At 39.7% G+C, this 72,089-nt stretch overlaps 3 protein-coding genes and 1 pseudogene across 5 annotated transcripts; 2 read left to right on the top strand and 2 right to left on the bottom strand.

Annotated features, from left to right (window-relative positions):
* Positions 1-13,802: 13,802 nt before the first annotated feature.
* On the top strand, positions 13,803-32,836 carry dcbld2 (discoidin, CUB and LCCL domain containing 2). Of its 2 annotated transcripts, XM_059342541.1 has the most exons (16): positions 13,803-14,142; positions 16,226-16,450; positions 19,131-19,268; positions 23,266-23,317; positions 23,405-23,477; positions 26,792-26,846; positions 26,886-26,925; positions 27,080-27,120; positions 27,600-27,797; positions 28,810-28,934; positions 29,472-29,619; positions 29,713-29,856; positions 29,954-30,047; positions 30,127-30,176; positions 30,270-30,404; positions 31,483-32,836. In XM_059342541.1, the coding sequence occupies exons 1-16, from the start codon at positions 14,040-14,042 to the stop codon at positions 31,899-31,901; spliced, it is 2,040 nt and encodes a 679-aa protein (XP_059198524.1). In that variant the 5' UTR covers positions 13,803-14,039; the 3' UTR covers positions 31,902-32,836. The 2 variants fall into 2 exon arrangements, with proteins under 2 accessions (XP_059198524.1, XP_059198523.1); XM_059342540.1 differs by having other exon boundaries at positions 26,792-26,925.
* A 1,008-nt stretch (positions 32,837-33,844) lies between these two features.
* tmem30c (transmembrane protein 30C) lies at positions 33,845-40,323 on the bottom strand. The gene is made up of 7 exons (XM_059342542.1): positions 39,742-40,323; positions 39,218-39,334; positions 38,336-38,443; positions 37,561-37,651; positions 37,326-37,469; positions 37,033-37,245; positions 33,845-35,372 (listed from the first exon to the last, which is right to left on the bottom strand). Exons 1-7 carry the CDS (start codon positions 39,937-39,939, stop codon positions 35,185-35,187), a joined length of 1,059 nt encoding a protein of 352 aa, XP_059198525.1. The 5' UTR covers positions 39,940-40,323; the 3' UTR covers positions 33,845-35,184.
* Positions 40,324-40,457: 134 nt separating this feature from the next.
* cmss1 (cms1 ribosomal small subunit homolog) lies at positions 40,458-71,343 on the bottom strand. 2 transcript variants are annotated; one of them, XM_059342544.1, is made up of 10 exons: positions 70,808-71,343; positions 44,452-44,588; positions 43,540-43,611; positions 43,308-43,443; positions 43,150-43,209; positions 42,961-43,063; positions 42,827-42,887; positions 42,654-42,741; positions 42,479-42,567; positions 40,458-40,786 (listed from the first exon to the last, which is right to left on the bottom strand). In XM_059342544.1, the coding sequence occupies exons 1-10, from the start codon at positions 70,854-70,856 to the stop codon at positions 40,703-40,705; spliced, it is 879 nt and encodes a 292-aa protein (XP_059198527.1). In that variant the 5' UTR covers positions 70,857-71,343; the 3' UTR covers positions 40,458-40,702. The 2 variants fall into 2 exon arrangements, with proteins under 2 accessions (XP_059198527.1, XP_059198526.1); XM_059342543.1 differs by lacking the exon at positions 70,808-71,343 and adding an exon at positions 70,442-70,490.
* Positions 55,017-67,930, top strand: LOC131978782 (filamin A-interacting protein 1-like; annotated as a pseudogene).
* Positions 71,344-72,089: the final 746 nt, after the last annotated feature.

Here is a 72,089-nt window from a genome sequence, read left to right as displayed (position 1 = left end):
TGTATGTATTTTGAGACCTACATGTGTAAATAAGGTAAATTATTGAGAAGTACTGGATATAAAATATACCACTGACAGCTCTCTGTCCTGTCATTCTTTATTAATCACTCCTGTATTCTTGCTCTGCTTGTCGCTACTTGGGAGACTTTACAATAAAACCTGCTTTGTAAACAATGTGTAGTGGAGCTTCTGTGAAGCACAAATGCAAACATTAGCCCACACACACGCACACACACACACATGCAAACATGTTCCATATACAGTACAAGGCAGCGAGTGTGGCCAGACAGACCTCCTACAGGTTGACCTTTGAACCTCAGAAAAGTATAGATATTGCAGTTTATTTTCTCTGTCTTGGAAGATGAAACACCCATGAAATAGGCTTCTTGTCCCCCATTAAAGACTGACGACCAGAACAAATAATACCCCTTCAAAATGTCAAATATGTTTGACTATGAATGAAGTATGGTCTGCTGCCTTTGTCACTGTAAAACTGTCCTATTATTTGTGCTGAGAAATATTTTTACCTTTTACTGATTTATTCCATTCTTCTTCTGGAGATGGTTAAATACACAGAGTTAAATGTTAGATGGGAACCTCTTTAAAAAATAAAGTCTCTGCCTGATTTCCGGAGAGATTAAACCTTTTATTGTGTGTTTGAATAATGAGTGAATTTGGCCTGGAAAAGTTTACATGGGGTGCTCATGCAGAATGAAAAAGAAAATACACAGCACCTGGACAAGGAATGTGTCCAAAAAAGAGTCAGACAGAGCTAATCCAACTCAGGTCCAAGTATCTCCATCAGCCAGACACCAGAAACACTCTGGGCCTTCAACCAAGACTAGATATCAAAGAACACGTTTTAGTCTGTCCCAGTTTCAGAAGCTTCAAACTCAACTCACGTCCATGACCAGAGAAACAGAAAATATGTACTGTGTAGTACCCAAATACAAATCCTTTATTCAGGAAAGCACAAATAATGTAACAGAAACAGACTTTTTTTTTCCAATCCGAAGTTGCTTATTATTATTAAGTTAAAAAACACACCTAAAATCTCTTCAGAGAGACATTTTTTTCACTATCTATGTTGTTGATGGAGCAACTGATTTGTGAATTAGTGTCCTGTAGTGACTCTGAAAGGCTGATGTTCATTCTTTGGTATTTCTGTGCTGAAAAGGCTCCAGTGTGAATAACCCTGATGGATAAACACAATTCCTCTCAGCTCACAATAAATACTGGAGGACAATCAGAGGTCAGGAGAGCAACTTAAGAAGGAAAGAAAGAGATGAGTGAAAGATGGACTGAAGAGACGAGGGACATAGAAACTCTGCACGTGATTAAATGTTAAAAAGTTTTAACTTACTTACTTCAATTTGACCAAATGATATACGTAGATCGCAAGTAATTTTGTGAATGTCATCATGGTGTGGGTTTATAGAAGTTGGTTCTCATCTTCATTTTGTCTTGTTTTACGGTTGACTGACACATTTAGTGGACGTACTGTACACTTCTTTATAAAATAAACTTGGGAAACAACTGCAGGTTAAACCTACACATTAATACGTTGTATATAATTGTCTAGATTTGGATAAATGTGATAATAATGTGCCCCACAGGAGCCTGAAAGTGATACCAGAGAGGAGGACAATGACAAATTTATTTAAAGTAAACTGGTCAGGTCTGGCTCATACCTGGATCGGTGCACTCGTAAACAGGAGACCACTAAGACCTGTTATATTTTAGCAGTTTTAACTGTGTGCAGGAACATACGAATACTACACAAATGTCCCCCCATATTTTTGTATTTTCAGTGTAATTAATTTGCTTTAAAAAAAAAAGAAGAGACAAAACGCAAAAAAGTACATTTCTACAGATATTGTGATAATATTGTGATCGTGAACCCTTTTATGATAATGATGTAGTAAAAATAATATCATGACAGCCCTCCAGATAAATACAAAAACACAAAAAAATAGGTTATGAAACTTTACATTTAATACTCAATGCTCCAAACAAGAGGCAGTACCACGATCAGGGACATCCAGTACAAAGCACCATGTACAGGTGAACAAATGAACTGTTCATATTTTTCATGTACATAAGTCACACCTATAGTGAGTTTAAAATTTTAAAAGAATTGGGGGAAAATACATCCCAACGGCCACAAGTAGTCTACAGAACCACACAGTATTCTGTTAGAATAAAATCATATAATAAAAGTAATACACAAGACAGTGAAAATAAGATAAGAGGAGCTGCCAGGTAGAGTTTTTCCAGTTTAAGGAAAGTCATTTTAACATATTTTCTCACCAGGCTTTTACTAACTTCCCCATTAATCATTCAATAATGCCTTCCTTATGTTTTTGCATGTGTTTGTGTGCACATGATGTTGAATGAGCTCCTTGTCTGTCCGGTTGTTGATGAATGGATAGTCCCAGTGAAGATGAGCTCCCAGTTGAGGAATAAATGACACCCATCATTTACAGTCACCCGTTGTTTGAAAGGGTCTGCTGCTGATTATTTAGTCTTCAGATAAAGAAAGAGCTTGTTCCCAAAGCTCTCCCTGTGAATACTACAGCAAATTCTCCGAGTTAAAAGACAACCATCTGTGTGGCGGCTCTGATTACTGCTGCATGTCTTCAATAAACTGTCTATTTGTGTGAGGAGGTATGTAGGAAGCTGAGTGTGATATATGTACATGTGTCGACTGTCCCACTGGAGGGTGCTGTGGTGTGGACAGACACTGTGGTTAATGGTTATACAGCGGCGGACCACCAGCCATGATCTCCCATAAGGCCACGGGGCAGGATACTGACTCATCAAGTCAGACGTGTTTATTTAATGGAACAAAAAATATGGAACAAACCGGTAGCTAGAAAACCACGTTTCCTTCCACTAAAACCACAGACAACCGCAGACCCTTAGAAACTTAAACTGTACTGTTCTTCTGCCTTCCTCCTGTGATGATGGATGGAGGATGACACATAACTCACATGCACTGTCTATATACTCAGACTCATGCACACAAACACAGGTACAGGCATTGAAAACAGTTGACTCTCTCTCACACACACACACACACACACACACACAGAGAGAGAGAGAGAGAGAGAGAGAGAGAGAGAGAGAGAGAGAGAGAGAGAGAGAGAGAGAGAGAGAGAGAGAGAGAGAGAGAGAGAGAGAGAGAGAGAGAGAGAGAGAGAGAGAGAGAGAGAGAGAGAGAGACAGAGCTTCTACTGTCAGAATATCCAAAGGTACTTTGATTGATTGATTGATTTTCAGCTGCAGTAAGTGATACTCAACTTATGGCCTGGGGGCAAAATCTGGCCCTCATTAGGGTGCTGGGTGTCCCTCGGACCATTTTAAAAATCACAATGAAAATAAGTCAATTCTCAATGGGATTTGTGTTTGTATTTTGGCTGCAAATAAGGTGCATAAAAAAGCATTACAGAGCTTTATCTTTACATTGTTTTATATTGCTATTTTATGTCCTGAATGTTGTATACAGCCCATTTAAATATATGCTTAATGCAAAATAAGAATAAAACATTGTGAATGAAGTATTGTGGTGCAGAGATGTCCTGGCCTACAAAGAGTATTCTACAGGCTTAAGAATAAATCTTTGTTTAGTACAGGTCCTCACACATGCTCATATATGTTGTCTTCCTTTAAAAAATATATGTATATTTACTAAAACCAAAAACTCAAGACATACAGTAAAAGGTATCAAATTGAATGCAATAGCAGAATCCAAGATATTCTACATATCCTTCTTCCTTGTTAAATCCTGGTGCCTTTATTAACCACGATGCAACTTGTATGATGCGTGAACCAGAGATGAGTGAAGGGTGTTGTGCAGAGGTCTGGTAAACTCACTTTTCTCTAACTCAAAACAGGTTTTGTTCATTCTCAAACATGTAGTCTTCAAACCCAACCAGCACTGACTCAATTGGCATAATTTGGGTCGATTTATCAGATTTTGTGCAGCTCCTTCTGAAGCCACAAAAAGGCTTCATACAACTTTTTCACATAATGCAGTAGTAGGATTTCCCTTTCAAGAAACACTCCAAAACCAACTTTAAACCCACAATCTCAAACCAGACAATGAATAAAGGCTCTTAACAGTACCTGTAACCCTGAAATAATTTCAAATTATAACGATTTTAAAAGTTTTTTCTTTACCTGCTGCCACTGGAAAGAAAGTTGGTCCACAGTTTAGTTCCTGCAGGATTTACTCCCATATAAAACAGTTAATATAACATTAAGCAACAGACTTTAGCTCCTATTTCAAATAGGTAACCAACTCACAATGACACAACTTTCTTCTTATCTTCCTGTAAATCTGTCAGTTATCTCTGTCACTATATGAGGGGACACATTTCCGGTTAGAAAGCTGGAGACAAACAGTAATATTGTTTAACCACTGAGAAGGAAAACAATGATTTACAGGTGACTGATTTGCATTTCTCCGTGCCCTATACTGACTCCCGGTGGAGACAGTAATTAGTGCACAAATAACAGAACAGATAAAAAGACAACAATAATTGCCACAGCAACTAATTTAATAAAATGTATTCATAGTCACTGATTTTGTCAAATCCTGCACATCAGATCATTCAAGCCTGAATGTTAGTTATTTGGATTAAACCAGTGAGAGTGCTGCGTTCAGAGCACCATGGAAACTCTTGACCCTGTGTTCACTGTCAGGACCTTGGCTGAATTCTTTAAAGTCCAATCCTCTCTTTACAGCTGAGTGTGTTAGAATACCAATCAGGTTTCCCCTGCATCTGTTGACCTTCTTAAGATGACCAGTCAAGAACAGCTGCATGCCGAGACTTCAAACGCTTGCAGGAAATTCCATTAATTTCCCTCAACAACAGATCATTAATACTTTATAACCTTGTGTCATATATGTCCTTCAAAGGTGGCCATGATGCATCGATTTCTATATAAAAGAGGGAACTTAAGGTGTGATTTATTCTTGAAACATTTAAAGGTTTGTAATGTAATGTCACTTTTCTGCAATAAATGTCAAAAAATTACACAAGATATATTATTTATTTTGTTGAGTTGTGTTCATCCTAAATGTTTCTAACAAATTTTAAACCTCAGGAAATCCATAATTTAATCAAGGATTACTGTTCATTTGCACATGGCAGTGTTGTTGCTGGCAAATTGACTTTTTATCCAGTTTTACGTGAGATTTTTTACAATGTATTTTTTAGATTTTATCGATATATTTTAACCGGATAAGGATTTTAATAATTTGACGTCTGCTGAACAGACTTTAGCTGGAGCTGTTTGCTGAATAGCATTGGAGAAACATTGATTTTAACCTGAAATGGCTTTAGTCTGTGTTGTTTTTTTACCACTTTAAATCACTTAGTTTGTCGGTTTTGAAGAGGAGGGGGCCTCTGCATGTTACTGGGGATTTCCACTGGACGCGTTACAGCAGCAGCACGTCTCCACAGCGTTTTTGCTGCGTCTGTCAATTCACATCGGGTGCGTTACAGCAGCAGCACGTCAGCTTAGCGAGCCGGCCGTATACACGCGAGATCACGAGATCACGCGATAATCCTGACCATACGGGAGACCGCAAGATCCCGTGATAAACTTTAAACTCTATTTATACAGTCTATGGATAAACTGTGTGTATAAAGTAAACAACAACAACAAAAACCAACTTACCTTGCTTCTCTGAGGTGAAAGATATGTTGATCTGACCATCTATCCTTATAAAAACAATATGTTATGTCATAAATGATTGTATGATGTTCCACTTCAACAATCAGTCTCTTGTCGTCTGTGTCGCCGATCCTCTGAGACCCTTTGATTGATTGATTGCTGATCTGGTGCCCCGGTCATAACATAATGTTGATGTGAAGTAGTTTTAGGCTGCATGAACTGCGTATTGTGTTTTATTTTGAAAGGGGCGGAAGTGTTTTACGCTGATTCTGAGTCGGACTTCCTGTGTGGTGCGATCTGCTCTGTTGAGATTCACGCGATTTGGCAGCGTCTCGCGGAGAAATAGAAGTCCTACCTAATGCTCGCGTAGAGACGCTGACGTGACGCTGCTGTAACATTACGCTACGCGCCCGGTGGAAATGCTCTCATTGATTAGAGTGTTACCTATTTGCAACGGCATACGCGACGCTGACTTGACGCTACAGTAACGCGCCCGGTGGAAATCAGGCTTAAGCCAGCTCAAGATCAAAGCTGATGAGCAGTGAAGGAAGTAGGTAAGTCTGTCAACAATACAGAGTAGCTAACTGTTAGCTAATGCTACATATGGTCACTGAAGCAACATGGTGGTAGGGGTAAGAACGTTCCCCTAAGAAATGAGACGCCCCTCAATCATCATCGATTGACGCTCGCGCACTGTTATGTCAACAGAGGTGGTAGTTTTAGTCTCGTCAACACAATCCAAAATGCTGTCCACACAAGTTGTAATGCCGAAAGTGATAGCAGCTAGCTCGCCACCTATACGAAAGGAGCACCGGAATATTAGCATCAGCTACGACTAACGAGTGATTCAAAACAAACTTGACAATTAAAAACTGCTTGAACATAGTATGCCTAAAGTTTGCCGGCTGGCTTTAAACTCGTGACAGGTTACGAGTGAGATGCTGGGAAATTCCTCAAAGCCCTCCCTTTCAAGTGTGGTCCTTCAGAAGTTTCATTTCAAGGGCCACACAGCCTACACCTTGGCCCTAGACCTTCCCCCAAATAAGAATTGAAACAGCCCTACCCCTCACATGAATGCGCAAAAACAAGGTGGAGGAGGAAGGGGTGGTATGGGATTCAGCCTTATCCTTCTAGTGATGACAAAGTCATTTTTAGCTGGTAGACTCCAAAGCTGAATTTAATCCACGAATCCAGATTTCGTCCATCTACACCTCTCCAGGTTTTTGTAGGTTGTCAGGTATTCCCTAGAGCAGGATGAGGGAAAGTTAGGATTGGTAATTCAACACATTTTGCAATACAAAGTTAAAAGTAATCGACTTAAAGTGTGCAGTGAACTCTGACGGCTTGAAATTATGGCTAGCTTCATTCATTTTATGCACACTTTTCTGCCAAAATGGCGGCGTAAACAAAAGTTACGTGAGCTCTCTTCTGGTCACATAAATACTCGTCTTAGTGCATGCAGTAATGGCTCCTCTGCAGCTGTTGTGCAGCCATGGCAAGTGCATGTGCAAGTAGAGTTGTAGCATGTACTTCTTCTTCTTTGTGGTTATATGGCAGCTGGCATCGTTTTAAGTAGCAGGACTGCCTCCTTCTGGATTTAGTCGTCCCCTACATCCAAATTATAACCTTATTAGGGCCTCGGGGCAATCGCAACGAGCACTGGTCCCATACAGCAATAGCCCCGAGCACTACTGTTATACTGTGGATTTTTTCTTATTCCTCTTCCGGACGCAATTTCGTCCCGCTACTAGTCCTACAACTTGAAGAGTTGCAGGACAAATTATATATCAAAACGTGTGATTTGATCGGGATCGGTGTGCTATTACTTTTCTCTACGGAATACAAATTTTTCGCGACGTAAGTTGCGAAAAACTGCCCAAAATTTTGCATTGAAATGAATGGGACGGGCAACAAAAAATGAGCGAAAAAGAACAATAATTGGAGATTTTTAAACATCTACTTCTCCGGCATAATTTCACCTAGAGACTCCATTTAAACTTTAAACAGTAGACACAAGTCTTGTGTATTGGTGTATTAATTTGCGTTTCGATAGGTCATATAGTTTTTTATCAATCCCTGTTCAATGACCATGATCATTTTTGGATAAATTCTGAGATTATAATGGGTGTGTATTGCACGGAATGTTCGTGTCACAGTGTGTGACGTCATCGCCAGAGTGTAGAGGGAGAGAAAAAATTGTCAAAAAATACATTTGAAAACTGCACTCCAGGACGCAAATTCCACTCTACAAAAATAATTTATACATAGAAATGTAGGAAAATTTGTCTTCTCCCTCACAATCCTCTGGTCAAGCTGTCAGAGTTATAGTTTGGGCGTACGACGCACAGATTCGCAACCAAAACCACCAACAGCCTCATTGGCTCCCATATTAAAAACGCAGGGAGATTTCGGAAAAAGGGAAGATGGAACAGTTTTTTTAGATCGCTCTAACAAAGCTATTTTTTCATTTTTCTTTAAAAAAATCACATGTAGATGTTCAGGAAGAACTCGGGACGCTCAAAGTGAAGTCGGATCAATGATAGGTATTATGGTTTTGCCAAAAATGCTTTCTGTTCGAGGCCAGAAATTTCAGTCCACCTCTGGCTGCTGTCACTCTAACAGGTGTCAGTTAATTCTGTTGATTGCTTTGATCTGATTGCCTTTGATCTTTGATGTGATTACAGTTACAGATACACACGCACACACACATGCGCGTAAGCACGCACACTCCTCACACATGCATACACATGCTTCAAACACACGCACGCGCACGCACGAACACACACACACACACACACACACACACACACAGTAACTTTATGTGATTTTAATTACACACACACACACACACACACACACACACACACACACCGGCAGTAGCCCCCGTGGCCCTTTCAAAATTTCCCCAGAGGAAATTTTCTAGTTACTAGTTAAGTTGCTGTTCAAAATCCTCCACAACTATTGAAGAAGTTACCTTTTAGTTAAAATAATTTATGTAAAAGCTGCTTTTTAGCATAACATGCATGGGAATTAATTTAACAGCTCTGAGGCTGTCAACAGAATTAGCAAGATGTTAAAAGGTTTTTAAGAGTCTACTGTAGTAAATGCTTGCTGAATAAGGTTGTTTTCTTTTACATTTCTGACCCTCAGTTAACTATCTGTATACACAATATGAAAATGATTCCTAGTAACAGTAAATGTTTCATATTCAAGGACAATTCTGAATCTTACTATACAGCTTTTTGCAATATGTCTTGCATTGCACTAATGCGTTTTGTATTATAGTATATAATGTCATTGTCCAATGTTAATGTTAGAGTTTTTAGTCTTATTTCTATCTAATCGTCTATGTCAGTTTGGGCCTTTCAATTATTTTTGTTTCTTGTCTGCCTCATTTGTTTTCTGTGATATATGTAAAGTAGCTGCTGTAACACTGCAGTTTCCCTTTATTCATGGCTCTTCTCATGATGACACATTAGTTGGTTTCAGTAATAAAAACTATATCTTTATTGGTGATTTTGCCCCTGACTGCAGCCAAATTAAACCAACAGTGCAGGTAAGTTTGGTTGTGCCTTTTGTTTCCAGTATTGGTTTGTGGATCAGCAGGTAGAGACATGATCCAGGCATGTGATGACTAAGCTTCCATTAACTGACTTTTTTCCCCTCAAAAGGCTGTGCCAAGCCTAAATCAAATCATCTGACATGGGAAATAAAATAGAAGCTCTAATCACTATGAAACCCACTCGCACCCACTCACTGAAAAATAAAAATAAAATAAAATAAAATAAAACATCCTTCATCCAGATTTCAACCAACAATCGTGTATCTTGTGTCCCTTTTCCGGTGGATTTTTCCGCTACTGCAGATCATTTTGTCAAATTGTATATTCATTTTGTGAGTATATTAAAATGTACTATCTCAACTTCTAAAATTTTGATTTGAGGGGGCAAGAAATTTATATAAGGGGGCCCGGCCCCCTCTTGCCCCAGCGTAGAGCTGGCCTTGCTTTATAGAAAATAAATGGTATGAGTAGCAGTCAGTTCAGGTAAAGCATGAGCCACATGGAAGCTGCTGCCAACATGTTATAATACTCTGCGACCACCGAGTGGCACAATCTAGTTTCCTTTCTCACAAAGTGTGCAGCTTTCCAGCAGAGGTCCTCGCTGTAACAGTTTATCAGTCTTTATGATGACAACCGGCTAATAATATCAGTGTTTTATAGCTGTTTAGTATCATAAAATTAAAAACTCCAGAAATCCCCAGTGTAGGTCCAGAATAAAGATTAGTCTGTACTGGTGGAACAGCCGGGGCTGAAAATGATGCAGACATTATGCATGTAACAAAGTTAAGTGTGACAAAGATGAGACTCAAGATGTCTGGGTTAATGGTTGAATACTGACCACATCTATCCATCTGTTAATCCGCAATTTAATGCAATATTGTACAGTTTCCCCGCGACCAATCACAATTTTTTATTAATTTTTGTTTCTTCCAAGCTTATAATTAGTTTGAAATTCTGAGAAACTTTTTATTTTGTTGGGGGAAAACCCAGCCATGGGTTGATATAACCGGGCAGGGTTTGACCCTTATTTATACAGTTTGTGGTCTGACCCAGAATGTTAGTCGGTCACCTTTTCAAAAATAAGCAAAAAGGGCAAATAAAGACAAAGTTGTTAAATAAAAGCTTCCAAATATACAACTCAAATGCTGGGTTTTCAGTATTACTTTGGTTAAAATTACTTTCTTTATTTCTGGCAACTTCTGCATTAAGAAACATGTTTATGAAATTAGTTATGAGACAGTTATCCTTTGAAAAACATGATTTTCTGATTTTTTTTCCACTGAATTTTATGTTCAAATGCAAATTGACAAAGTATTGTAAAATAAACCTCTCTATGTGAAAAAAAATGTTTATTGAACAAGCACATAATGTCCTAGATGATTTTTGATTGCTCCAAGCTAAAAAAAATTAAGTTAGTCCCACATTTCAAGTCAGAACGAATTGAATGTTCCAACACATCATATAAAAAAATGTTATAAAAATACACATGTAAAATTGACTAATGTTTCTTTTACCCTAATATTTCACTTGTTATACTCTCTTAAAGAGCTCAAAAAACATACTGCAGGAGAAGCAGTGGAAAATAAATATTTGAAGATAACAATTGTTGATTTTGTTGTTTACACATATAACATTGGCTCCTCTGGGACCTCAAACAATGAGGAAGTAAATGTCAACAAAACATTTTAGAAAACTACCTTTAGAAATATACAGTTTGCTTCAGTGACATTCCACTGGATTTTATTACCTTTACCATGTATTTACATTATTATATGTGATGTTTGTAGGACTTTGTAAGAGTTTCCCTCAGGGGGGGCGTCTCAATAAGCCTGCTGCTGTGAACATATTGGAGTTCCCCTTGTGTCCTTGTGCAAATGTGTCATAGAAACACAGATAGGGAATGTAAAAACAGGCGGAGGGTGTGCACTCCAGAGAATGTTGAAGTAGACAATTTCAACATGAGTGACTACTTGGCTGCTTCTCTGAGCATTACACTTTCCTCGTGGACATCTGCCTACAGTCTGCACACAGACACACACATACACAGGATTAAAAAAAAACTCTGAATCATCCGACATATTACTCACAGGCTACAGGCTAAAAACTGTGTTTGTTGCTACATGTTACTATTGGTTACTCCTGGCAGTTGCATCACATTCAAACTCTTCGCCAAGTGAGGGTGTACTGCAGAACAATAATAAGAGTCTTCACATTAATGCACTGCTTGGATATCCAGAAATGTGCAGCTAAAGCCTGGACATAATGATGATGATGTGTGCCACCTTGGCACACCATTCAATATGGCATAATATTGGAATATATATACACATATAGCGGTTCTTCTTGAACTGGCTGATTTTGCCCCCCTCACTTTATATAAGCATGATTCACTAAAATCATTATTATTACTCTGACTTCACTCTGATCCCACATTTTATTGGCTAAAATCCCATCTGCCTTCTACATTCATTTTATCAGAGCCCTTATGACCCAGCCACTTATAAACACAATGACGCCCTTGGATACATGGAGACCAATTATTCATATTTTATGATACAAACCTGTTGGAATGCTGTCTAAACAAAATGCTGTCTAAACAAAATGCACTCCCAAATGTGTGACTTCAGTGTGCTCGAGTCCAGGTCATGTGACTCGAAGCCTATTCTAGTAATGCTGTTTAAAGTATAGATACTGTAAATGATACAAATTTAACTTTTAGGTACTATAAAGTTGAAATAAAGCTCCAAGAGGATAGCTTCTGTGACTCCTACTGTCTCCATCTTTGCAGTGCCTGACTGCTCTGAACTCACGGCTAATCAAAAAATGGGCAAAGAGGTGGATAACTTTAAGCTTTAACACAAATGAAATGGGTGAGTTTTTAAAAAAAATTCCCCCCTGTATTGTTATAGTGAAAGGGTAAATAAGCTCGAGAGACCGAAACCTTCCTCAAATTTGGGAACTTGGGTAGGATATGGGAATATAATGTTTATAATATTATGACCTGTTCTTTTTGTACTCAATTTACTTCGACTTTAATGTTCCACCTATACCCGCTTAGGGACTACTGACTACTACTTTAATACAAGCTCAATGTTTTATTGTATACTGTCCATGTTTAAATAGATTACATAACATTACTGTTTTTGTATTAGGCTGTGAACATGTTTATTTCTTCTGCAAATATGGGTCAAACTCAAAGAAGCGGTTCTGCGATGCAATGTGATGCATAGGTCAAAATGTTGCCTGCAGCAGACAAGGTGCAGATTGTTTTTAGTTTAGCCAATTAACGGAATAGCCTTTGCGACCACTAATGGCTCATTAAGAAGAGTGAGGAGTCAGCAGTCAATGATAATCAGCTATAAAACAATCAATAAAAAATAAATTTCAATAATTATAGATCACAGTAACCATGCAAAGGGCATGAGCATGCAGTCATAAATGTGCAAAACAGATCTGAGAGTGATTGGTCCAGTAGTTTGAAAGATTAGCTGCTGACAGACAGGCGGATACACTCACACACAAAGACAAAGACCTTTTTTCTTTTCATAGATAATGACTGAACTAATAGATTTAACCATTTTAAAATCCACAATAAAGATTAAATACAATTCTTCTATTATTAAGCTATTAAAGATTTGTGTCCTTTTTAACACAAGTGAATTTCCCATTGTATGTTTTTGGAGTGAGGTTAAGGTTCTCGGTGTGTTTGAAGAGGAAGTTTATTACTTTTACAACATATTTTCTTTATAGAAATAAAGCAGAGATCCATACAGTCCTAAAACTAACACTGTTGGGTAGTCCTCAGAATTGTATTTTCTTGGTCATCAAAAGTAGCATAGAGATGTGATGCAAATGCTGGATCCATAGGCTATGCATTTATATTTTTATTTACTTTATCCTATAAAGAATAGGAATCCATATGTGCCAGCTTTTTTTCTACATTGTTGCTAAACTGAAAAAAAAAATGGAGTGACATTTACTTAAAAAAAAAGCTAGGCAAGTTTTTCCACACAGAAAGTGTTTGTAATCTTTACTCAGGCTGTTTCTAAGTAATATTTATTTAATAGAACCACTTTTTAAAAAATGAAAATACTCAAGTAAATTGCAGATTCACTGATGTCCCTCAATTACATTTTACTTGGAAATATCAACTAATTAAGCCAATGAACTGGTTTAGTGAATATTACTTGGAACGAATGATTCAATTTACATACAAAACTGAGGACACATAATAACAAACAATCACTAAGTATTGCACTACATGAAAAACTGCTATTTTAAAGTAAAGGCACTGAATTCATATTTCTTTGTAGAATTTATATAGATGGTTGAAATAATAATTACAGGGCCAAAAAAATCTCTTTTTTTTTCAGTGTAATCTATCAAAAAAAAGTGTCCTGGATTACCTGACTTCACCCGATTTTTCCACCGCTCTGGAGGGGGTGTTGGTGGATCTGGGATCAGACCACTTGGGGGACTCGGGTATCCCAATCCCAGATCAGGAGGAGGAGCCTCGGTGGAGGAAGTAGTTCCACAGCCTGGATGTGTGTGTGTGTGTGTGTATGTGTGTGTGTATTATGTGTGTGTGAGAAGCAGTTACCTCCATAGTAAGAGTGTCGCTAACCACTGGATTGTTAAAAACGACCAGCAAAAGTCATCCTCGGGAGGAAACCACGCGCGGACTCCTTCTCGAGGATCAGTTTTTTGTCTCTTTCCCCCGCAGCCTCGGTACAGGTTGAAGCGGTGCAGCCGGTGCAGAAGCGAGCATTATGCATTCAGACTGCAGGCTGCTATGGGCAGAGCGGTAATGGTGGGCAGGGGACCGACAGGGGCCGGGGTTCTCGTCCTGTCGATTCTCATCATTCTCACCACGGAGGGCTGTGGAGCTCAGCAAGGTTGGTGCTTACAGACACAGCTGCGGTGACAACTGGAGCACAAGAGAGTTTAAAACAACCGCACACACATGCGGCCATGCTGGGGGTTTTAAAAGTGTGAACACGGACTTTTATATTACGGTGTTTACAGATGAGTGCAAGGAAACGGCACATTGTTATTGTCCTCCAAACTTAAAACCTACCTTACATGGCCGTGTGTACGTGGAGTTCCGCCTGGTTTACACCGCTTGCCGCCGCCCGTCATGGGTGTAGTAAAAACCAGGCGAACCGGTTCTAAAAAAACTGAGATTGTAAAAGAATAACGGCTGCTTGGTGGATCAGTTGCTTGCAGTATTATAGTGTGGCTTTAAATAAATCGTGAAAACCTTAAACTCACAGCCTTCACGTATTGGCGTTGCCAGATAAGCCAGCTACCTTTTAAATCGCCAGTTTTTTAAACGGAGTCTGGATTTAAGTTCTATGTGTACGAGACAACAGCACATTTAGGAGTTTGTGGCCTTGTTTCTCGCTCCAGGTAGCCCAAATTTTGATTTTACCGTAAACTTACTGCTACAGTAACGACAAGCTGGATATGTTTCATGGCTGTCGGTTTATTTTACACCATTTTGCACCCAAAAGGCATATTTTGTAGGTTTTTCAGAGCCCACAGACAACCTCAGGTGGTCTGAGATTGGGGGTGGGGAAGCACTGGGGGTATGACTGTAAACACGTGGACACAGTTTGTCATAACTTTAAATTTCACATGAATTATGGAGTTTTTCACATGTGGTATTTTTGTGTTATAATGTCAATTTTCTGAGTTTATCTGCTGATAAGACAACAGGAGGGATTAAAGCTGTATTGTGGTTTGTTTTTGAGCATGGTGACTTCAGGAAGGTAATCTGAACTCCTGCTGGATGCCATGCAGTTGTTCAGTATTTGTGAGTCACACTTGAGGCAAGCAGCTTTGTTTTTGTCCTGTTCATCTGGATAGTGTCCACTGAGAGGCTCTTACATAACTCCAGGCCCACAGAACATCCACTTAGCACCATGAAGCGTGACTGAGTGTTATCTCGTCAGAGTCCACAGCATCAACACAAACACAATGTCTCAGCTCTCTGACAGCTCAGAGGACACAATCACAAACTTATCCCGAAAAAGTCTGAGGTCATAATTTTGGGGAAATTATGGATTTAAGATGCGTTAAATCATCTCACATTTCTGTGGTATTTAATAATGTGCCATTTAACTGGCAAAACAGATACAATTAGATAGTGGATGCTTCTTGGATTCATATTTTCTGCAGCCTAAAGTTTTATTGTCTTTAAAACCCAAAAGCCAACTTCTCTCACAGTTCTTATGGCTGCTGGAAATCCTTGAAAATCCTTGAATGTATTATGGTGTTTTTAGTTATTGAAAAGTGCATGGATTTTGAAATTCAGGTGGTATAGGGTGGTTATATTTTGAGCCGAGAAATAATAAGTGTTTCATGCACTTGTGAGTGTTTATGGCAGCAGGGTTGTGTACAGTGGCAAGAAAAAGTATGTGAACCCTTTGAAATTACATCGTTTTCTGCATTAATTTGTCATAAAATGTGATCTGATCCGCATCCAAGTCCCAAATATAGACAAGCACAATGTGCGTAACCTGATTCCACACAAACAATGATAATATTTCATGTCTTTATTGAACACATCCATGAAACTTTCATAGTGCTGGTAGAGCCCTTGGATTTAATAACTGGTTGAACCTCCTTTGGCTACAATTTTATGACAAATTAATGCAAAAAACAAGAGCATTTCAAAAGGTTCACATACTTTTTCTTGCTTTATGTTTATTGTAATGAAGGAACCTGTCACCCAGACAGCTTCACAGACAATACTTAATAATATTATAATAAATTCATGCTTGCATTTGTTGATATTATTAAAGAATAGCTTTGGACTGGTACCTTAACTTTGCTGCATTTGAATGAAAGTTTTTCAATTTGTAATGATTTGTCTCACAAATCTTGAGCTAAACCAAACTCTTCGGGTTTGTCTTTCTTGTTTCCTCCCTGTGTGTGCGCTCTTTTTCCTGACACTGTGTTTGTGTTGTCCTGCAGGTGATGGCTGTGGCCCCAGTGTACTTGGCCCCAGCAGTGGGACTCTGTCCTCTCTGGGTTACCCGGGGACATACCCGAACAACACGGTGTGCGAGTGGGAGATCAGCGTGCCGCGCGGCAGCAGGGTCCACTTTCGCTTCGCTGAGCTGGACATAGAAGACAGCGACTGCCAGGTCAACTACCTCCGCCTCTACAACGGCATCGGATCTGAGAGGAGTGAGATCGGTGAGCGAGACGAGCAGATACTAGACTGAACTTGAACTGAGTGTACAGCAGCCACGAACCCACTTTCCCATGTTTATAGGAGTGGTGGGCATTCCTGTAACTTTTCAAAGCTGATAATCTGACATCTACACATTTGTCACGATTTCTCCTGTAAAAATCCTCTCTACGATGCTTTTCAGTCCGCCTCTAGTGAGGCCGCTTACAGCAACTAAAAACACTCGACAAGGTCGGACATGTAGACACGCAGCCCGCTCCCAACCTGAATGCATCTCATTAGCTTCTTCACTGTCTGTTTACATGCACAGAAGAAATCAGCAGGAAATTGGAGGACATATTACTAATTACTATTATACAACCCTGAATCCAAAAGAAATGCTGTGAAAACTTAATAAAAACAGAAAGCAATGATCTGCAAATCATTTGTGACCTACATTTAGTTAATGCGTCTAATGCTCAAACTGTGAAGCTTTTACTTTTTATAAATATATAGACTCATTCATTCTAAATTCAATGCATTCCCAACTTTTTCTGAAATCAGGAAATTTTATGTATTCACTTTAAAAACCTGCATTACATATTTCTGGTTAGTAAAAGACTTCTGCATGACCCAAGGTTGTAATATTTAAACTTTATTGAAGATATATCACTCTGCAGCCTGAAGAGATACTTAACAGATCCTTGCCAGTAGCTTACGGTTAAGCTGTGGAAATTTAATTATTCATTTCTTCATTCGTCAGACTGCATTTTTAGTTAACACAGTTGATTTTCACCTTGTTGATTGCATCATTTAGAAATGTCATGGAGCAGAACCTGTGTGTTAATATTTTGCATACAAGGACAAAGAGGAATTTTGCATTCATCCCTTTGCACTGTTTTCACTGTGAAAGTATTTGTTTACACAGTGATTAAGAAATGAAGCTGCTGCAGAAAGCTGACAATAACAGGTTACTCAAGTGCAAGTAAACGCAGTGAAAGACATCGGCCACATGATTATGCCTACAGTCACAATTTATCTCATGCCTCAGTAGTACAAGGCACATTTCCAATGAGAGTTGCTGGTAGTGCAAATAAGGCTAAATATTAGACCTATAGATGAAAAAAAAACAAGCTGTGAATGAGGAATTCAGTTTCTTTATTGTGATGGTGCTGTAAAGAGATGTCCCCTTACACACATTTGGGAAAATTCTTGATTTAATTTGTCCAGGGAATATCTCACTTTACTCTGAGCCTCTTTGAAGTTTTTTAAATGAATACATTATGACATAAGAGCCTAAAATATATATCTGCAGGTCTTGAAATGTCTTAAAAAAGGGCCTCTCGTGGTATTAAAAAGAAACATTTTGTTGTGCATGACATCAGCAGTAATGTTGTTATTAATATTTTGTTGTATGAGATTGTCTTCTTGTGCTACAGGAAGCTTTAAAATCACTTCTCTCTTTACTTTAAGTCATCATCATCTTTTGCTTTATTGATCCATCTGTTTTCTGCCTCTCATCCGAGTCCAGGTTTTGTTGAATTAATATGTTTTCTCACAAGGAAATACTGCTGGGAATTACTGAACAAAATGGGATATAAAACTGAATAATTCTAGGCCATATTGTTCAGACTGGTTTATTTTATGGTTTAGTTTATTTACTTGTCTATTATCATGAAGCTGTTTAATGAAGTATTTAAAAAGTTTTAAATTTAACTTGGTGAACACCAGCAACCAGGAAATATTTATCTCACTAAAATTTTGATGAACATGTAAAACAATCAAATTTGCTAATTAATTAGCACAATTACAAGTGCTTCTCAATAAATTAGAATATCATTTATTTATGTCTGTAATTATATTCAAAAAGTGGAAATAACACATTATATAGATTACACACAAAACGAAACATTTCCTGTCTTAATTTATTTCGTTTCTTCTAATTATAATCATTATTGTTTACATTTAATGAAGGACTAAATTCAGTGTCTCAAAAGTTTTGAATATTACAAAAGACCAATTTTAAAAAGTTTGTTTAATATGGAAATGTGGGCCTCTGAAAAGTCTGTCCATCTATATGCACTCAACACTTGGTTGGGGCTATTTGACTTGAACTACTGGAAGACTTTTCCATGATATTCTAATGAATTAAGATGCACCTGTATATTATTTAGCAAGTTGTGTTGTCATTACTGTGTCATGTGTGGGGTTGTCATGATACTAAAATTTTCAACTCGATACCGATACTCAGGAAAATATTTGATACTCGATACCATTTTCGATACCACCAGGATAAAAACAAAGACCCCAAAATTTAACAGAAATATTTTTTATCAACAAGAAAAATGCAACATGTAAAAATTAACAGAACCACAGGTTAAATATTTATAATAAAAAACAGTTGTGCAAAAAGAAACTGCAACTATGATAACAAGCTTCAGATACTCGATACTTTTGAAAATGAGTATTGTATCCGGATACAACGTTTTAGTATCGATACTTTTTTGAGTATCAATACTTTTGACAACCCTAGTCATATGAGGGAAGAAAAGCCCAGCAGTCAGTTGCACCAACCACTAAACACAAACTTTTCCTGCACTAATAACTCATTCATATTGGTTATTGATTGTTGTATATGTAAAGGAAACAGGCTTGTGTGACTAACCAGACCCTCTCTGTCCTGCACCACCTGTGTTTGTTCAACAGTGAAGTACTGCGGTTTGGGTCTGAAGGTCAAAGAGCTGATCGAGTCCAATGGCAGCCAGGTCACCGTCCAGTTCATGAGTAGGATGCACCACACCGGACGTGGATTCTATCTGTCTTACTCCACCACTGAACACACAGGTAAACAACAACTCACTCCACCTGTCTGTGTGGCATCTGTCAATCATCTGTAGGCCTCAGCCTGCAGGCACGGGCTCATTTCGAGCTTGTTTACATTTCTGTTTTGGCTGTTAGTGTCAGAGTTGCTTTGGAGATTGTGTGTGTGTGTTTTACTCTGCATTACCTCTCACTGTTCTGTTTCACTATGTTAGCTTTGGATTCAGTCACAGATTTGCCCTAGATGGAAAATGGCTTGAGATATATATTATTTTGTACGATCTGTGAACGACAAAAATGTTGTTTTTTTTATGTTGAAGATTTTCATTTTGTTGTCTTTGGTGACTCCTATGTTGATAACTGTTAATTCCATGTCTGATTTGCAATATTAAGTTTCGTGTGTAGTCGTTAATAGTCATGTTTCCATCAATGAATTTCTATGCGCATTTTGAAGATTGGGACTAGGTGGTTTTTGTCCATTTCGAAAAATAGTTGCGCTAAACAGGAGGTGGAAATGCTTTTTCCAAATAAGTTCTGACGTATTAGACTCGCATGACTGATTAGCTGTTTCCGCTCTGCCGGTCTAGACCAGCTGACATAAAAGAACAATTATAAGTTGTGGTGGATTCAATTAAGTTGTCCAATTGAGTCCATTTCCTGAAGACATATTTTCTCTCGTGGGTGGGCAAAGTTGTCCGATTAGCAACCTCTTTTTTTCTCTCTTGCTCTCTTCTTCTGCTCCTGTTTACTGACTAATAAACCTACAGCTATACATGTCACTACCATCTTCTGACCAAAGTAAGTTTATGCAGCTTTGTTTATTCGCTCTAAACCAGTTGATGGAAACATCCCTTATCTGCATTTTCTTTAATGCAGCATTTCAAAATTTAGCTTCAAAATTTGCATAGATTGAAATGGAAACATGACTATCCTCTTACTTTTTCTTTATTGCCCATAGTACAAAGCTAGAGGCCGGAAAAAACGGTACGCTGCTTCACACACAAGTGAGTTGAAGAGCGAGTCGTAGTGTTAGCTCCACCTACTGTCTTTGCTGACCAACCACTGCTATTAAACAGCACTTCGCCACTGGTGTTTTTTTTCCCGGGAATGTCGCCACAGATGCCCAGTTTGTAATTCTGTAAATGCACAGGCCTTTCATCAGTCGGCGAGAGGCTTGATCTCCACTATATCACCTGGTTTGGGCATTTATTTAAATGAAAATCTTCAAGAGTATAACTTATAACATATATTACTGAATCAAAGAAGATGATATACATTTCTAATTACCCGGTTAGCAAACAGTGTCTGCAGCTCATAAAAGAAAAAAAAAGAGCAGCAGTTAAAGACGGCTTGAGTTGAATGGAGAACTGTGTCTGCAGCTCTGTGATAACGCTGCTGGAGGCGTAATGAGAGGAGCATTTACAACGCCGTGATTATTCACCATGTATTTAAACACACAGAAAAGATAAAGACCAGCTCGCTGCAACATATCTGGAGGTCCAGCTGCAGTGTGCAGGGTCATCATGTGAGTGTGCATCACTCATTGTCTCAAATTATTGTTTTTTTCCCCCTTTAATGTGAGATTATTGAACACAGACTGGTGGCACCAGCAGATGTGTTTATATAACCTCCACTCAACCGTCAGTGTGTCTGAGTCTGGGTTTTGTCACATTAGTTTTATAGCCGTCCATGTCGATGTATAAAAAGTGAATTTGGGTTTTATTGTAACTATATTTGTTGTTTTTATCCCTCCGATGGAGTCTGGCTGGGAACAGATAGCAGACAGGGACAGAGAAAAATGAGGACAGAATGAAACCATTTGAGAAAAACGGGAACAAGATACAAGAGGAAATGAGAGTAATTGAGAGAAATGGAAAGTGATAATATTTTGCAGTTTTATATTGAGACTTTCTGTCTTAATAAGCCGTTAACCTTTCTGTAATATGATATCATATTGGGGACAATGTGTGTTAATAAGCACCTTTCAAACACGCGGACCTTTGATTTGATCTGATGGCAATTTAACGTCTTAGTCTCGTGTGTGTGTGTCACTTTGACGTACAAGTCACACTGGCATCTGACCGGGTCGGACATGGAAACATTTCACTGGTAATATGGTACAAGTCTGAACTGAGTGCAATCAGTTATTATCTTGTCATCTCTAATGCACAAAGAAAATAATTCAATTTTGAAAAACTAATAAGGAATGAGCCAATTTCACGTTCTTTAGGACAAACCTCTCATATCAGTCATATTGTAAAAACTATTCTCGCCTTGTAGTACAACAGTGGCAACAACCAGCACTTCCTCTGCACGTAATTTTCATCTTTTTTTTACTGATTTAAAAAAAATGTATCAACTGAACGTACATTTTACAATGCACATACAATATTCAAACATAAACTTTGAGTATTTCAAACATTCAGACACACCCCAGAACCCAAGTTCTAACAGTGTTATAACAGTCGAATAACAGTCCTGTTATTCGATAATTGTGCACTCTTCAATATTACATTACGTGCTGAAACTGCATGGCAATTAGATTCTATAGGAGACCAAGTTTATTTCCAACCCGTTGACACATTTTGAAACATGAAACTTTTATTGGAGAGAATGCTGTCACCAAATGTATTTTTATTTTTTTCATATCTCGGTAACGTGTAATTTAATGTGCTGAATCAGTACCTTGTGTATATCATATGTACGAGATATAAACGTGTAATTTACCACGGATGTAAGGTGCTGGAAAAGGCACCTTGAAAATGCTATAAACGTCCTTGAATATGACTTTGGAGAAGGTGTAGGAACCCTGCTTGAAGAAGAACCATCTGAGTTTTGATACTGATAACGAAACATAGACATAATATGGACATAATCCAGCAGATACTGTAGCTACTGTATGCTGTCGTCTGCGAACAGATTCTGACTTCTCTTTAATAAGAATGTTGTTGTGACTGTGTGATTGTAATTTTAGACGGCCGTGCTTTGTCATGTGGAACATTTTCAGATAAACAGATAATTGAAGCCACAAGAAGAGGAGGGCAGTGACGTGTGTGCAGGAGGGTTATAATTCTGTCTGAGTGGTCATCTCGGTACGACTGAATCACACCAGAAGGCAAACAAGGCCGTCAAACGGACTTAACTAGTCCCCCCCCCCACACACACACAAGCGTGGGAGGCCAGTTTGCACAGCTAAGTAAATCAGTCACCGTGGCGACTGCCGCTGGTTGGGGGGGTATTTGTCAGTGTGACTCACTGGTTGGTTTTCCAGATAAATGGGTTTTTTGATAATGTGGTGGAGACTCACCCAGACTGACCACCGCTACAGGGTTTACAGAGATTTCCAGGCGGCCCACAGCATCCTCATGGACATGTGTGGCGTGCCTCATCGCTCAAACACTTGTGTCATTAGGAACCCCCAACACACACACACCCACACACTTTTGTGTCGGTCAACTTTGATATGTCTAAGGTTGAGCTGAAATAAAAAATTTAGAAAAAAAAATGACAGAACAGTAATTGGCCACAGTTTTGACAATATTAAACAAATAATTGCTCAACAACAAAGGGACGGGGCTCAGTTGGAGCAGAAACAGTATATTGAGAGAGAATGTTGTGTGCATCCTATTATATCTATGATTTATTGCACTTTATATGCAATTAAACATGTAATTGGGCAAAAAAATATCAAAAATAGTAAAAACAAATGCCAAACATTCACTCAAATGCTATAATTTTCTCCTTTTACTGAAAATCTTCAGGTTGTTTTTTTTTCTTCACTTATTTGTGACATTTACCAGATAAATTGATAATAAAAGTAATTGTTGGTTGCAGCCCTAGCTGGGAGAATTGCTGTGAATGTCTAGGTATTAAAATTCCAGGTAAAGAAGTACATGATTTCCCTGGAAAAGCTTGGGCGTTGTTGAGAGAGAAACCAGTCAGGAAAGAGGGGGTGATGTGTTTGCAGAAGAGCGTGCAGAGAAACCAGTTCTGACACTGCTTGTTTGCCTTTTTTTTGCAGATCTAATCACCTGCCTGGACAAAGGCACTGATTTCCCCGAGGCAGAGTTCAGGTAAATAAGGTTCTGCTTTGTGTGGATGTTTGTGTTGTGATCAAGCTGTCCGATATACTCACCGCTTGTGTCTCTCTTTTATCTCAGTAAATACTGCCCAGCGGGCTGCCTGACGTCTGCCGAGGAGATTTCGGGAACAATACCTAATGGATACAGAGAGGTGAGTACGTAGAGCATGCATGTGTTTTTGTCTTTGTGGCGTCCGCAGCGACCCATTTCCAGGTGACTCATTGCGTCCTGTGGTCTCCTGCTGTTTGGTCACTGTTACCCCATAGGATCCACCAGACCATCAGCATGCGCTTACTCATGTTTTCATGGCTTCGCTCCACTATTTTTGTCCTGATGCTGTCATCCATCACTGTCCTGTATATCTTAGCATTCCTACAGTTGCAGGAACTCCCTGAAAGCAGCTGAATGTGGTGTTTTTAGTGTTTAAAAAGTGCTCAAAACTACTTAAAACTTAGGTTAATATGATGCCAATTCGGCTTAAAAACACATTTTGAAATATGAAACTTTGTTGTTTTTCCCTTTGAATTGTCATCCTTCTGTAAAAGTTTGGCTGTTTATAGGTAATTTAATGTGATTCACAAGTGAAATATTCAGTATATTTTATATACTGTACGCACTTTATATAAATAGGTTATTTACTGCCTGGTAAAGTTTGAAAATACACCTTGAAAATGCTTGAAAAGTGCCCTTGGAAAAGGTGTAGGGAGCCTGAAGTTTGCACATCTTTGTTTCCTCTGTTTCTTCCTTGTGTAAACGGGGCCTCTGCTCTATGGTATGTTAGTCCTGGACTGATGACCTCACAGCACCCCCGCAGCGTGTGAGCTCATAGGCGCCGAGTCTCCGGCTGATGACTTCATGCTCTGAGCTCGGGGTTTAGCTGAAGGAAGAAGGGAGGGAGGGGTGTTGCGGGCTGATGGGAGGACAGGGAGGAGCTTCAGGGTGTGCTTCAGGGAGTGAGGTGCCCCACAGGAACAGAGGAGGGGCAGGGTCAGCGGGTGAAAGGGAGGTGAGATAATAGTTTGGCCGAAAATAATAAGCCTCTAATCCAGTCCAGCTGCAAGAGGGCGCTGAGCGGAGCTGTGTGTTGAGTGTGTGAGACAAAACGCTGCAGAGTGAGTCAGTGTGAGTGAGGAGCTGGAGAAAACCTCCGTGTGTGCATGCTTAGGGTTCCTATATGTGCAAATGCTTGTGTTTCAGGCGTGTGTGTGTGTGTGTGTGTGTCACCACGCTGTAATATTCTGGTTATGTGAAAGCATACTTGAGTCCGGCACACCCAGACCAGACCCTGCAGCTCACACTCTCTTAAAAAATGTATGGGTTTCTATATTTCCACATCCCACATATCACATGTGTAAATGTGTGTGTGTCGTTCCGTGTGTGTTCGTGTGGTTTCCTCTGTTGGAGGCTAGGGTGCGGCGGTTTGGAGCAAAGCTTTGTGTTTGTGTTAGTGGTTTGGTATGGCGCTCTTTAGGATGTGGTGTGTGTTTTTGGGAAGTTTAAGAGTCACGGGGCAAGTGTTGATTGTCTGTGGCAGTATTTGACTGCAGTGTGTATGTATATATGTATATGTGTGTGTGTGTGTGTGTGTGTTTTGTCACTCTGTGGGTCCCCACTTTTTCCCACAATCTTGTCAGCTGTGAATTCCAGTGTGGGTCTTTTCCAGTAATAAAATTCCACCTCACTCAACCAGCTGTTCACAGGGAAGGAGCTTGTGACCGACCAGAGTGGAATCATGTTTTTTTATTCTATTTTTTGGGGGGGGGGGTCAAATTCTCAGTGATGTGGCAGCAGGTTTTAACAGGAATGCAGCCGGCAGTGAATCATTCCCGTCAGCGCCCCTCAGTATCCTCTCCACACAGAAGTGACATCATGCTGACTCATCAGCCTTTTATCTGCCACAGTCTGAAGGTTAAGAGCTTGTTCTCCGTGCTCACAGTGTAAGACCAGTTCTGCCTGTTGCTGCACAAGCTAACCTGCAAGTGCAAAAACTCTGGAACTTTTACCTGCATTACCATCACAAAAAACTCAGCTTCAGTGTTTATTTCTTTTCACAAAAATAATTTATATTGGAAATATTTCAACTCAAACAGTCAAGGGGTAGTTCTCTTTGAAGGGTTAGGGGTCAGTGATGATATATGACATTTTAAAAGCAATATCAATACATACAGACATACATACAAAAAAATTATTAGACCATTGTTTTCTTCAATTTCTTGTTTATTTTAATGCCTTGTACAACTAAAGGTACATTTGTTTGGACAAATATAATAATAAAAAAAATAGCTCATAAGAGTTTAATTTAAGAGCTGATATCTAGCCATCTTCCATGGTTTTCTTGATAATGACTTTGGTTATTATCAAGAAAACCATGGGAAATGGCTGGATATCAGCTATTAAATTAAACTTTATTTTTGATGTTATTATATTTGTCCAATCAAATGTACCTTTAGTTGTACCAGGCAATAAAATGAACAAAAAATTTAAGAAAACAAGGGTGATCTAATAATTTTTTCCAAGACTGTATATTGTGTATACATTGTACATTTTCTGGGAAATCTACTCCAAATTTAAGTGTTGGTTATATTGCCTTTAATAGTTTTTGAGTCTGAAACCTATTCCTCAGCTACACGTTTTTTTTCTTCCTCGTTCTGAAAAAACAAAGATATAATATAAATCATATTAATAAGCTTGCTATAAACGGGCCAATTTCAATCCTGACCGATTTGTTGGTGTAGCTCTGAAGATATGCAGACATTTTTCTTGACGAATCTAGCTCATTGAATTCACATCAAGCTGCTGTATTTAATCACATTAATATATAAAATCCAATATGGCCATTAATCAGTCAAGTCAATTTTGTTTATATAGCCCAATATCATAAATCACAAATTTGCATCAGAGGGCTTTCCAATCTGTACAGCAGACCCCCCTTTACACATCACGTCTGTGATCAGACCATGACTTCGGGTCAGGAAACAGGAAGCAACTGCAAGAAACCTCTCTGTCAGGGGTACAGATGTGCAGTAGAAGTCATTTATAAAGGACAAACCAACATGATGAAAATTACAAATAAGATAATCCAGTTCTAATTATTGATTTACAGCTTTACCCACAAAGGTCTAACAGCTACCAACATGCATGTTCAGCATTCAGACTGCTGCAGTCAGCACTGGTGTCAGTGTTAGGTAGTGGGTTGGGAATCTGTTGATGTTGAAGCAAGCTTTTTGGCGGTCTCCCTTTCTACCCGTGTGCCTCAAACACAAATAAATCACAAAAAAGCAAGCGAAATGTTGTTTTGTCTCATGCGAACAAATCTGTTATCAGTCTGATTTGCACAATCTTCACAGCTGATCAGATGTGCTGTGATCTGTCTTTAGTTAGCGGCACTCTTTGCTGAGATGGAAATAGAAGAGTGCAAAGCCGACATCCAAAAAATCTCACCTCATCTTTCCTTTCGCTCTGCAGTCGTCTCCTGTGTGTGTGGCCGCCGTCCATGCAGGTGTGGTGTCCAACGCTGTGGGGGGGCGGATCAGCGTGGTCAGCAGCAAAGGCATCCCCCACTACGAGGCCACACTGGCTAACAATGTCACTTCCACTGGGTAAGAGTGTGACTCTTACTTCCTTTTTAAATTACTTGTGATTTATAACTATTCAAATTACTTTAAAGGAGTCAAAATCCAGGCAGTTTTCATTTATGTTTAATAAGAAGTCTTTGATCCATGTTCATCTAATCCTCGCCATTTCTCTCCTCAGAGGAACTTTGTCCAACAGCCTCTTCACCTTCAGGACCAACGGTGAGTTTTCTTTCTTTTCTGAAACCCCATTACGAGCTATAACAGTTTTGTCTTCTAAATGTACTTAATTTTTATTAGTCTTCATCCCAAATCTGGAATGAATAACCTACTGTTTTTAAACATGCTTACAGCTCAAACTTGAAAGCTGGCTTTACATTTCTGATGCAGTTACAGGAATTATATGGAAACGTGCAAAAAGTATATATTGAGGCCACGAAAACAGTTTCAAAACATTTTAGCTTCTGTGGCTGTTCCCCAGTCCAAAAACTTTGTGAAAAAAATAAAGAGTACAGAAAAGTGTACCAGAACAGCATGAAATTGGAATATTTTTTCAAAGCTGTTCTACCAGAGAACTGGAGACCAAAGTGCTGGAGGTTCATGCACTCTTGGGGCTCGATTATTGGTCAAAAAACTTTGTGAAAAAATGTACAAAGACTCAGCACTCAGAGTTATTAATTACAGCTTCTCTCTGCTCCCAGGCTGCTATGGGACGCTCGGCTTGGAGTCTGGTGGTGTTGCGGACACTCAGCTGTCTGCCTCCTCTGTGTGGGACTGGAACGGTGTGTGGGCAAAGTCTGGGGCGCGGCTTAAAAAGGCAGGGCTTCCCTGGGCATCCTCTCACAGTGACCAGCATCAGTGGCTGCAGGTTGATCTCAAGAGGGAGAAGAGAATAACAGGTACACGCTCATACACACTCACACTCATTGATCAGTTGGCTGTTCTACCACTTTAGTCCAGACTGCCATAATTTAACAAATATTTGAATTTGAATTTTTGTACAGACACTCATGTTCCCCTCAGTATTATCTGTAATCACTTTGGAGATCCCCCTGACTTTTTATTACCACGATCTGCTCAAAAGTGGTCTGGTCACAATTTTTCCACAACTTTGGTATTTCTACTGAAGTTAACAAAGTGAAAAATATACCATGTATCCCCCTTATGATTTGGATCTGCTCCAAAATGTAATTCTTGCAGGGTTTGTACAAAGTCTTTATACGTTTGGAAATTTTTTAGGATTAGCCATTGTGTTTTCAGGGTTATGAACTTGCTTGAATTTGAATATATTCCTTAAAAAATGCTTTTATTTTTAACATAAACTAGTGTTTGATCTGCACAATCAATCGTGTGAACCAAAATATTTTAATATTTGAAATTAAACGATCATAGTTGTTGTCTTACACTAGATGAGCTTAGCTAGCTTATAGCTAAATAAGTCCTCTGTTGATCCATAATCCTATAAACAACTGGCACAATAAAAAGTGCGAATACACATCAATTGTTCTAGATTTAGAGTTGATGATAAAGGCTTCAATGGTCTGGAAATTTTGTGGTTGAGATAACTTGAAAGTGCTTTAATTTTACTATTAAAAACCTGTACAACCCCTGTCCTTAGCCAGTCCCTGTCATTAGGTTTCATTAAAATCTGGACCGTAGTTTTTCTGTAATCCTGCTGACAAACTGAACCAAAAAACAAAAACAGATGTTCCCATTAACCTTGGCTTAATAGTGTAAATCAGCATACGCTAGCTTGCTAACACACTAACTAAGATGGTGGTAAATGTTGCACCTGCATCAGCATCACCACTGTGCCTAAGTACAGCCTCTCAGAGCCGTTAGCATGGCTTTAATCGTGTTAAAACTCTAAGTGGAGCCTTCTATACATCATCCTGCTGTCTGTTTATCCAGGTATCATCACCACCGGCTCCACACTGAGAGAACACAAGTACTACACGTCAGCATACCGGGTCCTGTACAGTAACAACGGCAAGCAGTGGTTCAGCTACAAAGAAGCAAATTCTACACAAGACAAGGTAATGCAAGCACCAAATCAATAAACCCTATTTGCTCAACAACAATTACGTCATGGGCTTTTAGTTGTTTTTTCCCCCTTTTAAATTAGTGCAAATGGACAAAAATGTCACTTTAGAAGGCTGCAGGGGAAGACACTTGGACTGTTTCCATAGCAACTGGTATTGACTACGAGATGTTTATGGCAGGAAATGATAGCAGCCAGTGGTTTGAGTTAAGTGCTGTGGTAGACAAGCCAGGACACTTGGGCATTAATAATGAATCGATATGGATTTAGTTGCTGGGTCGTTGGGATGGAGCTGCCGTCTGCGAGCCGCTCTCTGCTGGGATCCTCACAGGCTCTTACTGTGTGCAGGAAAGCAGTTATTAGCTTACCAAGTTGTAACATAAGCAGCTTATGGTGCATTTGTTCACAGTCTGAAACAAGAGTTGCACTGCTGAACTTTTTTTCTTCAGAACTATTACTACTGGGATTTTTTGAGATTTGTTTAAATCTCTGGCAAGAGATACAAATAAGAGAGTTTATCATTTTCTGGTAGATTTTCCAAGGCAACATCAACTACCTGCACGAGGTGAGGAATAACTTCATTCCTCCGATCGAGGCCCGGCATGTGAAGATAAATCCCACCCTATGGCACCAGAGAATCGCGCTCAAGCTGGAGCTGCTTGGCTGCCAAATTCCTGCAGGTAGGCTGAGGTGGTTGATTTGCAAGTGAACAAATATACCATAAATAAAAAAGACTCAATTAAAAAAAAGTGTTCTGACAATGTGTGTGACAGCGAGGCCAGAACCGAGGACAAGGATGTTGCCCCCATCTCGTCACACTCCACCTCCTGCTGGTACAAAGCGACCACCTCATCTTGGCCAAACCACACACACCCCCGACATCAGAAACACCACTATGCCTCCTCACACCGGCAAAGGTGCGTCCCATTTTTTTTAACTTAAAAAAGCCTTAAGTTTTATTCTTTCTTAAAGAGGATTTCCATCTGATGTTTGTCGTCATATTTTTGCTCTCAGAGGTGGCGCTGGCAGCGGTTCTGGTGCCCGTGTTGGTCATGGTTCTGACTGCTCTCATCCTGATTGCGATTTGTGCTTGGCACTGTAAGAACAGGTATGTATTCTCATTATCATGCAAAGAAAAAAAAATAATTTGAAGGTTTTAGTTTGACTTTATTTTTCTCTGTTTGTAGAAAAAAGAGCTCTGAAGGAACGTATGATCTTCCTCACTGGGACCGCACAGGTGTGTAACCTGTCTGCAGCACATGCTGATATCTGTATGTTTTTAATGAGAGTTTGCTAGTGAAACTCACTGTTTCTTTTGCTTCTGCTGCAGACTGGTGGAAAAGCATGAAGCAGCTGTTGCCATCCAAGATGGTTGAGACGGAGGATTCAGTTCGGTACAGCAGCAGTGAGGTGGGCCGGCTGACAGGGAGAGGTGCTGTCCCCAGACTACACGCTGAACCTGCAGGTAAATACTGTTCAAGTAGCCAAAATCTTCTTACTGGTAGAGGTTTAAGCTGCTATTAAAGGTTCCCCTGTGGAGTTTAAACTGTTAGAAAGCATGTGTTATCACAGAAATGCAAGTATCCTTATGGTGCAACAAAAACATTGAGTGCATTTCCTTCCTTGCAAATGCTTTATTTTAAATATTGTGAAACCAGCTTTTTTACACCAGCTTGTGAGTGTGTTTTCCTTTATTGCAGCACTTCTTCCTTTTAATAGGACATTAAAGCCACAAACAGTGTTATATAGACCTTTTAAGAACAGCGTGAAAACAAGAAATGTCATACACCTGTTGTTATTTGTTTAACATGGGTAGTGTTTGAAGTAAACACCAATAATATTCATGATGACTGCATTTCCTTCCCCATAACACATTTTCAAAGTAATTATTTTTTACATTGGCAACATTAATAAATTAAACATAGCTGGGATCTCTTAATTCATGCCATCACTCAATTTGTTAATAAACATAACCATAAACATGAACTGTTCCCACAAGGGACAGAAGGATCAGGATCAGGCTTGACGTGGCGTTTCAGGTTTGAGAAACTGCTTGAAATGAGGTTATATAGGATGACAGGACTAGTAATTTGTGTCCATTCTGCAGTCAAGAAACATCATTTGGCTTGTTTAAAGCACTACAACACCCAATTTACTGTGAAGAAGTAAAATAATCAGTACACTGTATGTACTGTATATAAATATGTAACTTACCACAGCTGTAAGGAGTTAAAAAAGCATGAAAAAGCTTGAAAGGTGCCTCAATTTGGCTTTGGGATAGGTGTGATAACCATGTAGCATATTTAGGCGTTCAAGGGTGTGAGGGATCTTCTCCTGGCACTTTGTATGACAAAAGCTCTATTTTTAGGCTTTTTAATGCACTCTAGCTCCTTATTCACATTTAGTACAAAATAAAGTTACCATAAAGTTAATTGTGGATAAGAAAATGGTCAGTAGGCTACCTGGCATCCAATCACATCTATCACTTCTGTAAACTGTTGTTTATTATTGTTTATTGATACACTATGACGTGTTCTCTTCAGAATATGCTCAGCCCCTGGTGAGTGGCGTTACAACTTTAGGTGCGCGGTCAACCTTTAAACCAGACGAGGGGCCCGACCCAGGATACTCAGATCCCGACCTGTACGACGCTCCCATCTCACCGGACGTGTACCACGCCTACGCAGAACCCTTACCCGCCTCGGGATCTGAATACGCCACACCCATTGTGGTAGATATGGGTTGCCACCCATCAGGGGGCTCCTCTTTGAGCCAGCCCTCCACAGTGTGCAGTTTCATGAGTGGCGGGCCGGCCACCCTGCTCACACGGACAGACAGCAGCCAATCAGGGAGGTCGGCTTACGATACACCCAAGAACGCCACTGGACAGGTCACGCCCACTGAGGATCTGACCTATCAGGTACCTCAGAGTAGCACTCAGAAGCAAACAGGAAAGAGCTGAAGAGTCTGGATGCACATGGCCTTAATCTGCCCCTCACTGACAACACAACCCGACAGACTGAGATAAATGGAGGGTTGTTGACGCAGGAGGAGGTGTGAACCTGTGAGCCCTGGAGCCTGGGCTCGAGTCTTGAATGCACACTACCTTAGCTTTAGGTTCATCTGGAGATGTCTGTATTACCTAAATGTTTCTGCATGGCCACAATCTGCTTGAGTAGTGCCATTACAGTCCTATCACTGAAACCACAAAGATGAATGTGCTTGTGCCAGGTGTGAGAGGCGGCGGAGGAGGTGGAGGGAGGGAGAGAGGATGAAAAGGAGAAAGCTGACTACTATTTGATAAAGACTTTGTCCCTGTTCTGTGATCCTTAGTAGTTCTTGCCTTCTGTGAAACTGTGATTTCCATTATTCTTCTGTTACATACTGAATTAACTGAAATGTACCTGATGATTTACATTCATCAAATTTAAAAGGGTTCTCTTACTGAATTAACTGCATGTTGCATTAAGTACCCCACATCCAAGGTCAAAGAATTCCTCCTTTTTTCTTTTTCTTTTTTTTTTAGAGAGAGAGAAACTAGTTTTCCACGGTACGTTTTTGTCTTACTTTGTTTAAAAAGCATGACTTGAAATTGTGTATAGTTCTAGTAATCCCATTACTGCAAACCTGTTAAAACTCTCAGATGATTTACTGATATTTATTTTTATTTCACATCCTGCTGATGAGGGGAAACTCTTATTAAAAAATAGCCCACCACTACCCTCGCTGATTACTCATCAAAGAATTGTGGTTGCACTGTTGTGGACACCTTACTGACAATAGAGTGCTGCAGGGAGTGAACTGTTTTCAGGCCCACCTGGAAGTTGGCATCGGCCTGGTTCCCTTGACAAAAAGGCAAATAAAAGTTTGACACTTGCAGGTTTTGTTGCAAGATAATGAACACAATGTTTAAGTGTAAATTTTATCGCCCGGAGTAAAAAAGCTAAAGTATAAACAAACTACAATATGGCTGCATGAATTCAACCTCAATGTTAAATGTCCCCCACAACCTCTGTAGTCCCATTAAGCCACTTAATACCATCACCAGGGTTTTTACTAATGTATGTTGTGGAACAAAATGTGAAAATCTTAAACTTGTGTTAATCAAAAACCCATTCAAAAACACATTGATTTTGAGATGAGGGAACCAAGGTGCAAAATGAATAACTTATTTCCAGGGACTCATTCCTGCAGCATTCTACAAATATTTCTTTCTAAATAACCTTGTCAGAGATGTTTTAATTTAACTTGAAAAGGCTGATCGGGGAAGATCAATCCAATGAATTACACAAAGACAAGATACTTTTGTAATATTGAAGACCAAATGTTGCCTTTTTTTCTGTGTTATGCAATGTTAATTCACAACAGAACCAACTTTCACAATTGTGCCAACAGAGCTAGTTTAGCCAAATAAACATGAAAGCAGTCTTAATGTAGTGGCAAGAAACCGTTTTAAAGGCCAAGTTAGTCGAAGGAAAAAGGTACAAAAAGAGGTAGATGGTTAAATCTTTTACAGCTGATCATTTCATAGAGTTTCCTGTGTGTTTGTCCTGAACTTTTAGATTTTTATTTGTGCATCGTGGTGATTGTCTCGTGTTGAAATGGGTGTTTGATATGTCCTTAATGCATTTTGAGTGTTCCTTCCTTGTATCTATGTGCATCAACATCTGTGTGTATGGTAAGCTGTGTCGATCATTCTGTTCTGTGTGCTCTTTTTTTCGTGGACTGATTTTGATGCGGCTAATAGTTGTTTTATTATAGGATGTGTTCAGTCACTGTCTGTAGCACCAGTTAGACTGCATTCCTCTCCTGTGGTACTAATCTGACCAAACACTCTGTGGCAGGAGTGCAGATGGAGAAAAATGGAACAAGCTGCTTTATACCTTTACAGAATAACAGCCACACCTGAGGGGGAGGCGTTATTCGCACAGCTGTGCCACCAACCATGCTTTGATTATGCTCAATAACCAAGGCGACCAACACAGAGTTTTGGTGCTCCCTGGTCACAGAGGGATTGTGTTCATGTGGCTCTCACTGATTGTATATAGAGAAATAAAGAGTTTTTAAAAGAAACTGTTTATTACAATCTTCAGTCATTGTCATAACAAAACGTTATAGGCCATAACAGACAGTGCAAATGGTCGTTATTGTGCTTACATGCTGAAGTAAGAATATAAACAGGGAAAAACATCAGTGTTAGCATTGACTTTGTTTACATGCACACAAATATTCCCCTATTATTCTGAATATGACAATATTCCAGATTGTATATGGGTTATGTAAACAGTATGTTCCATTTAGATATTCTGATTAAGATGCTGGTATTCAGGTTTTAGATGCATCCCTAGGACGTGTATACAGTACATTCAGTACATTATGATAGACTTTGATATCATCAGGATTTTGGATATATGCAAATATTGCAAAGGCAACCTTTTAAACAAGGTTGATGAAGAGGAATGAAAGCGAGAGGCTGCCATCAGTGAAAAGCTTAGAAAATCTGCGTATGGAGGGCTGCATGTCAATGTGATTATTAGTGGAACGTTAATTTTCATTACATATGTAAACACCTTTGTTGGAATAATGTCATTTTCAAAAAAAAGGGGAACATTTGAACATTTTCTGCATGTAAACGTAGTCATTGTTTACTGCGTGTAGCTCCAAACACTGCTGGGCCTAAGTGCAGCCTCGCAGAGCTGATAGCATGACATCTGTTATAAAAAGGAAACATTTTAGAATTAATAATATGAAACCATATCCACAAAATTACACCTTAGCTTAAGAATTGGCAGTACAGGGTTTGTCACGTTTAATGTTTTGTTTTCAGTTTGCATTTACTGACATGAAATCCAGCCGTAACACCACAGTGATCATTCTTAATGCTCATAATTATAATACATATATTATAATTATGTTTATAAATATTACCAGTGCATGAACAAAATGGTGTGTATTTAAAAACTGCAAAAGTTCATCAAGTAAAATCAACATGAAAGCTGAGCTTTCAGTTGGTTATCCACAGCAACACCTTCACAATAAAAGCCCAAACAGATGTGGGTCATTTAGCTGATAGGGAAAATATTTTCCAGATCTCAAACTTAATTCTTCATTGGCTTTCAGACATAAATTATGAACTTTCATTTTGAAGCTCTCATCAATATTCTCCGGATTTGTTGTCCATTAAAAAAGCTCCCAAGCACCACAATGATAATCACTTTCCAGCAGCCTAGGGTACCTCTTACCACTCATTCCTCCATGTTCTTCCCATTCTTCCCAAACTTGCACCACGCCACTGTGAGGACGATGGCTATCAGCAGGATCAGGCAGCTGGTTACGAGGTAAGCAATGGGCAGGAAATGGTTCTGACCTCCAAACCAGGTCAGCGTGGTCAGCACCACTTCCTTTCTGCCTCGGAAGTACTGCACAGGGAAGTCTGGAAAGCCAGAGGTCAAGGCTCAAAATAGGTGATCACAAAGAGATGCTCAATGGAAAATAAAGCCGACCTATCTTAAAATAGCTCCTGTCCATGTGCTTGTGTTAAACTGTTTAACAGCAGATAAGACAAAGGAAGAATGCACACAATGGGACATGTGTGACCTACTTTAACCCACGCCAAAGTTCCCATGAAAGGTAAAGAGAGCTTCTTCGGAGAGAGAGTTGAATATGGCCATAACGGATCAACAATGGGACTCCGAGCTAAACCTGGTCCATTCCTCCTCAATATGTGCCTGCCACAGCCTTATCCAATGCAAAGTCCTCCATAAGGTTCATTATACCAATGCAAAATTATCCAGAATTTACTCAACGGTTGGTGATACCTGTAATAGATGCAAACAATCCCCTGCCAAACATATCCATATGTTCTGGTCATGTCCTAAACTATCATCCTTTTGGGAGAGCGACAGGTAGGGCATACAGCCAGACCGTTCCTCCTAATCCACTATCAGCCATTTCCCCTGATATCATTCTCTCTGTTGCGACAAAACGTGCTGTTGCCTTTACAACCTTGTTGGCCAGGCGATTGACTCTGTTCAACTGTAGCTGGCTCGCCCCCCCATCACATGGCCGTGGATCAAGGAAGTCCTTTATAATCTGAAACTTGAAAAACTTAGGTTCTCACTTAAGGGTTGTGCTAAGTAAATGGTAAATGGACCTGCACTTATATAGCGCTTTTCTAGTCGATTTGCGACCACTCAAAGCGCTTTACACTACAGACTGCGCTCATTCACCCTTTCACACACACATTCATACTGGTGGCAGAGGTTACCCTAAACGGTCCCACCTGCCACCATTGGGAATTCATTCACACACCGATGAACACAGCATTGGGAGCAATTTGGGGTTCAGTATCTTGCTCAAGGATACTTTGACATGTAGGCTGCGATGGTCCCACCAACCCTTCGGTTCGGGGCCAACCAACTCTACCAACTGAGCCACAGCCGCCCTGCAATTCCAAAGCTCAGGATCCAGATTTAGATGAGAACTAAATGGCTTTACTTACCCCTTAACTTCTCTATGTAAGCTGCTATCCCCCCTTTACTTTTAGCTTTCTCTATTTATTTATTCTTACTGTCTTTTTAAGTCGCGCAATACAGAGAGCAGATGAGAATCTTAACGCGCAACCATGTAGAGACAGAAGTGACATGCTGTTGTGTAAATAGGATAAATAACATGAGCTTATTAAGTTTCTAAAATAAAAGGGCAAGAAATATAGGAAAGGTAACCTGAAATTACTTATGTTGTGATCTGGCACATTATAGAAAATAAAATTAACTTGATCATCAAGGGGGGTGGGGGTTGCCGTTGGGGGGGTGGGCTGCCCCCCTAATATAATGGTAGGGGAAACACTGTATACCTTTTCTTTTTTCTCTTGTTTAGAGGATTGTCTGTCTCTTGTTTAATGTGTGGGTGTGTATGTGTGTGTGCTGTCTGGCTGTGGTGTGTGTGTATGTGTGTCATATGTTTGGTTCTGACCTGAGTGGGGTGGGTGGGAGGTGGGAGGGGTAATGGATGTGTTGACATACTACTTGAAGAGCTGTACCATTGCCTGTCACAATGTTTGTCACTTGTTGGACACCTTATTGAAAGGATACTGTAGGTGATGTTGATGCTGTATTTCCCTGCCGGCAGACCTTTGGTAAAGGGATTGTTGGCTCGGTTTAAAACCCCATAAAGCTTTTTGAAGTTGGGGAATGCTGCCTCTCTCATCCACACGATCAGGTCGTCATTAATGAAGCCGTTGTTGGTGGGATCTGACCGGTCAAGCTTATACACGGGCTCACGCCAGTACAGAGGCTTCGCTGTGCCTGTGAAGTGATCACAAACCACACACGATGAATGATTTAATCAGATCTAATCTGTTTTTGATTAAAGGTTTCATCCTTACCATTAAACACTTGAGCCAGTGTCATGTTTTCAGTCTTTGGGTTGCGGTACTTGACATTTTTGTCCGTGTACCAGGTGAGGCCCGTCCGTAACAGAGGAACCGGTTCTGCTCCTTCAGTACCGTGATAGGTCAGACGGAAGGAGTCTGGGAGAACAGATGGGAGATAAGAGGCCAGTTGAGATGGAAAGAAAGACGAGGATGGATGTGAGGATTGATGTTTTTCAGAGGTGCTTACCATTGAATTTACTGTTGGCCACAGCACCGCAGGGGGCAATGGGGAGGCCTTTTGGGTCCCTGATAAACAGCTCACAGTATGAACTCGGGTTCTAGTCAGGAAACAAGGTTAATGGTGAAACTCGAGAAGATTATTTAACAATGGAAAAAAAGCATCAAAGCAGTCAATCAAGCACTGTAAAATCAGTTCAACTTTCTATTTTACTTGGATATTTTTATACTTGTGTATCATTTTATATAACTTTTAGTTAAGTCTGCTTTCACCACATGCATTATGACACTTTTATCTGGGGACAGTTAATGGGACAGTTCACCCTTGCATCGTAAGTATGTTTTTTTTTTTCCCAGTGACATTTATGACAGCTGCAGTTATTAATTGCTTTCCAAAATTCAGGTTTTACATGCAAAATATGTGATAATTTTACTAAATATTTTTTTCCACATATTATACTAACAAACAGTATATGAAGTTCCTAAATTAACTTCACCTCCACCAACTACAGGTTGAACAAGCTATTAACACAATAATCAACCCGTAATAATTAAACAATATTTACTGAGGGGCCATTTTGTTGCTTTATTTCTGATATTTTACATTTTGCTGTTAATAATAAAGAACTTGTAAAATTGTTAACATTTTAGTATTGGTACTTTAAACTAAAAATAAAAAAAAACCAACTAAAAGCATGAAAATGGCAAACACAGGAGTATAGCATTTCAGTAACACACAAGCTATCTTGATACATTAATACAAAAATAAAATAATGTAGAGCTACCTTTAAGTTTTTCTTCCAGCCAACCATTTGTCTATCATCTCTGGAGTCCATGTATCTGCGGAGGTTCTGGTGGAAGTTTTTGAGGCCGTAGTAGAAAAAGACATTTCCCTGAAACAGCAGCAGGATGAAAATCATTAGAAGAGGTGAACTACTGAGACTGATTTGTGTTTATGACTGACATTAAGATTTATAGCATGGAAAATATATGAAAGCACTGGAAATACAGCTTGTTATTCAGATATATTTTTGTACCTTGGAATGTAGTTGTTTGACAGAATAATTTTAAATGGGAAAATCTTTTTTATGTGGATTGAAGCAATGAAGTTGGCAGCTGCAAAATGTGTTGTTCTTCCTGCATACAGCGCCCTAATTTGATGCGACAGTGATGTAGTTGGACGCGAGGAAGAATTACAGGCTACTTCAGCCTGGATTTCTATGGGGAGCTGGGGCGTGCTCTAGATTTGATGAGTTTTGTTTCTGTCAAGTTTGAATGAAATGTGTTGAACTATGAGTTAGCAAGGCACTTGAGGCAGCCTGAGGTCAGTCAGTGAAAGAAAGAAACTTAAATTTAGAAGGTGTTCAGCTGTATTTTTCTGTTTAGAGTTAAGAAGGATTCTTGACACTGGACTTTTGTGAGTTAATTTTGTACCTGTATTAAAAAAAGAAAAGCTAAGAGAACTTGGAGCAGGAGAACTCAAGCTTTCTCAGTAAATATAGCATTTATTTCTTCAATTGACAACATTTACTATCAATGATTGGACAAATTTTCCCTTTAACTCAAGGACTCCCTTTTTCAGAGCTTTCAATCATACTTGCATTACTCAGGTTTCTATAAAAAGCCTTTAAGTGAAGCTAACATTGAGATGACTTTGTCAAACTTACCTTGAATGATTTGTCGATGGTAAACTCTACCCCGCAGTTGCAAATTTCTGCTGCATTGCTTACATTTTTACGCATTTCAAAACATGAAGCACATGTCCCGTTGTCTGTGTAGTCCAGCTGATAAGACAGGAGAGTTAATTAAAGACTTAGACTGCACTTTATTGATCTCTTTAAGATGACTCCCTCAAGGAAATTGAAGTTCCAGCAGCATACAAATACTAATGCTGTATGGAGGATGGATATAGGTAAATAAATATAGAAGAATGTATGGCACTGTGTTTTGTACAGTGGATGAATGACCAAATAAGAAGAGCAGAATAAATTGAGAATGAGCAGTTCCTGTTTACTGAACAAAATAACACAACCTTGGATCTTTCCTCTCTTTGTCACTCCCTTTTTTTATTGCACACAAGGGCAATTGGTCTCTTCCTCTCTCAGTACCTCTAACACAGATATACTTTGTGTATTTCACTTCAAATGTTCTACCTATTTGAAAATACATTTTCGTAAACAGCCACACTCACCTTCATTTCCTGTGTGCTCTGCACTGTAAGAAGCAGCCATACTCCCAGAAACATGCATATCAGAGCCATAAAGTAGAAGAAGGGCAGAACAGTGTTAGCTGTTAGCATTGGAGACCAGGCAGGTAACCTCTGCTGTTTGAAAGCTGAGTTGTCTGGCCTCCGAGCCAAGGGCCCAGGCTTGGCCTTTACTTTGCCCATGAGAGGGACCTTTGCTTACGGACAGAAGAGAAACTTCCTGGAGATCCAAACAGTGTGTCAGAGAACGCGCTGCTGTATCTTCTCTTCCTGTTCTTTATTTCAGCGATATCTCTCTGCACACTCTCTCACACACTCTGCCTGCCAAAGAGATTTTCCCAGCAGGCTTTGCAGGGCGGGGGGAGACCGTTGTGGTCTGTTACTTATTAACCACAATGCTTTACTTAACTACCTCTTTCTGTTTTCAGTTACTTACATTTTGTTTGTGATTATGCTCTGTGCTTCCCTTCTAAAAGACAAACACAACAAGAAGACACAGACTAGACTGTGTTTTATAATCTTTATTCTAATTTGCTGCGGGGGATGAACTGTTGTGGTCTCCCTCCGTGCTGCTTTAAAATGCTTTATCAAAAGGATGTTATGATAAATCAGACTTCCTAGTGGGCAAGTAAACTCATGACCTCACACTCTCGGTAGGAGGGACTTCCCAAGGTCAGACTAGACAAACAAAAGGATGCTGGTTTCATTCTGAGTCCGTTTATTCAATCCATCACACTGGGACGTCGCGTTGGACAACAACAGCGAACAAACAACACCGCACATTTGACACGGTCTCTGAAAATAGTAAAAAACACAGCGCAGATTTCACACTGACACAAAGGGAAAACAAACAGGATGAGGCCCCTCAGCATGGAGTGAGGAACATCAGTATGTAGCTTTAAACATCAAGGCTCTGTGTCTATAATCAGCACACAGCAATGTGCAGTTAAAATAGTCCAATTTTGACTTTGTCTTCTTTACAATGGTTCAGGATACCGCTCTCCAGCAGCTTCATAACGTCCAGCTTCACCTGAAATAGACATGCACATATGATGTTTAACAGAAATGTAAAGTCACTGGGAAAAAGAGCAGAAGATCCCACCCCCAGCCATTGTGGAATGTAACTAACTACATTTACTCAAGTAAAGTACAAGTATGTCAAAATTGTACTTGAGTATTTCCACTTTATAAATTCTAAGGGAAATATTTACATTTTTACTCCCAATTATCTAACACTTATAGTTACTAATTACTTTTTCATGAACCCGTCCCGCAAAAAAATAAAACAAAATATACATACAATGCTTAACAAATTTATTAGACCACCGGTTCATGCCGAAGCTGTCCTAAATTAACATCATCAGTAATTACCAACATAATTTTTTTTGTTTCTTAAATGGTTAACACATTAGTATGTAGAAGGTCTTTAACCGAAAATATATTTTTAATGCTAAAATATAATTATTATTGTTATCCATGCATTTTCAAATTTACTGTAACTGTAAAAATAGTAAAACACATTATTATTTCTTGATTAAGATGTCAAATTATAGTTATTTACTTGCATTCCTGAACAGAAAAAATGGTTATGCTTGATTAATTTCTGACTTTTAAGAGAAGACCAGTGAGCCGGCTCAAATTTGGGTATAAAAAGGTGAATTCAGTTTGTTATTGGCAACAAGCTTTTGAAAGATTTCACGTGTACAGACAGGGGGCTGCAAAAGTAGGTATACAGTCAGGATTATTCCAGTATAATCAGAATTATAATAGTGATGCTAGGATTGATTTAATACTAGAATTACTACTTGGAATTTCCTTTTCTGGGGATGTGTAAAAAAGCCACGTTCTGTCGTTGCCATGATTCAGTTCATACAGGAGGCTTGCCAGGAAATTGATGCTGATAAAGACCTTTGTGCCAGAGGTGTCCACACTCGACAAGTGGAGTGTTCAAATGCCAGGGGCAAACAGTTTGAACATGCTGTTTATTATTGATATGTTTGTATAATCAATAAACTATGTTTGTGTGCACATTTTTTGTTTTTCTTACTGTATACCTACTTTTGCAGTGCCCTGTTTATATACATGTCCATATGATATGATTCAGTACTATACTTCTTATCAACCCAGTAGTATACAAAGTGTAAAATTGGCTCCACATGAACTGGAACATTAACATACTTAAACGTATTAGTGGTAAAAACAGAATAATAAAATATTCTAACACTTTGAAATAAGCCATTCTGCATGGGTACTTTCAAATAAACTTTTTGTTTAAAAAAAAAAAGGATTTTAATACCAGATGTGTAGTCTAGCACCCCCCAGATGTGGTTCTTCTAAAGTCAGTGATTGTGATTGTTGATATTTGAACTCCAAACAAAGAGGAATCTGAATCTACAAAGTAACTTATTACTAAAGCAGTCAAAAAATCTTGTGGAGTAAAAAGTAAAACATTTGCCTTCAAAATATAGTGGAGTAGATGAGTAAAAAACTGTACTTTAGTAAATGTATTCACTTTCCAACACTGATTAAACTTGGAGAAAAACTTTCCCCCTTTAGCAGATGCACAGACGAGCAGCCTTCTAGTGCACATACATAATTCTGCACAGTGAAGGTCAAACATCCAAGTTAAGTAAGAAGAAAAAAACACTACATTACTTTATATGCTTTATGCAGTCAAAACAAGTTCATTATCTTTTCAGCCCAGCAGGGGGCAGTAGCTCACCTCAGGAACATCCACCATCCTTCGTAGCTTCTGGTCCCTCCAGTTCCAGTCCAGAACCAAGTACCTCAACGCCTGCAAGCTCAAACCCTCTGGACAAAAAAACCAAACAGTTTTTACAGGTTAACTTCAAAGTGTTGAGGTCTTATTAAACAACAGGACTATGAGCAACATCTACCTTTCTCAATGAGAGCGCTGATCCTGCCAGGTGTCCCCACTCCGATGTGGGTGACGCCTTTTTGCAGCAGCTTCACCTGCTCCTCGATCTGAAAAAAAAAAAAAACTGCTAATATAATTCTGACAAAACTCATCATTGTGAAGAGACCACATGCATGCAATGAACTCTGGTACCTTGATATGTTTTGCAAAAAGTTTTAGTGCTTTGGCTTCACCCTTGAAGGCCGTCAGCTGCCTGCGAATAACACAAAAAATAATCAAAATATGGTAAGATGGAATTCAACCACCCCCTCTGGTGCGTCACTTACTTGATGAGCTCAATGGTTCGGAGAGCCGAGCTACAGACGATGAGCAGGACCACAGAACTCTTTTCCGTGTGCTGCTTATGAATTTTCGACCACTTGGGACAAACTAACCGAAAAAAAAGGAAATGAAAGTGAGATGTGTGTTTGAAAGTAAACGGCTAATAAAATATTTGAGTTTAGAGCACCACTTACCCTGTTTTAGATAGGAGGAGAGGGTGTGCGTCAAGTCATTACTGGTCAGGAAGCTGGAGTCTGGAAGAAGCAGGAGGGCAGAAAAAGACCTCAGTGAATCAATAGATCAGCAGATGGTGACTGGACTTCCAGGTTAAAGGGGACTTGCCCTGACTCACCCAGCAATTTCAACTCCTCCTGCTCGATGACAGAGAGCTTGTCTGAGAAGTGTTGAGTAACCACATTCTGCAGGTCTGCGGGACAGCCTGGCTTTGGCTCCGAAGTGGACAAGACATCTGTGATCGTCTTCTTTTTCTGGTAAACAAAAAAAAAATTATTTACAGTAATATTTACAGATAAAGCCAACTGACTGTTTTCCCTATTTGCAACAGCAGGTGTCGCCACACTCACCTTCCTCTTTCTTTTGGGTTTCGATGATTTTTCATCTTCAGTCTCTTTCTTCTGAGGGATAATACACTCTTTCTGTGAAAATACATGCAGAACACAATCAAACAAAAAACTCATGATTCATAATAACCAGTATTATTATTATAACTATGAACGTATTAAAATAATTAATATTACATATTTTTTCCTGAAGTGCTATAGTGTAATATGTATTATACCTTATTTAAAGTCCATCAAGATGCTTTGACAACATAGACAGATCTACAATAATCATGCTGCAATTAATGATTATTTTCATTAGCATTCAATTTGATAATTATTTTGATAATTAATAATTGAGTCTATTGAATACATACAATTTCCCCAAAGAACAAGATGATGTCTACAAATATTTTGTTCAACCAACAGTCCAGGGGTCAAATATATTTACAGATAATATAAAACAATAAAAAAACAGAAAATCCTCAGATCAAGAGGCTGGAACTAGAAAATGTTGGCATGTCTACTCAAACAACTAATCAGTTATGATTGGCAATTTATTTTCTTGACAGTCAATTAAAGGTGGAGTTATGTTATTAGGAATAAAGACTGTTGACTGATATTTGAACTAAACAACCAAACAGTGCACACACAGAACAGACAGACAGCTGAATTTGAGAAACAAATGTATTGTATTACAATAACAGATTATATCTTTAATCTGCTTAATTGTTCCAGCTCTAAAAAACCCAAGCCCAATACATCACAATAAGTTACTTAACACTAGGTGATTTTGGTATTTCGCTACTCGTGACACCCAGTATTACTGACAGATTTTGTGATTTTTATTTGATACATTTCCGAGTATCTAGTCAACACAATAACTTTATGCACTTTTTTGCAACTTTTACATATTATAAATAAACATTATAATACCTGTTCATTCTTTTTCTTCTTCTTGGCGTTAACTGTTCTCTCTGTTACAGCCTTTCTTTTCTCCGATTTTGTCTTTGTGTTTGATTTTTCTGTTGGCGGTTTCTCTTGTTGTGTCTCCTCCTCTGCCTCAGACACATCTGGATAAAAAAAAAAGAAATTTCCTCATTACAAGTCTGGATGTATGGGTTAACTTGCAACTGGGAGTAGTGCAAGATAAAGAAATTATTAAGATGAGGCAACACAGAGCTGAGAACTCAGGTTCGATTAAATCAGGTTTTGCTATTAGAAATACTCTCTGTGGATGCACGCTTATCTGTTTCCATCGTTTGTCCCCTGAACTACGAATTTGGCATTCAGACTTTATGTCTCAGAATGTTCAGGTTGCTCATGTGTAAGTGTTCTCCAGGCAACACATTTGAGTCACTACAGAAAAGCAGAAATACACAAACTTTCCCTGAGATAACAACAATGCAGCAGACCTCAATCCGAGCATGTGGTTATATTTAGCTTCTCTGTTGCTACCACTTCTCTGTGCATACCTCTCGTCTCATGCTATGAGGTCATGCTCAGACCCTCTGGCATATATGCATGCTTGTTCAAAATACTTTAAAAACAGATGCCACAGTGAACTTGGCAATTTCATTGCTGTGCTCTTCCTTGATGTGCCTTTTTTAAATACCTACTTTTGCTCAGTAGTCCATTCTATTATAATCACATCTGTCTTCTCTAAGTGGACAAGGATCACATTGTAAAGTATCTGTAAGAGCTATAGTTTGAGTGTGGCGAAGTCTGACTAGTTAACATTTAATTCTTGCCAAAACCTAATCAGGGGCATCAAAACAGGTATTATATCATAAACCACTAATAGAAAACACCTGCTGTGACTTCACATATTGGGGTGTGGTCAGAGGAGCCACAAGATTCAGTGTCTCAACTAATAGAGAGCAATGAAAGCGCCGTCTTCTGAGGTAGTCAGCTAGCTGCATTGTGTGACAATTTTGCTCATAGCTTAGGAAAGAAAATTGACTCAAAATATTGCTGCAAAAAGGGAGCTTTTTTGTTATGCTTTGCATCTGGTAAACCTGCTTTGAAGTTTCAGCTCATCATACCAACAGTCAAGTTTCAAACAAAATAAACTTGGGTTTAAGTAGGCAGCGAGGGGCTAAATTCAAACTTTCCATGACAACACCACCAAGTATTTCTAGGACATCTGGTCATTTTAATCAGTTTCCAGGTGTTTTTATGACTGGAAAAGTAGCCCCTAATTTTCCAGGATGTGTTGGGAACCCTGTCAGTATAATAGAACATGTCTGCCCTGCAACAGTGGGTTGCTGCTCAGGCCAAGAGCTTTCCCCAAAGACCACCCGTTGATGCCAAACCTCTAATTTCCAATCTCACAATAGATTGATCCAATCTTCGTAATCACACCCGTCTCCATTTTCCCCCTCTACAAATCAAATTATAAAGCCAGGGATCATAAAAAAGAAAGGACAATGGGGATAATGAATGAGGGATCTTGTCTACTTTCTCTCTTATTCTCCCTCCCTCCCTACCTCCCAACATTTAATAACCACACCCCTTCTCCACTTCATCTCTCACTCCCAGACCTTCATCTTTGTTTGTTACAGTCATCTGTCTGGCCATACATCCCTTCTGCTAAAAGACCACTCCCACTATTGATGGGCCAAAGCAATCACTTCCCACCCTCTTCCCTCTATCTCTCTCATGCTGAAGGAAAGTGAGGATACACAGGTGCCAAAGACCAGAGGACAAAGGGAAGAAGGAGGACTTCAGGATATTGGAGATAAATAGACCATATGCTAAACAAAGTCCAGGCCTATATATGACAAGTTAATGGTCCAGATCCACCTGTCCTGCAGCAGGTAAGTGTATTTTCCCTGCTGGTGCTGGTATTTATTTACCAGCAGGATCTGTCTTTGGGTTACTTGTGTGTGGATGCAGCTTTCAGTGTGAGAGGGATAAAGAGATTATACCCAATTTGCAGATATTTCACAGAAATTTGCAAGGAAGCTGGGTAAAATGTATAGCTTAAGAGAACAAATCTTGCAATTATTTCACCTTTCTAATAGATTTGTACCATCTACAGGCACAATTAATGTGCTTGACTTGACAACACAAAGTGCAATCACCTGACATAGCTGTTTTGTATTCAATGAGCTGTGAAATACTCGTCAATACAATAACCCTGTGGGTTCAGAAGGTAACCAAAACCCTCAGATGAGTGAAAGCTGCTGACGGGGCAGACACACTGATTTCTCATCTCAAATCCCACCATTAGCACAAACTCAAACACACTGGTCAAGGAGCTGATTCAGCATGTTCTATTGATTTGGAGTAATGTAGGGAATGAGCTACGTGCATATTTCATCAACTATACGGTGCTTCTACTCACTTAGCATAATGGACATAATAGCATATATTTTTTGTACAGATATGTGTAAAAAATGTAAGATCACAAAAGTTGTCAAGAGAGCTAATGTGTTTTAGGAAAGTGCTGCAATATCTATATTGGTGGTCAAACTAATAATGCAACCAATCACATAATTATTTAAGAAAATAATTATGAAAATCAGTCTCCCTACATCTCAAAGTATTACTTCATAAGCAAGGTTGAAGTTTATGTATCTGATGTACCTGATTTGATATTTCTGTTTGACCAATACTGCATTATAAATAGGGCTGGGTATTGTGAAAACATTTTCAATACCAGTGCCAATACCTTGACTTTTATACCAGTTCCTGAACAATATCTTATTTGATACCAATTTTATAAAATCCTTATGCATCGCACACTGTAGTCAAACCTCTCAAGATACAACAACAGACACACGTGAGTCTCGTCACAGTGCATAACGTAGTGTTCCCCCTGCCTGTAACGTCGAACAGCCAATTACCAGCATTGTAAGATCTTGGTACAAGAATGCTGCATGCTTATTGGCTCAACAAGGCTGACGGTATTCCCTCCTAGGTATTAATATTTATTAATGAGTGACAATGCATTTTACGCTACTCAATACACAAGCAATAGGCCTATAAGAATGTATTACCTAGCCCTAATTATAAACAGCAGAGTGTTTATATCTAAGGAAAGTTTCTATAATATATGCAAGAAAAGAGAAAACAAACTACAACAAGGTCATTCAGAGGTCAGGGGTGATAGACTGAAAATTAGCTTTGGTTTCCTCTATCTTTATAAATGCTGCCGAAACACAACATTTATTAGTGCGAGCTCTAAATTTACGGGGGCCTAGAGGCCTGATTTCTGTAAAGTCATCCCATCTGCACATCCAAGCTGTTTGTAATTAGCATCTGACTTACTAAAACCTCAAAAACGCATGGTGAGAGGCACATATCACTGATCAATAACACAAAAGTGCACCTCAAATGATGAGCAAGCTGAGATGAGGATTATTCGCCAACCTGATCAATAATAAGGGTTTGTGTCATTCTACAATTTTACTGTATAATGCTGTACACCTGTAGAAGTATCAGCATTTATTGTTTCTACACTATTATTCTATACACTTTAATTTGTCAGCCCTCTTTATATTGCATGATAGCACTGCACTGCGCAGGTATAGTTAAGTGAGAGGGCAAGAAAATATCTCTTCAGTACTTTGTAATCCTTCCTGCATAACTTTGCATTCAAATTGATGTCAAATTCAATACCTGAGGCAAAATAAAAATCAATACACTGCATTTAAATTGTAATATAAATGACTACCTGGGGCTCCAGTAATTCTTACATCCAGGAAGTGACAAAGAGAACAAACAGATTAATATATTAGCCTAGAATAAAGGATGATGAATAAATGGTTGTGACAGATATGACAGGTGCTTACTCAATGCACACAAGATACGCTGTAAATAAAACAGTTGAAAAGAGACCAAGCTAAGTCTAAAGTGCTCCGAGGGATTGCATAACACTGATTCCAATTTTGTCTTTGTCCATTTTCTCTCTGATGAAGACACAGTAGTGTCTGTTTGTGCTATTAAAGGATGCAAATCAATCAGTATGCTCCAGTCTCTTTCTTCAATGGGAAGTTTCCTGTGTTTGAACTGAGAAGCAGCGGATTCAGTAGCAAACTGCTGTAAGAACCCTGTTTCAATAAGTGTTGCCTGAAGAGAGCAGACGTTAATCTATGAGAAGGTCAATATCTTCACGTCCCCTAAGCCTTACCCCTGATAGCCTCCATGCCATGCTTGTTTGAGATGGTGGAGTCAGTCGGAGAAAAAGAGTATGCTTTCAGACGCGGACTGGGCAATGAGCTTTCAGCTCAGATAACCATAGATCAATGAGAGTCAGTGGCTGTGGAGAGGGCCCTGATGCAGCGAAATGGGGCCACTTGGTCATCTTTAATGGATGATCAATAGAGGTGACTGGTTTTAATGGATGGTCAATGGCACTGGATGTCAGAGGATCAATTGACTGGTTCCAGGAAACAGTTGATTGTTTTAGTCCCATACAAATACCACACTCTGATTTCATTTTTACGGTTGATGTGCTCACTCACTGAACTGGCATTGTTTCTACGCAACCACTTAAATTTGTGTCAGCCATGACCTCAGAAAAGCTCTTAATTATCAACATAGTTTACCCTATTAGTTTGATTAAAGATACCACTTCGGCCTTTACAGAGGGCTAATACAAAACCTTTTATCTTCCTGCAACCCAAACACGTCCCATTATGTACGGGCATAGCTAACCCCACCCCAAAGACACTGTCATATTTCTGTTGTGTGCTTTCTGAAAACAATATGATACTTTCCATGAAACCAATTCAACGCTTGTTTAAACAATCAATAACTCATCTCAAGACATGTAGTATTGACTGATCTTGGGAGTGGTGCGGATGGGTGAGTGGGTGTAGCAGTTATTGGTTTTGGAGGCCTGCAGCTTCCTCTCTAAAGCCACAATTTGAGTATGTGTTATTGTTAAATCAATGGGGACTTTAGGCGGCATGCACAAAATTAACAAGCAGGCTGCAGCAGAATGGTAGAGAGGCAGAGTAGAATACTAGTCTGGTAACAAAATCATTGGCTTCCACAACTCTGATGTCCAACCCATTCAGTTCACTATCTGTACATTTTGACTTTGTATTCAATTTCTTTTTTCCTTGTTGGTATTTGCGGCCCTAATTTAGAGACTTGTTAGTGGCAAATCTTCAACACTGCCTAACTCAGGTTGAAATAAAGATAACATTAAGTCAGTGAAGGATTCACTGTCTGGCTTAATTAACAAGCTTGCCAAATGAGGAGTAGGAGTAGTTGTAACTTGGCTATCCTTGCCCTTGTTGGGGTTTGTTAGCACATTTAACCATAGGTCAAACATGATACAGTGCAAGGATGGAGTACCACCAGCAGGAGGAGTATTGGATGCAAAGTAAGGCCAACGCTGATTGCCTATTTAAGATTCTTGCAACCATATTTCGGACATAAAGAGCAGGACATTCTGTACAGGAATGGTGTGTAACACATTCTCTCTCACATACATACACACTGATTTAAACCTCATGAAAGCTGCATCAAACGCTTTTCTTGCTCTTAAACAATGCACATGCCAAAACTATGTACTTTATATTTTATTAGGGTCAAGAACAAATAGAGATATTCATATCCTTCATAAGAAACATGTGTTCAACAGTACGTAGGTTTTGATTTAAGGCAGGCAGCTCTAGTTGACCTTAAGCACACTTAAGTAAAACAAAGTTTGATGTTGAAGGGCAGTACAGACCCTGGTCTTCCATTTCAATTCCCCCATCAGTTGTTTTACATGAATATAAAGTATACAGTATGGAGAGACGTTGAATATGTGCATATCTATCTGATAGGTGTGGGTATGTTTGTTTTTATTATGTTTCAGCTGTTCCTCTCCAGTTAAACCAATAGCTTGGTTCATTGTGTTAGGGTCCCCTAACATATATTGGGACACTGACATTCAAGTGTCTGCGTCAAGCCAATCGTGGCTGGCAGAGTGTGTGCCTGAAGGTGTCGCACATGAGGTGCTAATCAGAGACAGGAGGTTATGTAAATAACCCAAAGCTTTTAAGCTTTCACAAGAAGCAAATGAGGATACCCTTTTCTCACCTTGTCTAGACAGCATATTGCAACTTATGTAATGTGGACACGATTGTCAGCCAAAACTAATTTAGGCTCCCAAACTTTAGCTTAAGCACTCTCCCTCCTTTTCCCTTTGCTTTTACCGCCAGACCTAATGCTCATCTTTGCATCCGTTCCCCTTTTGCTCTTTTCTAAATTGCTCCAACAGCAGGAGTCATATGGATGATATTTGTAACACTGCTGTCGTCTTCTTCACTCTATCGCCAAGACTCTGATGAAATACATGTGGAATATGGTATCTGGTTTCAGAGTGAGGTGAGGGGTTAAAAGTATTCCCAAAGCACAGACACCAGCACTGACAAAATCAACGGCCAATGGTAGAATTTCACATCTTTCCCATTATTCAATGAGCTTCTGTCAGAGAAGTCTTGCTCAACAAGAACTAACTTCTGGAGGACAAATCTTACATCATTCCCAAGCAATGTGGACCATATTTAATTACATCATTGGCCACCAAATGGCTGTTGTTTTGCTTTCCCCAGCTACGTTTATCATTTGATTTATAGACACTATAATGCAGGAAGGACCACCTACAAGCATACAATTAACCATACAAATAAGATTACCAAATGCATCTATTTGAAAAGATGACATCAAGAAAAACAACATTTATTAAGATGACTAACTTCAGTCGTCTAGCTACTATAAATCAAACTTAAATATTAAACTTTATCTTCAAAGAAAAGTGCCAAGTTTACATCAGTTACATAAACAGCACAGTACTGCATTACCTCATACTGCTAAAACTGTTTAGCTCACCATAAATATTTTGCTTTATTTCAACAACCAACACCACCATAATCTACACTATAGAGATCACTTGAAAGTGAGGACTGTTAACTGATGGCACTAAAGTGTGCCCTCATTAAACAAATCTTATCTTTCCAAGCTTCCAAGTGCAGCCAAGAGTTTATAAGAATCTACATTATAAGAAAATGTTTGTAGTCTTTCATCAAGCTCAGACTCAAACATTCAGGAGTCGTGAAAGCCTTGAGCACTTTAAACAGCACAGACGGCAGGAACTCTGCCACATCTGCCACTTAAAACTCATCAATGGCAATAAAAAGGGAATGAGAACCACACTCAAATATTAAACATCCTCTGTCAGGCGCAACAAACAAAACAGACACAAATAATAACAAGGAATGATGTTTAAGGCAGAAAATAACTGTTTATATATTCTTGCTCTATGCAATATTGCAAAAAAAAAAAAAGCTCAAATATATCTGGAAGCACTCTGTATCCCTGTTTTAATATTTTAAAGGTAAAAAAAATAAACAAGAGCAAAACATTAGGTATCAAATGTCATATCAAACTTATCTTTTCAGCACATCTACAAGAATTATGTTAAACCAAACCGTTTTATCATAAGAATTAGGGATGCCCCAATCCCACTTTTCTCTACCAACACCAATTCTGACACTGAGCCAAAACTGCATATAGGCTGAAAAATATGGGAAATTCCCTACCCATTAAAATTCAACAGTGTAAGAGTTTAAGCAGAGTGATTATAACAGTTGAAGTGAATGTGGTTGATCGTCATCTAATGCTCTCCGTCTTTATGCTAAAGTCATCAGTGTATGAGGCATTCAGCAATATAACCACACTCATAATCATAAAGTACAACAGAGGAATTCTCGGTGACAAAATAAATTTATGGGTCTCTCGCTCTCTCTCTCTCTCGCTCTCTCTCGCTCTCTGACTGTATAATTTCTCTGTTGCAACACTCTGACCAACCGTGGCTTGCAGTACTGTGCTTGTTCCAAAGCATACATCAGCCATACACAGTGCATATTACAGAGTGCTGTGCCAACTTGACCCTGGAAACTGGAAGCCAAAGAGGACTCCAGGGCATAGACTGAGCCAGCCTCCCATGACAGGTGGATATAAAGTGGATATGAGCAGCTCAAGGGGAATGAATACCAGGGGTTTCAAACCGAAATTACCTGGGGGCCATGGGCCAGGTTGTATGTGGGAGAAGAACACTTTGGGAAAAAATACTGAACTTGTCTTTACCTCTCCTCCCCCTAGTATAATAAAGCTCTGCATGTTTAGTAGAATAAAGCCGATTTAAGACTAATTGCTTGACGTTCTCCCAAATCCATATTGTTAATATGTGCTTACAATCCATCTAAAATTATCTCATCCTGATTGTCGCTTTGCCATGGTGAATCAGAGTTAATGGGAAACAATGAATTTTTTTGTGTGAAAATCTATAATAAAAGCATGGAAAAAATAAAAACTGGGATAAAAAATTGCCAGCTGGACTTAGCAATAAACTCTAAAAAATATGGTGGTGGGGGTCTTTTGAAAATGTCTCCTGAGCCAGTAGATTGAGATCCCGGAGCTACAGAGGGTCTGAAAAATGTACAGACAGGCCCAGTCAGTGCTTTATTGATATCTGCATATAAAGGGGATTAACCTCAACATGGGTTTACTGCTGATTACAGAGCAGCTTTCAAAATGTCAAGGAATTGGTGTAATAATTAATTCACTGGCCTAAGCCCATGAACATTTCCCACCTTACTTTACTGTTAAGATAACACCTGTGTGCAACCTGTTTGTGGTTGGGAAGGAGTGCAGCAAGTGAGATTATTTTTTGGAAGAGTTAATGGTTTATTCACAGAGCAGCCAGTGCCCTTTTGAGTTAGACAGGCAGGAGGGATACAGGCATGCTGCCCTGGGTGGTGTTCAGATAAATAAACAGAGGTGGCCAGCCACATGTGCGGCTGCCAACCTGCCTGCCGGCGGACAGTCCTCAGTGGGGCAACCCTGGCAACCATTAATAAGGCAGGCTCTGGCTCTGAGCCAGTGCTTAAGTTTAGAGGTATTTTCACATGCCTGGCATCATGTGGGAGTGTGTGTGTGTGCATGTGCTTGTCTAGACAAAAAGAAGAACACAGCCTGACTAATGCCATCTGTGTGTGTGTGAGAGAGAGAGTATTGTGAGGTGTTCAGACACCATCACTATTAGTCAATTGAAGGCTAAGAGCAAGGACACAGAGGCACGTGTCTCGGCTTGACTGCTTGCATTAACAGAACCATCAGATGGGTAGAGAAAAAGAAATATACACACTCATATCCAAGGAAAACAGGCCCCAGGCCACCACAGAGAATGAGCGCCAAAGATCAACAACTCACATTAGCTCCACTACATGTCGTCATCTAGATCTGTACCAACCCTGGGCTAAACCTATTTAAGCAGACTGATGAGGATTCTCTTAAATCCTAAACCTTAACCATTTTCTTTCTTTAATTCAAGGCCTCTGGACAAAGAATACCAAATTAATAGAAGATATGATAATTTTGAGTTCATGTAGTAAATTGTCTTAGGGATTGGTTCCGTTTCAGTTATGTAAATAGGATTCCTCTAAGTCTTAAAAGTGACCTAATGAAAACTCCTCAGCAAATGTGTAAAGAGCTTCCATCATCCTTTCCTGTCACTGAAAACAAGTGGGCTAAAGGCACGCAGGGACAGCCAGGACAGCTTCATTTGTCTTCCTGATTGATACCGAGAGGGTATCAAGAGGAAGGGAGGGAGGCTGCGATCGTCACTCTCTTTCCACACAACGGCCAAGAAAATACTTCTATGCAGACACCATCTATTAAGTTAGCCAACACTCTCAGAAGGATTCAATAGCCGAGGAACAGTATTAGCTACAGTTTCCACCAGCTACAGGGCTTTCTTTGTGTTTGGTTGTGTTTCTTGCACAATGTTTGTCCCTTATGTACCAGTGTACATCTTGTTCAGAGAGACTCAAGGTTGCTCTCAGGCCGTGATGACAACAAGCAGATGCTGCCTGTCTATGTGTATATTCGCTTGTGTAAGAGAAAGAACGGCCGAAACAAATAGAAAGGGGGAAGAGAGAGAAAGAGTCTCATTGCTTTATAGTTCAGTAACAGAATTTCTAACAACACCCGTAAAAGGTCTGAGGAGGTCTTAATCACAGTATTAAAACAACTGCAGTAAAATTACAGGCCCGCTTTTATTATACTTCACCTAATTGCTTTTCACATTTTCCACAAGATGGGAAACACAAGGGCCTTTAATAACTTATCTAGAGAAACTTGACCAACTGGGGAATAAAAGGCGTTCCCAGCCACTGTGAGAGTTTAGGCTGGAGAAGCAAAGCTGAAGACCAGAGAGATTACATCATCTTTCACTAATATGAACCTGCTTGCTTTCTGCCTCTAAATATGGAATGAGAACACCGAGTCGGAGAAAACTGGCTCGCTAATACTATTTAGCTGATGTGATTTGCTTCAATAACACACATGCACACACACCTCTCACTCTCATGTGGTCAATAATCTTGGTCCTACTTTCTGAAAACCTCTGGTCCTTTTGTCTGCCAAACTGACAGTGATTGCTGTAAATCTGCTAAGAATAAGACTATGAGATGACATAAGCCTCACACAAAGTGATGCCAGGCGCAGGCCTATCTGTTTCAGTAACACTAACTTTGATGACAAGAAGCCTTCTGACTTTGAATTAGCCCTCAAAGGCTTATATAATCCACATCAGCTGGTTACTTATTAGAGCCAAACAAAAACCACTTAAAAGACTCAATGTATGACCTTGTTTAACTTCTTTGATCGGAAGCACACATTTCTCTTTGTCCCCATGTTCAGCTGCCACCTCCAATCATTTCTCTGTCTCCAGTTCCTCTTAGGTGGACTAAAAGCCATGCACCCACTTGGTAAAGGTGTCAAAATGGTTTCTATGTATCGAGACGATCGAGAGAAACACAACTCAGAACCACCAAAAATCAGTATTCAGAGGGCTAACAAGCGAGACAAAAGGGAGAGCAGACACACAAGAGAAGACCTGTCCCGTGATGACTTGTTGTTTCTGCTCAGTATTATGGAGGGGGAACTGCAGGTAGGATGATTTGTGCACATTTCATTCTGAAGTTGAATCTAGCTTCTGACATTCAAAAGTCACAAAAGTGAGTGAGTGTGACTGCAGCTGTCATAAGAAGCTGAAATTAAAGCCAGTGTTCTCCTGCAATGTTTGCCACATCAGGCCAGAGATGAGGTAATCGCTGTGCTGAAATCAGAGAAGACAGATTCAGCTCTACTGGGGGCCCAATATGGTTTCAGCAGACCGGAGAAGGTTATTCGTGCCCTGCAGAGAGACTCCCTCCAGGCCCAGCAGGACCACCTGCAGGATGTGTACAGAAAACCAATTGCTAAGGTACTAACAGCCAATAGTAAGAGACTAGACACCATATGGAGCGGGTGATCAAATTTAATGAGGGGAATGCATTACTGTCTGACAAAAGTGCATGTATTACTGCTGCATCATTGCACACATTTGTTATTTTGCACTACAGGTGATACATGTGCTGTATCTATTCTGCAATCATTACAAATCTGTTAATAGGACTTTTTTTCCTTGTACAGTTTTCCAATGAAAACTTTTCACAGCAAAATCACTAGCCTCAGTAACCAGTCTATTGTTTCAATGGAATTCCGGTACACATGCCACATTTACATACGATGTAGGCACTAATTCCCAACACTGGCAACCCTTCCACAAGTGACAGTACACTGAATTCTTACTCTGCACAGAACTGAGTTAATTTCTCTTTTTCTTTCAGCTCAACCACTTGGTAGAGGCCCATAAGCGCTCATCCGTAAGGATGCAGGAGCAGCTTGTGGAGGTGTCCCATTCTCACAGCAGAGTCCTACACAGGCTTGAGGAGCAAGAGAGGAGCCACAGGGCTTTTATCCATAAGAGCAACTGCCTTACCACTCTACTGGAGGAGGACAGAGAGAGGTTGGTGCACCAAAGCCTAGAGGTTCAGATGAATGCCCAAGCAAAGACAACATTGATATTTCCAATTTCCCACTAAACTGGTAGCCTGCCTTGGAGCTAGACTTGTACAAACATTCATGCCTTTCAGAATCCCTCCCGATGTAAAAGAGATGAGGATTTACAGCAAGCGTAGAAGAGGCTAAGGGATTAAAGTATTTCAGCACGCAGGAACAAGCCAGATCTGAGCTCTGTGATGTACACTTGTGCAGGCTTAGATTCTTTTAGTCTATGTTGGTCTGTAATGCTCTTCATGGCTGAGTGAGAGAGCAAAGGCACTGTTGGCTGCAGAGTTTCTACCACCCCCAGTGTATGTGACCTCAAGACTGTACTTAGAGTTACTCCACTCAGACACAGTCCATTACATCCTGGACTTGGTTAGACCTTGCGGCCAGCTTGGCTCTGTTCACTCTCCCTTGTAAACACATAAACATGCACTCACATGCAATTACATGTACAGACTAAATTGGCACCCTCCTGCCCAATTCAACAATACCACACAGCACAGGATGAAGCCCTCTTCTAAACCAAGTAAATGGGCTGATGGTTTGCTTGTGGGCAAAAAGATTCCTCTCAGAAATAGAGAGCATATTTAGATGTGGCCTATGAGTATAGCTAGGTCTAACATGAAGGTAGTCACTGGTTCTCCTATGCAATTTGAGGCCCACAACGGCGCTGTTGTGCTGAAGTCCCGGCTTGTCTCGGCTCATGTACCATCAGAGTCCACTCTGTAATCTAGCAATGTAGAGACTGGACCCGCACTGGGCTCGCAGCCTTGGGAGGAGACTAGTTGTCTGCATCTGTGTGCCAAATCGAAAACGTTTACTGATCCACGACAGGCACACACGCAATTAAAGACCAAAAATAGCCATGCCAGTAGAGTGATTAAGTTTACTAGGATTCTGTCTATTCAAATTCAATGTGGAAACTCTAAATATGCACACATAAAGGATTTGTGGTTCATCTTGGCCTAATGATGATTAATACATGAGTAGACAGCATGTCTGTGGTGCAGTGTGAACCCTGTGTGGCTCATACATTCCTGTCTGTTTGAACACAGAGGATTTTCATCTCTTGTCTGTCTTCCTTTATGAATTCTGTCATAAAGAACACGGGTCTTAAAATTCACACTTGAATGTATCACTTAATCTGAAGTTGCCATGTCAGGTTGGGCTGTGGGGTATATCAACAGGTTTTTTATTGTTTCACACCAAAGCAACTTCATGTTACTCAGCTTTTACCTTCTTATGTTCTCTTTGGTTAGAGCTGAAACAATCAGACAATTAATCAATACATTATCTCAATGTTGTAGATTATTATAATTTTTGTTTTATGTGGCAGTAAATTGACCATCTTTTGCTTTTGGACAAAACAGCCAATTCAGTGGATGTCACCTTGGGCTTCTGAAAACTCTAATGGGAATTTTTTCACTATTTTCTGACATTTCTTAGCCCAAACAATTACTTGAATAATTCGTAAAATAATCGCATCCCTGGAAACACATCACATGCCCCACTCATTGCACATTCACAATCAATCCACTTGTATTTTTCCTGGATATATTTATTTTTTGTTCTAAGGTACACCTGAAGAACAGTTTTAATTCCCTTTCTCTGTGTTTCCAACTGCGCTTCAGTTCTTTGATCTTGGCACAAAAAACGTTTGAGCTGAGTCAATGCTTGCATTTATCCACGGGGAAAACAACACAAGGCACATGGCGATACAGCCTGTCCCTTTTATCTCCCTCTCCATCCTGTCCTTCTTACATCTTGCTCTGCAGTAGCCTAAATATTTAACTGAAAGAATTTCCACTCCTACTCCAAATCCTCTTCAACTATCTTTCAATCTCCCTCCCCATTTCTTTTCAAAGCGTATGCTCTGAGCCAAGAGAGCCACTCAGCCTGGCTTAAAATCAGCACCCCTCTCCCTTTTTCATTTCCCTACAAAAAGTAGCTCCACAAGGTGCCATGTGCACAGCAGATGACCTGTTTTTAGCAGTGAACTATACGGTAAATTCCAGTCACGGCATATAATCACTTTATGCCATAGTATGATCCCTGTTGCGTGTCAAAGGATGATTACATCTGCACATCACAATGCAGCAATCTGGTTGTTCCAACCTTAGCTATCAGAACATGCTCTAAAGTCTGTGTGTATTTCCTATGGTCTGTCAATGGGCTGACAGCATCTTAGCATTAACCACACACACATGTTCAACACACCAAAGATGCTCTCATCTTTTCACTTCAGTTTTAAATCACAAACATTTCACAGGCTCTACCCTGCACCCACAAACCACTTTTAAACTAGATCATATTTTGACTTGCTGACTGATGTGGCCCGCTCACCAATACATCATCAATAAGTGCTACAGATGGAGGAAAGCAAGGCGGATGATTTAGAAAATATTACTTAAAAAGACGAAAAGTCTACAGCCATCTGTGAAGCTGTACTTAAGCACAGCTGTGCTTTGGGCTAAATGCTACAGTCAGAATGCTAAAATGCCCACAGTGACAATGCTTGCTAATCCAAAGTACATTTTAAGTATGGTCTTCACCTAAGTTTAGTGTGTTAATGTTGCTAACATTTGATAATTAGCACTTACCACAACGTGGAGTTGGGGCTGATGGGAATGTCATTTGTTTCACAAATATTAGATTAGGCACTGGACAATGGCAGGTCTCAGGCTTACACACTCAAACTTCCACATATACAGGTACGCATACATCCCTTCCCCATCTCTGTCTTTCTGTCCTGTTCACCTCTGTCATATTGGTTGTGTGTTTTTATACGTTTTGGACAGGTTGATGGCAAATTTCATTGTACTACCCTGTGCAATGACAACAAATGCTTCTGATTCTGATTTAGTAATAAACAAAAGTATTGGACGAATTTAATTTTGACCAGATGATGAAAGGCCATACAGGGGATAACCAAGTTTATCACAATTCATCCTAAGGGGAACATAAATGTCTGTACCAGATTTCATGGCAATCTATCCAACAGAAATATATAACTAAAAACCCCAGATGCTGACCTCATGGAGGGGCTAGAGGAAGTCAAGGGATAGCAACACCATTCAAATTCATCCTCTGCAGACAGTGAATGATTTTTCATGGCAATTGATCCAGTTGGTTGAGACATTTCATTAAAAAAATGAAAAACCTGCTGGTGGCGCTAGAGGAAAAGTAAAAAAAAAAATGCAGTATGATTTCTCTTCATTTTCATGAACACTGGTAGAAATGTTAATACAAATCCATTAAATAAAAGTTGAGATATTTCAGTCTGGCCCAAAGTCTTTGGACCGCCTGACCAACAACAACAGTGCCAATAGAACTAGAGGTGCGGCACAAGCATGGCTAACAAGAATTCAATGAAAAAGAAAAGTGCAGCTGGCTTTGTTAAACATGGTGGAAGAAACATTTTTATAAATTTTGCTCAAAGGAAAGGACAAAGTAAACTTGGCTGCGCTGTAGCGGAAACCGACAGCTGTTCCGTCCATCCCTCACACTCAGAAACACATCCACCATCTGCCGGCCCAGCCAATAATGTGTCACGAGAAGATGTGCATAAATTACCATAGGAGTCTGGCAGTGTGTCACTTCAGAGCAGAACCGCTGTTCTGATCGCAAGCTGTTGGGCCCATTTATTAGCTATACAAAGCATATGAGGTCAGTTTAGACATTCCCTCAATTTGCTGATAAATGAAGAGATGAAAGCTCCAACACACTGCTTGAGTAGCTGCTTTTATCTGCATCTACAATATGCCTTTTCTATGACCCTGTACATCATTATGTTTAGTACAACTGGAGGATTTGTCAAAAGGCAGCAGCTTAAAAAAAACTCAATATCTCTAAATTACACCCCTGGATGAAAATAGGAGCTATGACAACAGACGCGAGAGTATTCCTCTCATATAAGGGGCGATGTTTGAGGGTTTTCTTGGAAATGACTTTGAGGGATCGGATCATGCTTGTAATTGAGGACAAGCGCTGCAGATTGCCAACCCCTCCTCTAAGCAAAACAGGACCTCATGAACTCTAGTTTGGGAGTTGGTCTGAAAGGAACTGCAAGAAATGAGGAGGATTTCTCTCTCACATTCCACAACCAGAGAAATATCTCATCTAACTGAGACCTTTTCCTTACAAAAAACTAGCCTTTTGGGCCAAAGCAGACTAATCAAGCAGGTTGATTTATTAACCATATTCTTGCCTGATCTGCTGCTACAACAACTGGGCTCGTAGCTGATCATCATGTGTAAGTGCTTAGGGTGAAGATTGCAAGACCACTTTCTTAATGTTTCACAGCACAATATAACTTTCCCCAATGATAGCCATAACCAACATCTTAGTGCATTTAACACCAAAATCTATTTTATCACCCACTCTGACTTTGAAACAGGCAGCCACAGTTGTAATTAATCGAATAAGGGATTACACAGAATGCCAACAAAGAGCTGAGTACAGGCCTTACATCATTAACTTACGTAACTGGTGTAGACAGTAACTCAAGGCCACATAGTCTCTGATGGGAAGAATCCCCATGTTGTACTAAAACACAGCTGATAAAGATATGATGTAGACCTAACATACTTTAACTATATTATTGGCTTAACAAACTAATATACAACATGCTTTGCAATAAAAACAAATGTGTCAAAGTCACAGTGATCAAGCAATGTGATGGAGTTGACAGACACTTTCAATAACCATGCAGACATAGTTTGCACATTTATAAACTATAACCAGTTTTAAATGTAGGGCACGGTTGCACAGCCTTTCATTGCTTATTTTAAATATATGTGAAATATCTAGATTTCCATGTCTGGTGTAAAAATGCTTGAGGACATAAATGTCCAAAAGTGAAGTTTAAGTGTGTCTTTTAGGCCGTTTTGTAAATTCTTGTGTGATGACAACATGACACAAGGGAAATAGCTCTCCTTTAATTGGGGACTGGATAGGTTTGCTTGACAGAAAGAATTACCACCAGGGGTATATTTCCCAGTTGAAAGCTGGAACTAGGAGCCATAATGTGAGTAAGTGCTCCTGGAGGGGAACATGCGTTAAACACAGATCTATAGGTTTATGTTCCCCTACAGCGCTTGTGGTACTATCGTCAAGCAAGATACATTATTATTCGTTTATCCTTTATTAACTTTTGTCATTATCGTTATAACAGACAAGATTATCAGTGAGAATAATGACAGTATGATCTGTCGTCCTTGCCTGCTCAGCTGAGCTCATTTCGCTAAAAATAGTCTCTGACCGTCTGTATGTCTGTCCTTCGATTTTCCTGACAACCGTTCATCAGATTTACTTCACACTGTACATTGCTTAGGACCTGAGGAAGTCCAGTGGCAAGTGCAAGTTCTTGAAATCTACAGAATAAATGTAGTTACTGAGAAGCCATCACTGATGACTGGGGTGGACACTTTCAAAAAATACTAGGCAGTTGATTTGATGAACCTCCATCTATCACTGGCTAACTTTAACCAATCAGATAGAAAATATGTTTTCCATGATGAGACTTTGGTACTTTGCTTTTCTTTTAATGAAGAAATACTTGCCAGTTCTGATATAACTGATCGCAGCATCACTTTCTAAGCTCTTTCATGGTTGCCAGTGTTGTTTTGAACAGTCACCTCTCCATGTCACACACCCGTATCAAGCCTGTAGCTGCCAGTAGCTCCCCACAGGGCCCTAATTGGTCAGAATCACTGGTAGTTCAGACAAAAACACACTACTTGAAGCCTGACAAGATATACTTTGCGTTATCTTGTGATATTGCAAAAATCTAGCTGGCGTGCAAAGTAACTATAAGAAAGAGATACAGGAAAAATGTATGATGGCAAGAGTTTGGTATAAATAGCAGTTACAGGGGAAAAAAATGCAATTCGTACCTTAAAGCAAATAGGTTAAGGTGAGGAAGAAAATGGTGAGAGAAGGAGAAAGAGATAGAGAGGTGGAGGGGGAATGAGAGAGAGAGAGAGAAAGAGAGACATATGGATGTAATTGAGGGCCTATGAACTGATGATGTCATCTCACAGTCAGGTTATCAGGCCCCAGGCAAGGCAGCTACAACTCACAAAACATGTCTCTCTTTTTAAAACACATGGGAACAACACACACACACACACACACACACACACACACACACACACAGTATGCACGAGCTACAGTAACTAGGACATGCCAAGTTAGGTCGAGCACTTTTGCAGCCTGGTTAACATGTTTGCTGCGGCTAATCCTGCTAACGGAGTGTTAGCCTTGCTAGTTTGAATTGTGATTAAAGCTTTAGTTTTCTTTGCACACTCACACACATACACAAACACATTCTGTCCTTCCCATTAGCCTCTTTGGCATGGCTACACAATGACCTCATCTGGAATAGGCTGAACTCCAGTAAAAACATGCACACACACACTCACTGACACACACACGCAGCAGTAGAGCCTGTACAGTCCCATATAAGGACTTGCTGATGATGTAATGGGCGCCACTGACTGAGAGTGAGACTCAGTGTGCTGAGCACTTCTCATAATGTTTGGTTTTCCGGATGGAATGTCCACATCACTGGGATCTCCGGGAAAGGGAGAGGTGAAAGAGTAGAAAAGACTTATTCTCTGAGGATTTTAAAGGACACAGGCCAACGACACACGACAGGTAGGAACAGTCAAAAGACTTATGAACAGCAAGAAGATAGAAAGTGCATTTAATGTGGGTCACTTCCAAACTTTTTTTAACGGCAAGATGAGTTACATGCAAAGTAAGTATCGTCCAGTTCTGCATTGATTCAACAAATGGAGCGTCTTACAACGCCAAGTTGGTATCAAATAACAAAAATGTACTTCAAAAACATATCTAAATTGTATATTTAAAGATAATACATTAAGTCCACTGAAACCCTCATACTAATAATCAGATTTTGTTAGTTATCACCGTTTATAATTTTTTGCTATTTAAAGAACCATTGCTCATGACTAAAAGTCAGTCAGACAAGTTAAAAAGGGATCATGAGGTTACCTAGTGTAGCTTTTTAATTATATTCAAGCAATATACTATACATTTCCAAAACAGCGATCAATTCCATTCGTGAACATTAGGTCTTTGTTGATTAAACCTATTCACCCACACACATAATAGCTGTAGGTGATATGTATTTTAATGGCAAATGTAGAGATGCTCTAAATGTTCAAATTCAAAAATCCTATCCATTTACACATAATGTGCAGTCTCGTGTTTTACAGCCAACATAAGCTCCCCCAAAGATGTATCCAGAAATTAATACTTAGCCGAAAACTCTCCACCTGAGAAGAAAAGAAAAAGGTTTTGGGAACATTTTCAACATGGACACATAGGAAAACATGCATCTAAGCATGTAGATTTTGACCATTAATGCCGGTAGACCTAAATGTCGACATTCTGAATAACTGCAGCATTCAACACCAGCAGCAAACAGTCCACACTCGAGAACACACAAGATTTATTTTAAATAGTGCAAATCGACTGATGAGAGATCACTTTGAAGTGTGCCTCACTTGGAATAACACATGACAAAAATTCTTCAGTGTGTGTGAAATGCATTTGAACATTGATGGTATGCATCTGGGGAAATGTGGGGAGTGACAGCACTTGGTAAATGTAGCCAGTCTGTAATTACTTATGGAACAGGGGGGAATTCCTGCCTCTCCTAGCTGGAAATGGGGTAGTGTTGGAGGTGCACAGAAGGAGGGTGATTGGGTGCAGTGTTGAGGGTACTCAAGGGTAGAGGAACTTCTTAATTAACAAACACTCCCTGCCAAGGGACCATCTGCCGTGATAGTCTCAACATCCTAGAGAATGCATGCTGCCTGGAGTGAACAACATGGAATTACATGGACATATCTACATGTTTTAGGGTTTACAGTTAGGCAGGGACACGCATACAGTAGATGAAAAAAAGAGGGAGAGAGAGAGAAAAAAAGAAAGTATTACTACCTCTAGTAGAAATCTGAGTGGGAGAAAATGGTGATTCAAATTTTTCTGCAAATTAAAATAAATGTTTATGCTGGAAATATACAACTAGGGGTATTATTTGTGTTTAAATGTTGTGGCCAAGAGGTTAAGTATAAACACTATAAAGTGTCCTTGGAGACTGCAATAAGACTCAGTTACACAATAAAACCAGGCTACAACATTACGTTACTCTAATTTTACTCTGTTTTTTTTCCTCCACAGACTCAAGCTTCTGATTGTTAAGGAGAGAGAATACCAGGAGATAAAGGAGAAGAAAAGTGAAGGAGAAGTCTCAACTCTAAAGCACGAGCTGACCAAGCTGAAGGGTTTTGCATTGCTGGTTGTTAAGGAGCAGCAGTGTCTGAGCGAGCTGCTGGAGGAGCAGAGGCGCCGTGTTAAAGAACTGACTGCCATCACTGACCACATTAAGCAGGAGGTCAGTAGTGCTTACCCCAGCACAAAGAAGGAGGAGCTGAAATCCCTGCACTATAATCAAGTTTCCATCTTCCAAAACCAAAACACCATGACAGCCCCAAGTTTGCTGTCAGAGGTCGAGTTACTGAGGAGAAGGGTCGTGGAAATGGAGGGAAAGGATGAGGAGCTGATACGCATGTGGGACCAGTGTCGCGACCTGGACCACAGACTAGCGAGGGAGACCAGTTACTGCCGTAGCTTGAAAGTTGAGGTGGATAAACTCAATGGCAGAATCAGTGAATTGGACAGGATAGAGGGGGCTTTAGGTAAGAGCAAACAGGACTGCAGTATTCTGAAGGGCAGCTTAGAGCGAGAGAGAGAGGTTAGCAAGGTGCTGTCTGGTGAGCTTGACACTCTGAAAGTTAGGGTAAGAGAGCTGGAGGCCATTCAGGGCCAACTGGAAAAGAGTGAGGCGGTAGTTAGGCAGGACCTGGCCAAGCTCAGGTCACTGACTGTAGCTTTGGTGGAGGATAGAAAGACCATGGCCGAGAGGCTCAGACAGGCTGAGGAAAAACTCAACAGGAAGGAGGGCAATAGAAATGAGCAAAGCAATTTGGCAACAATGACAGAAAGACTGAGGGAGGAGAGGCAGCAGGCACTGAGGTCTAAGGCAGATTTAGAGGAAAGGATTAAGGGCATAGCAAAGGAAAAACATGAGCTCCAAGACAGTCTTAAACAAGAGGAAGAGAAGAATGTAGAGCTGCAGAATAAAATAACCATAATGAAGAAAAGGCTACAGATTTTGGAAAACAGGAAAGAAAAAGAGGAGAAGTACACACACAGCCCTTTTCCAAACAATGCCAACCACCACTGCCAAACAGAAGACAACAAAGTCAAAGAATTGGCCCGAGAGCTAGATAGGTTGCAAAAGAGACTGCAGGACAGGGAGGTGTTGGAGGAAGAACTGATGAAGGTGGAAGAGGACTTTGAGTCCCTGCAAAAGAGGTTCAAGGATGAGCAGAAGAGGTCTCAGGCCCTAACAGCAGAGCTAGAGGTGGCAAAGAGGGAGCTTTCCAGGTACGAGCAGGCAGAGAAGCATGAAGTCAACCAGGAACACCTTCTCCTTTGCCGTCTCCAAAAGGAGCAGGTTAAGTCCCGACTGCTAGGCAGAGAGGTTGAGACCCTGAAGGAGAAACTCCAGAAGCTGATGGGAACTGAGGAGTCAATCTGCAGGGTTCAGTCGGATCACTCCACGCTGCAGAGGAAACTGACCCAGCAGGAAGCCAGTAACAGAGATCTGGCCAGAGAGGTGAAGGAACTGAGTAGTGAGCTGGAAAGACACAGGCAAAAAAGGAATCTTACACCTGGTGCAAACAGGCAACTCTTTTCAGACCGTCATCAAACCACCAAAGGGGTTCAGACCGGGCCTGCAGATAGCCTGCTGTCTGACTGTGACCACAGTGAGAAACTAGACGAAGAAAGCGAGCATGAGAACCCAAACCACAATGCAGAAATCGTAAACAGAAGAAGCTCTCTTGTCAACAACCTTAACAGCTTGAACAGTGCAAATAATAACTTAAGCCCATACAGCAGCCATTCAGCCAATGGCGTAGATATGCACCAAACAGTTAATGGGGAGGTGATGTTAACCCACACACCAGGGCAGCCCTTGCATATCAAAGTAACGCCACATCATATACTCAATACAGCCACACTCGAGATCAGCAGCCCCACTGGAGACACCGCTACATCCTACACCAGCACAGCTGTAATCCCAACAAGCGGAGCATCACCTAAACAGAGAATTACCATCATCCAGAACTCGGCTCTGACTGCAGTTAATACTAAAACCCCACCTTCAAGCCCCGACCGCACCCTCTCCCCACTTGACGGTACACCAATGTCCCGGGTGTTAAGTCCAAACTCCTCACGCTCTGCGACACCAGACGACGGCAACTCCCCCATTCAGATCGTAACAGTCAGGACCTGTTCTCCAGAGCCGGTGGATGCTGCAAATCAGCCTGTTTTCTGCAAGACACCGGAGCGGCAGAGCAGCTGGCAACATCAGAGATCCAACAGCACTGATTCTAGTCCCGGCATCATCGCCACAGAGGACAACAAGATCCATATCCATCTGGGGAGCCCTTATATCCAGTCTCTGAATGGTATGACCCACAGCATCCCGCAGCCTGTGGGGCCGTACTACCTCCGACATGAGCAAAGGACTCAAGTGCTCGCAAATGGCTGTCATGTCAAAGGTGTTGGCAAGATTACAAGTAGCATCACTATATCCCCTGCTACTTCTCCAGCATCACATTCCTCAAATATAACAGTAAGTGGCCTTTGTGATTAGGTGAAAATGTATATATTCTGAGCATATAGTATTATGTTCTCAGTCACATTTTTGGACTACACAACTAAAACACATTCTCTAATAAGAACTTGTATTTTGTAAAACTTGTGAAATAAATGCTTTTTGGTATTTGCCCTATAACAGTCTATATATAGTCTACTTGGTCTTGTTGGCGTGTCCCAACCCTTTTTTGACTGTATGACAATGTGTGTCTAGTGCCTATATGAGAGCAAAGTGAAACATCATCACAACCAAATATTTGATGTGCTTATTACAATATTCTGTTTCATTAATGTGTTATTTCTGTTCATTAAAAGTGTTTGCGTTAATGTTTTTTTCATTCACCTTGTATACTTTGAAGAGGAAGTTGGCCTCAACACAGCTAAAAGATTACCAGCCAGTTTAAATGCAAAACAGTTGGAATCAGAAAATAAAATAAATAGTTTGATGTTATTCCCATTTCAGGGCCAACTCCACACTGCAAAACACAACATATAAAGCACATATCTGTAAATTACATTTTTTAAAAATGAATTTAAGGGAGAAAACTAAGAATTACTGGGATAGAAAAGTTTATTTGTTTGCTAAGTTTGAATCAAAAGTTGAGTCACACATTATCTCGACCACAGAAAAATTCCTCACAACTCTGTGCGTGCGTGCATGTAAGTGTGAAACCTTCAAATATGCACTGGAAAACTCTGCTCATGTTTTTCTGACACAATAAAAGTTGGAACACCTAGTGGTGGTGGGTCTGCTTAGGTTTTATGGTGGACAGACTATTAAAGCCTTTTCTATTCTGGGTAAAAATGATAAAAAGGTGAAATACAGTGTTTAACACATTTAAAATGGACACTTGATATACGATTAAATCCCTTCTCAACTTTTCCTTAAATCCATTAACACATTTTCTCAGATTTTACTTGATGCACGCAAAGAGCAGGTCAGTCTTGTTTTGTCAGTCACTTATGTTGCCACAGCAGGTGAAGCATTTTGCAAATGTTATCTCCTGCCAGCTGAACCTCCCAATGCAGACAATGATAGCTTATTTTATGGTTGTGTTGATTTTCTCACTTTATAAACATTTCTTGTTTTCTTTAACAGATTTTTCTGTTTGTAAAATGCATTTGAAGCATGAATGAACCAGTAGCAAAACAGTTTTGATTTTTTTTCCTGAGAAATATATTATCACACTGTATCCAACAAATAAACCCCCACACGTGAGGCAAGGACGCAAGTTGTGGGAGCCATCATGAAATAAAAGAAAAAATTCGACAAACAAAAAAACACTTGATCAGTACTATTAAATTATCCAAAATTATCCATTCTATACTTTCTAAAAAAAGCATCCTTATTATTTCTTTTATTCACTTGTGATAATAAATTACGTTATGCTGACTTTCTATAAAGGACTTTGGTCAACCTTAAATATGCTCTATAAATGAACTGTCTCAACTTGACAATTATGTGTATTTAGGTCAGCCCATTCCATTTCATACATTGGAGGCTAGAATCAACCCCTCCACCATAATCACAGCATTCATGGTTTTAAGTCAACAACAGATCTAATTTTTGAAAAGGTCAACACCACAAAATATATGGTTATATAGTGTGGCAGAAATAAATGGCTTGTTAAATAACTTTAATAAAGTTTGTGATGAGCTGTTTCATCTAAAAAAGAAACAAGCTGACAGTATTGAGGGGCACCATGAGGCCTGCTGTGGTAGGAGAGGCTGGCACAGAGCCGACATAGCAGGTATATGATGACAAAGATGGAGAAACATTAACCACACTGACATCACCGGTTGGCAAGGTGGGAACCAGATGACGGATTTGATGACAGTTTAGGGCAGACTGGAGCGTGACAGAGGCCTCATGAGAATCATTGTCATTAGTGTGACTGTTTAGCCACAAGACACATCACCATAAAAGTCATAATCCTTCTCACGAATCTCCTCTTCATTCTTAAGACTTCAAAGTCCGTCCCATGCTCTAACAGACTTCAGCTCTCCTTTTCTGTCTTGTCAATTTTCAGTCAGCCTCACAGCCTTTTCTGTCAAACAACTCTGGGATACAAATGTGAGTAAGGATGGGATGTCAGGGTAAAGAGGCCAAGCCAGAAAAACTAAGAGCTGCAAATTGCATGGGTTTATTATGGTATTCTCTAATCAGATTCCTGTGGGGTCGCTGAAGAAGCCTGGTCCAACAAGGCTACCCAAGACCAAATAATTAACCAAAAGATGAAGCAACAGAGCTCTCAATACAGGACGGAAAATGGAAAATCTACCTCAGTGCAGGAAACAATTATCTGAAAATGCCAAACAGGTCTGAGACTACTACTACTACTTTTTTTTTTTTTAGCACTGCAGCCCAGTGTTTCAAAATGACAACATTTATAATATAAATATGCAAACAATTATTGAAGAGATCTGATTGTAATGTAGATATCAAGGCTGTTTTAGGAAGATATTCCAAACAAATATGATGATGAATAAAATAGAATATATTATTATAATACTTTTTGTACACGTGTTTGTGTCAGTGTTGCAAGAAATATAAATCACATATAGCATATCTAAATCTGATAAAATATCACTGCACCCAAACTATTCGTTTGGGTGCATTCGTTTTGGTGCTATTAACTAACTGTTACTACAGGCATCAAAAGTCAAAGTACTCATTTGGTGGCATAATACACTACTTATTTCACCGCTAGTATACTACTAATTTCATATAGTATCATCGATTATTGCTACTGTAGTCATTTTTAGATACTCATAAGAAACTCATATTTTAAAGTAAAAAGTAAAATATGTTCCTTATAAAATGTAGTGAACTTGAAGGAATACTCAAGTAAAGTACAAGTACAACAATACTGTACCTGAGTACCTGTACTTACTTTTACACCACTGATTTGTGTGTGTATGCAAGTGAAGTAATAGATATGTCTATATATCTGCCAAATATGAAGGTTGCATTTTAAACCCTCCTGTAAATACGCAATATTCAGCTCGGCAACGCACAAACACTCCGCTGTCCAAACCAATCAGGCCAATAATCCTTAAGGTACAGGACTGCCCTCTATTGGTATGCAGAGTGCATAAATCTTTGCAAGCGATAGCCGCAGGAAACTTCCCCTGTTTATATATGGAGATGTGTATGGAAAAGTGGGCACAGCAGAATAAGCACAGAGTTATGTAACGTTATAGAGGAGAGCTAACTGTGGGGTTCAAGGGAAAGTACAAGACATGGCAGACCTTAAAGCCACATTACCTTTATCATAACGATCTTCTGTCATGACAGCCATACTAACACACGTGTTTACACACCTTCTGCTTGTAACAACTCCTGCTACGAACGCGAACTTCCCCATATCTTAACAAATGACAGGTAAGTAACATACAAGCTCACTGTTTTGTTATGTTACGCTTGTCGCTATGGTAACTGACGGTAACGACACACAGAATGTAACTAGCTAAAGTTAACTGATGGCTAGCTAATCGTTAGCTTACAGTTAGCAACTGACATTTCTCGCTACAGTCTAACGTCAAGACTTCCCTTATCATGACACACCAAAACCTCCTGGACCACATGTTTCAGAAACACTAAAAATAAAAGTACTACAGTCAAGCAAGATACCTGTATTGCCCTCGTGGGTCCACCACTCGTCACCCAAGTCGTCTCCCATTTTCCTCAACGATGCTAGCAGTCTGTCCAATCCAAATGTACCGCTGAGAGAACATGCGAGGGGTGCGTTCAGGAGCAGCACGTTTGAAACAGACAATGTTTTGACTGTGAACGCTAACGGGACACCATGCGGACTAAGACACTTGTTCTCACAAAAACACGATGTAATGGGGCCGGCTATACGCAGGGGCAAGAGAGGGCAACAAATGACTTGAAAAAAAGACACAAGATTTCTTACCAAATTAACTAAGTACCAAGGTAACTACTCACTCACTCTGTCAAAAATGACAGAAAACAGATTTTGAGATGTCCAAAAATGGAAGAAAAAAAAGTCATACATTACCATGTACATTTTTGTCAAAAAGGTCAAATTTTAAAATAATTTAAAATGCTTAAAGGTTTTCTGTATTTTTGTGCATAACTGCTAAATTTTAGTATTAAAGTCTTGTTTCTTTGTGAATTTAATGAGAGGAATTCTGTTTCAATTGCTTTGGCTAGCTCAAAATTGGATTAGTTGAGGATTAGTTGGCTTGTTGACCACTTTTTAAGGAGTTTATTTTAAAAACACGCTTCCGGCATATCGCTAAAGTGCCTAAGCATTGTTTGAATTATTTGCATTGTTACATCAACTTCAGCTAATGTACGTTCTGACATAAAAGCTACATGCAAAGCTATATGTTATCTGTTACCACTCAACCCTGGCTCTAACTGTAAAGTTTACTTTATTTTTTGGCAAGAGGACCTTTCATTGAAATGTCACATTATTCTCATTCATGATACGTTCAGTAAAGTCTCATTAGTTCAATTTCCTCTCCTTTAAGTGCTCTCTTATTAATTATTAATAACGCTTTGCCCTAATAACATTAATATCACCAGGCAGCTATGTTTTGTTATCATTTAAACGAAGACCAGGTCAACTTTAACAACTGTTTAATAAAACACAACTGTTGAAATAAAACCAGAATTTGGCTCTGACTCACACTTACTATGCTGCTGATGCAGCAAGGCTCTGTTTATCTTCATCATGAAATTAGCAATTCTACCAAATTCGGCTTGTAGTGACAAAGCTGCTACACAGTTGAAATTAACTATTTGTATTTTTTTTAAACAAAAATAAATCTGGGTGCCATGACAACAGTCTTCCTAATTATGCTATGATAAAACAGGTCAATTTAGCATAAAAAGTTCATTTTTATGGTTGATTGGGTACCTGGTTAATGAAGATAATCTGTCT

Source organism: Centropristis striata, chromosome 10 (assembly GCF_030273125.1).
Source record: "Centropristis striata isolate RG_2023a ecotype Rhode Island chromosome 10, C.striata_1.0, whole genome shotgun sequence".
In the NCBI taxonomy this organism is placed as follows: Eukaryota; Metazoa; Chordata; class Actinopteri; order Perciformes; family Serranidae; genus Centropristis; species Centropristis striata.
This window is presented reverse-complemented; position numbering and strand designations above follow the sequence as displayed.

Excerpts from the sequence above, each read along its gene's own strand:
- tmem30c (XM_059342542.1), bottom strand. The coding sequence starts at position 39,939 with ATGGGCAAAGTAAAGGCCAAGCCTGGGCCCTTGGCTCGGAGGCCAGAC. Across the intron at positions 39,335-39,741 it reads AGAGCACACAGGAAATGAAG|CTGGACTACACAGACAACGG; the intron begins GTGAGTGTGGCT and ends CTGTCTTATCAG. Across the intron at positions 35,373-37,032 it reads CAGCATCAACATCACCTACA|ACTTCCCTGTGCAGTACTTC; the intron begins GTATCCTTTCAA and ends CTGGCTTTCCAG.
- dcbld2 (XM_059342540.1), top strand. The coding sequence starts at position 14,040 with ATGGGCAGAGCGGTAATGGTGGGCAGGGGACCGACAGGGGCCGGGGTT. Across the intron at positions 14,143-16,225 it reads GGGCTGTGGAGCTCAGCAAG|GTGATGGCTGTGGCCCCAGT; the intron begins GTTGGTGCTTAC and ends GTTGTCCTGCAG. Across the intron at positions 23,318-23,404 it reads TTCCCCGAGGCAGAGTTCAG|TAAATACTGCCCAGCGGGCT; the intron begins GTAAATAAGGTT and ends CTTTTATCTCAG.
- cmss1 (XM_059342544.1), bottom strand. The coding sequence starts at position 70,856 with ATGGGAGACGACTTGGGTGACGAGTGGTGGACCCACGAGGGCAATACA. Across the intron at positions 43,444-43,539 it reads AACCCAAAAGAAAGAGGAAG|AAAAAGAAGACGATCACAGA; the intron begins GTGAGTGTGGCG and ends TTTGTTTACCAG. Across the intron at positions 43,210-43,307 it reads GGAGGAGTTGAAATTGCTGG|ACTCCAGCTTCCTGACCAGT; the intron begins GTGAGTCAGGGC and ends TGCTTCTTCCAG.